The sequence below is a fragment of the Aquarana catesbeiana genome, linkage group LG01 (genome assembly GCF_042186555.1).
Source record: "Aquarana catesbeiana isolate 2022-GZ linkage group LG01, ASM4218655v1, whole genome shotgun sequence".
Classification (NCBI taxonomy): domain Eukaryota; kingdom Metazoa; phylum Chordata; class Amphibia; order Anura; family Ranidae; genus Aquarana; species Aquarana catesbeiana.
In genome coordinates, this window is record NC_133324.1 from 15,451,505 (window position 1) to 15,508,184 (window position 56,680).

Consider the following 56,680-nt stretch of genomic DNA (forward strand, 5'->3'; position numbering starts at 1 on the left):
TTGCCTGTTTTACAAAAACAGCCTTTCGAACTATTGCACCATGTTTCTTTGGTTCTTTTGACCAGGAAATAGTTTTTTCTTGTTGCCATATTCTCTGCTAGAAAGGTATTGGAATTAGCAGCTTTTTTCATGTAAAAAGCCATATTTAATTATTCACAAACATGAGGTAGTATTGTGTCCTCACCCGACTTTCTTGACTAAGGTGGTATCAGGATTCCATCTGAACAAGATGTGGTTCTACCATCCTTTTTTCCAGATCTGCAGTCCACGGAGAAAAGATTGCTACATTCTTTAGATGTTATAAGAGCAGTCAAGATCTATCTGAAAGCGACTTCTCAGATACGAAAAACTGATCTTCTGTTTGGGCTGCCAGAGGGTCCCAGAATGGGCCAGGCAGCGTCAAAATCCACTATTGCTAGGTGGATTTGACAGATCATTGTTCAGGCTTATGGTTTAAGAAGAAAATTCCTCCTTTTCATGTGAGAGCGCACTCGACTAGAGCAGTAAGTGCTTCATGGGCAGTGCATCACCAGGCCTCCATGGCTCAGATCTGCAAGGCTGCAATATGGTCTTCAGTCCATACATTCACTAGATTCTATCAGGTGGATGTAAGAGGGCACGAGAATGCTGCTTTCGGGCGCAGTGTACTGCAGGCAGCAGTATAGGTCCTCACGTCCAATGGCGGTCTGTTTTTTGATCTGTATCTCCCTCCCCTCAATTTGGGCATTGCTCTGGGACATCCCACTAAGTATTTAACAGAACTCTGTGTCCCGTGATGTATGAAAAGAAAATAGGATTTTTAAAACCACTTACCTGTAAAAACCTTTTCTTGAAGTACATCACAGGACACAGAGCTCCCCGCCCCTCTTCGGGATTTATGTATATATACATTGGGATACTTATTGCTTTACTACAAAACTGAGGTACTTCTGAGGGTGATGATGGTGACTAACCCATTAATAATTAACAGAGCTCTGTGTCCCGTGATGTACTTCAAGAAAAGGATTTTACAGGTAAGCTGTTTTAAAAATCCTATTTTTCTTCATAGGACCTAATAATAGATCTTTCTCCTTGTATATATTTATTTGTAAACTGCTGCCACAAGGGAGTATTTGGCTTCCCCATACAATGCTTCAGAGACAACACTCCTACCCCACACCTTGCCAGATCTTGATATGAAAACTGCCAAAGCTAAAAACAGGTTCCAGGTGCTCATTGATCAATCATAGGATTTATTTTGAAGACGATAATTAAATATTATGTAGCGCTGACAACTGTTGTTTTTAGCCATATGTGTGTTATGCAGTACATAAGTTGTTATAGTGCCATCTTGTGGATAATTGAAAAGGTACAATACTTTTACGTTTCATGATTAAGTGAAGTGACATGGAAGTGATTGATTGTTTACTTCAGAACTTTAGCTGTGACCCACCCACAATGCTCCTGGACAAAAGGAGAACTGAACTGCATTGTGGGAGGATATAAAAGGGCAAGGAGCGGCCATCTTAGGTCTCTTGTTCCTGGGACGCGTGGCCTGCCAGCAGGACTCTGTGGGTGTCCCACAGGGTTGTGGCCTACTTTGAGAAGGAGTGGGGCAGCTGCAAGGATCCTGCCGTCATATCACAGTGTGCTGGAGCAGCAGAAGTGATCGTTCCGGAGACCCGTGGGGAGGTAACTGAGGACTCCTGGTCGTTAGTGAATGGAACAGTGTGACGGCATGGTGGTGCCTCCAAATGGACTGAGAACTGCTGAAACTGAGACATCCATCTGCCTGGATCTCGTGTGGTGAGAGGGTTAACACCCGGAAGTTTGTTTAATACTACACACACACTTAGAACTGTTACAGAGTGTTGCTGGGACTGATAGTCCCACAGAACAAGTTAAGTTGGAAAACAGTACATCTGCATAGACTTCAGTATTCAAGAGCGGATGCTAGATGTTTTTCTTCTTCATATGAGAACACATAGTCAGTCTGCCGGATTATAACTGCCATAGTGTATTACCTTACACTGCGCAACACCCAAGAGGAACCCCTTGTGGATTACAATTACAAGTTCTTAGCTAGTGAAAACTGAAGACGTCAAGACTATCTTTTTTATTGCAGGGCTCTGCATTTATTTACCAAGTATAGTGACTTTACAGTTTAGAGCAGGGGGATCTCCCTGGTATAGATATATACAATTAGGTATATTTGTGTATGTTACCAATTGTCATAACTGTTTACTATACTATTGCACTATGTTGGTGTGATAGTGTAGTCATTGTAATAACCCTTTATATAAATATACTACTTACTCAAAGAAAGAAGTTATTTCTGGTTATTATTGAAGTTTGTGTGCAGTGTTGTTATTTCTCCTGCAGGTGGAGCTACAGACACCCAGGTAGAGGCAAATATAAATGTAAATGTATACTGTGGGTTAAAGTCAATACTCATATTATTACAACACTGCACTACAGCTGTGCCAAGGGGATTGAACAATTTAAGAGGGGTAAAGAGATAAGAGGACAGGCCCGCTTTAAACCAGCAGCTCCACCGAGAGTTATTGCTACAATTAGAATTATGATAGCTTAATATGTTTTGAAATTAATCCTCTTAATCATAAGGGCCCCATATTAGGATATTTTTTCCATCTTCTTCAGGGGTAAAAATGCGGGTATCTATAATGTATCAAATACATGCCATTAGCATTTAATATCATTTACTTTGCTTTATTTACATTTGTAACAGCTTGTATATACAGGAAACTAAGGTATTATATTGAATCCTACCTTAGATGGAAAACCAAATATTATTAACCAGAGTATATTTTAAAATCATCACAGCTGGATTTTCCACAAGGGTCACCCAAACGAGCGATGAGCAGGTAGCCCCAATCTGCCTACAAGAGGTCACGTGTATGAATTGGGCGTGCAGGGGTACATGGGCGGAAGCAAAAAGGGGGGCTAGGAAAGAAAGGGAAGGGAAAGAGGGGAGGGAAAGAGAAAGGAAGGAGGGGAGGGGGAAAAGAGGGGGAAAAAAGAAAAAAGGAAAAGGGAAGAAGTGGGGGAAAAAAAGGGGGAAAAGAGGGTGGAAGGAAGGTGGATGATGGGGCATAAGGGTGTATTTATATATCTCTATATGCTATAGACTTAGTTATGACTAACACATACTAAATCTAAATTTGGTAATATATGTTTAATTACCTTATCTTTGGCTGCAAATCAGGGGGATATCAATTATGTCACTATTTCTGCCGCTGGAGGGAATGTCAATCTATCATGTATATGCGTTTGATGGTCAGATTAGATGTCCATCCATGTATTCCTAACAAAATCATAATATAAAACAAGATTAGAACCTACATGGGTAAATACACAGCAAGCTTTTGATTTATTCTTAAATTCCTCTATAACAAGCATTACTAATATTTCTTTTCTCTAGTTTTCATTAATTTCTCCTGATTTCAGGAATCTCATCTCCTCTTCCCTATTCTTTCTATATGGACACCCTATTTTTCCATTTTGTTCACCTTGTTGATATGCTCTACAACATACTTCTATACTGGGGTGATGGGTCTACTCTATATGACATTTCTTTTTATTTATACCAATATGGTAACAAACCACTTACTTTATTGTATACAATACAGAAATCCCATCCACAGTTACAGCAAGATTTCATCCACACTTTCTATGGGGGACTGCGTGTGTGCTCCTGATCCATACTTGGGTCCTTTCCTCTGCTCCCGTGTTGGACATAATTATCTGGCTGACCTCCGGCAGGAGGTATCGCATGGCCTAGTATCAGCTCTTATTACATGGATGCACTTGCTCCTGATGAGTGGATAGAAGTCCACGAAACGTTGTCGAGCTTATTTTGATGCATCCATCTCATATTTATGATTCTAGCTGTTTTTTTTTTGCTCTACCACCATGATATAATGTTATGCCTACTCCATTTGGGGGACTGTGATGTAAAATATTTACTTTCTGTGTCATGTTGGTGACTATCCTCAATATGTATGTTGATACTTTGTATTTTATATGCCAATGTGCTATTATGCGTTTATATGGGTTGATCCATGCCCTATCTTTGGTCTAATAAAAAATACAATTTTTTTACATATGTATATGGTTTTGTCTGGCTCTACCCCATGCACCTCATCTAAAGTTTTACCCTCCACCCCTCTCTTTTTTGCAAAAGCAACCAGGGATGGAGGCGCAATATTCCCCTTGCGTCTCATTTAAAGTCCCAAATATTCCCTTTTTTCTTTGAGACCAAAAAAGAATGGTCTTACTATGAGTAAAGTTATATTATGTGAAAGGATTTTCTACTTACTAGCAGCTTTTTATTTGATCTTATTGTTCATCCTGCAATGTGCTAGTGTGTTTGTCCAGGTGGATGTGTTTGTCTGCTCTGCACATGGTGTTTTTATATGCTTGTGTTGATTACTTCACCTGTGTTCTCACTAGGGATGGGCTATCTGTTCGAGTCAAACATGAGTTTGACTCGAACATTGGCTGTTCGCCCGTTCGCCGAACAGCAAACAATTTGGGGTGTTCGCGGCAAATTTGAAAAGCCGCGGAACACCCTTTAAAAGTCTATAGGAGAAATCTAAAGTGCTAATTTTAAAGGTTAATATGCAAGTTATTGTCATAAAAAGTGTTTGGGGACCCGGGTCCTGTCCCAGGGGACATGTATCAATGCAAAAAAAGTTTTAAAAACTGACGTTTTTTCGGGAGCAGTGATTTTAGTAATGTTTAAAGTGAAAAAATAAAAATGAAATATTCCTTTAAATTTCATACCTGGGAGGTGTCTATAGTATGCCTGTAAAGTAGCGCAGGTTTCCCGTGTTTATAACAGTTCGAGAGCAAAATGACATTTCTAAAGGAAATTTTTTAAAATTTTTCAATTGACTTTCATTGACTTTTATGTGTATTGTCGGGACCGACAATTCATTAATAGCCGCCACTAGCACTAGTACTTTTAAATTACTTTATTTTCCTTTAGAAATGTCATTTTGCTCTTGGACTGTTATAAACACGGGAAAACTGCGCTACTAAGGTGTTACATAAACTCCTCTTTAAGGTGTCCTGAAGATATTTAATTTTGTGCTCCCTCTGCGAGGGCAAGATGACTTCCAAGACTTTCCCCTTGTAACCATCGTCAAGGAGGGTTGCCAACCAATAATGATCTTTCTCCTTGATGCCACAAATTTATTTTTCAGGCTTTGATGAGTAAGGAATCCCATGTATGGCAAGTTTCCAGAGCCATAAGAATCCTTGGGGTCACTGAGGATTACAGTATCTGAAACTGCCTTTTCCCAGTCATGTACTAATCCCAAGGTGTCTGCGGACTGAAAACCATCTCTTAAGGCCTCTAAAACTGTCAGAATCCTCCTGCTCCTCACTCTCCTCTTGTGTGTTCTGTGGCATTGCAAGAATAGTGTCTGCATAAAGCGAGCCTTGAGAGGAAAGGAAGTCCTCCTCTTCCTCAAGTTCCCTGTCCATAATGCCACGTGGAGTATGCTCCAGAAGGAACATAAGAGGAATTGTGTCACTGTTCCATGAACTGTCACCACTCACCATCCTTGTCACCTCCTCAAATGGTGACAGTACATTGCATGCATCCTTTATCAGCAGCCATTGGTGGGAGGGGAGCCAAGCTTTCCTGAGGCTGTCATTTGTTATACTTACACAATTATTCATTGATGGCCCTCTGCTGCATGTGCAGCCATTGCAGCATTGCCAATGTTGAGTTCCACCTGGTGGGCATGTCACAAATCAGGTGGTTTACAGGCAGGTGATATTCCCGCTGAATTTCAGCCAACTGAACGCTAGCAGTGTACAATCACCTGAAATGGCTACAGACTCTTCTGGACGGCCTCAGAAGATCTTCCAACCCTGGGAACCTGTTTAAGAACAACTTTCCTTGTCGAAGGGAGGACAGAAGGTTGGTGCCATTATTGCACACACCCATTCCTGGCTCCAGCTGGTGTGGCGTGAACCACCTCTAGGCCCGCCCCTGCAGAGCTGAAAGAATCTATGCTCCGGTGTGGCTCCTGTCCCCTCGACAGACCATCTAAAGCACTGAATGACATCTTTTAGTCTGACTTGTTAAATAGCCCTTTGAACGTTTAGAGGTGTTGTGGGAATTTTATGAAGATGTATTTAATATGTATTGTCACAGTGTCTCCCAGTGTTAGTTCTCCTGCAGCCCGCTCTAAAGAGGGGACTGAGGCAGACTGACGCTGGTTGAGACCTGTTTTGGTGGTGGAAAGCTTCTTAAGGATGCAGAGAAGTGTTTGCAGAGTGGGGATATGTCCGCCAGCGAAGGGCCCCTGTGCAATGCACAGACGATCGTCTGTGGGGGGATGTGTTCACTCTGCAAAGACATGGTTATGAGGGATGTATGCTCGTATCGCCCCCTGTGTGCCTGATCAACACGTAGGGAGACTATGGCGTGCTCCTGCAGATAATCTCCCATCCTCAGGAACAATAGTATAATCTGAGTAAGCATTGTTCTCTGAACAATGCAGAATAAGGATTCACGCCAAATGTAAAAAGCAGGAGTCTTTGAATTGTTATGGCCGGGGACGGTGTCCATGATTTCAAGACCAGCCATGTGGCTTCCTTTGTCTAGCTAAAGATGATAACTTACAGGTACAGGGGGTGGGGAATCATACACACTGCCCCTGCCCAGACACGCCCATAAGACTCCCCTGGTCATTGTTCATTGGTTGAGATTTGTATAACACCTCCTGCTTGCCTGTGCTTGATTGGCTGATTTGTAAAGCGACCAAGCTCTATTGTTATTTAAATAAAGATTGTTACGATGATTAGCAGGTCAGTTGGTCGAGCTGTGAAGCTGAGGATGTAAGGATGGTGATCATGTCTGTGTTACTTGGGAAGATACGGGAAACAGGGTTGTACTAAGATGCTTTATACCAAAAGGCTGAAAGTGACATGGATTACGCATAGCGTATAGCGGCATTTCCACGACAGTAACAATGGGGAACCAGGATATTATGGAGAGAAAAGAACCTCCTACACATCGGATCAGGAGGGGGGGGAGCGGATTCCAGTCCAGGACATCAAACTGTTTGAAATACTTTGTTGTCCTGAAGCAAGGGGTTCATTTTCTCTGTCCGATGTGTTAGGGAGGTTCTGCTTTGCAAAATAACAAATTAATAATCTTTTGGTATAATGGCGGGATTTTAATTGTATGTTTGTCAGTATTGTTTGGGATACTTACCTCCTCTATAGGACCCATTTAATACAACCTAAAATGTTTGTATAAGTAACTGTATGTTGTGTATGACTGAGCAGGCTGATAAGTAACTGTATGTTGTGTAATAAGTATGTGATGTATATGAGAAATAGAAATGTATGAATTGTGATTATTACCTATGTATGGGACCAACAAGTAGATTATTTAACTGACTCAAGACACAGATGGTTTGGTGGACTTTGATGGTTGATTTAGAAAAGGTTCTGTTGAAGTTGCTTTTGAAAATGTCTGCCGCATATTCAAGTGGCCATGTGGCTGAGAAGGGAAGGGCGGCCATGCATTGTTGGGACGATTTACAGGATTATAGGCAATAGCATGGGGAGAGTTTATTTGTTTTGAAATGAAAAGATCAAGCATGCAAGCAGCATTGTCTTGGTCCTGTGTATCTGTTGACCTTCCAACTTTCAGAGCCAAGTATTGTTTTGTATTTGGGAACAAGAGTGTATGTTTGAGCTGTGTTAGTTTGTGTTTTATGTAACTTTGGCATTTTCGGATGTGCTGTTTGGTTGAAGAGCCTGTGTTTTAGGTCTCCTATGGGCCCCAGTTCATGTAGCCTAAAGTGTTTGTCTACGGTTAAGTGTTCATTTGGTGTCTCAATTGTGTAGTCAGTTTTTGTGGGGATAAATTTTGGTTTTCTAGTGAAGAAATCTCCCTTTGTGTTGGTTTTGGTGGGATCAGTGACTGTTTTTTTCATTTGTTAAGGTCAGCCATTTTGTTGTAGTTCAGATTTAATCTACCATGTGGTCGTGGTCCGGCTTTTGTTGGCCATTTTGCTGTAGTTCGGATTTCATCCACCATTTTGTCATGGCCCGATTTTCGTTTGTTGCAACTGCCATTTCATGTCTGCTGTGTTTTGGTTTTGGGTGGAATGGCTCTGCTTTTGGGACAGGATTCAGCATTTAGTGAGGGTGAGCCATCTTTTTGCAGGAGTTTCAGCTTTTGGCTTTAGTTGCATTGTTGTTGTATGGTATTTTGGTCTAAAAACTTGTGGTCTGACTGCCCAGGGGATATGGGAGTTGAGGGGGATTCCCTCCCATTTGCAATATGGGGGTTTATTCCACCCTTTCCTGAACAAAAGTTTTTTGGACATGTTGAAGTTTCCTATATGATGTTATAGAGTCCAGAGGGAGTAGCCATAGCTATTTTTTTGTGTAATAGACATAATATGAAGTTCAGGGAAGCCAGGCTCCCCCGCCCCCTCCCCCTCCTGTCCATTGATATGTAAATAAACCAGTTAGATAAGTTTTTAGAGATCAGCAGACAACTGGAAGTTCTTTGCAGGATGTGATGTATCAACAGGAAGTTGGTGGGAGAGGCTTGGGGTCTTTTGAAACAAACACGTGGACAAAGGTACTTGTGTTTGGAAGGATGATTGAAATCACTTTGATTTTTCGATTTAATACCAGTTGTTTTGCAAAGTTTTATACTGTAATACAGTTTTGGGTAGAGAGTAAACGGGAGGCAACCATGTTATTGTTGTAACATCTAGGTACAGATAGAAGCCATAATACAGTTTTGAATAGTGGAGGATTTCATGGTGCTTTGTAGTTGTCTGACAAACACATTTAGAGGGCTGTATATCGGTCGGGCCCTTTATAATAGTGGGAATTCCAGTGCACAATTGTATTAGCATAAAATGTGAGGAGTAGTACTCTAGCAGCCCCGGTCAGGCCGTGTATAATAATCAGAAGTCCAGGGGCCAATTATAGTGATAAAGGCGCAAAACAATAATCGCTCCGAAAAATAAAGCACAGGGTTCTCTGGACCAGAGTCCATCAAAAAAGCAATTTGAATCATCATGGGTAATGTTGCCATCCATGCATTGGAGGAAAAAATTAGGTTCCACACCAGGCAGACAGCTGCACTGCAAATGAGGTCTGTATTTGGGGCTCCAGACATGAGACCCCTTAAAGATTGGCATAGATGGTCAGAGGGTACAGTAAGGTGCACCCCTTTGGAAGGTACTTTTGATATCTGGAGGTATGAGACTCCAGAATAAGAGTACCTTGGAAGTAGCTCAGCTGTGACTTCAGAAATCTGTAATGATGAGTGGGTTGATGGGTATGTAGTACACGTTTGTGTGGTTAACCACTTCAATACAGGGCACTTAGACACCTTCCTGCCCAGACCAGCTTTTCAGCTTTCAGTGCTGTCGCAGTTTGAATGACAGTTGCACGGTCATCCATCACTGTACCCAAACTAAATTTTTATCATTTTGTTCCCACAAATAGAGCTTTTTTTTGTGGTATTTGATCACCTCTGCGTTTTCTATTTTTTGCGAAACAGTTAAAAAAAGGCCGAAAATTTTGAAAAAAATAAAAATTTTGCTTTTGTTTAAAAATGTTGTAAATAAGTAAGTTTTCTCTTTCACTGATGGGCACTGATAAGGCGGCACTGACGGGCACTGATAAGGTGGCACTGACGGACACTGATAAGGCGGCAGCGATGAGGTGGCACCAATGAGCGGGCACTGATGGGCACTGATATGCGGCACTGATGGGCACTGGTAGGCGGCACTGATGGGTGGCACTGATATGCAGCACTGATGGGCATTGATAGGCGGCACTGATGGGCACTCATGGGTGGCACTGGTGGGCACTGATGGGCACTGATAGGCGACACTGATGGGCACTGAAAGGCTGCAAAGATGGGTTCTTATGGGTGGCACTGATGGGCACTGATAGGCGGCACTGCTGGGCACTGATAGGCAGCACTGATGGGCACTGATGGGCACTGATACGTGGCACTGATGGGCACTGATACGCGGCACTGATAGGCATCCTTGGTGGCACTGGCAGTGGTAGGCATTGGAGTGGGCACTGATTGGCAGCTGCCTGGGCATTGAGTGGCAGCTGCCTTTACGCTGATTAGTATTTCCCTGGGGGTCTAGGGGGCATACCTGGTGGTCCAGTGTGGCTGGTTTCCCTGGTGGTCCTGGGCGGCTTCCCTGGTGGTCCTGGGTAGGATCCGAGGGAGGGCTGTGCTGATAAACAATCAGCACAGACCCCCCTGTCAGGAGAGCAGCCGATCGGCTCTCCTCTACTCGCGTCTGTCAGACGCGAGTGAGGAAAAGCCGATCACCGGCTCTTCCTATTTACATCGTGATCAGCTGTGATTGGACATGGCTGATCACGTGGTAAAGAGTCTCCGTCAGAGACTCTTTACCTAGATCGGTGTTGCGGGGTGTCAGACTGATACCTCGCAACAACGATCGCCGCGATGCGTGCCTCCGGGGGCGCGCAGCGGCTCAATATCCTGCGGACGTCATATGACGTCCAGTCAGGATATTGAATCCACTTTGCCGCCGTCATTCTGCTATATGGCGGGCGGCAAGTGGTTAAAATTCTCACGCCTGTTTTTCGACTTTGTGTGGCTGGCTCATGCAAGGTTTTCAAGCTGCTCTCATATTTTCCCATTGTATTTTTTTTTTTTCTTTTGTTAAAAGAGTGAAGGCAGCATTCCGTCTAGTTGTTTTCTTTTATTTTAGTTTTGGAAACTATGTAATATCTCCCTCACATTTGTATCTAAACGTTTGTCTCATGTTTTAATCTTCTAGTTGTTTTTATGTAGTAATATGTTAGAACCCACCGCGGCGGCCCTCCTATACATCGCGGCCGTTGTATTTTTGTAGGAACGTGAAACTAAGAGTTACAGAGGGTTTCGTTGTTGTTGGTTTTGGGGAATGTCAGTGACGATTTACCAATGTACAGTACAGGAATATTGTATTGTTCTGGAAAAAGGAATATTGTATTGGTTTCCTTTCTTTGCAAGTTAAAGAAATACACACACCTAAAAGAGGGTAAAAGTATAATAGGGTGTTTCATTGTTTTTTTTCTGCACCATTCTAAACCTTGCATCTCTTCCTCCGGTTTGTAATGAGGAAGAAAATGGGGGGATAAAGGTAAGAATGATCATTTTCAAACCAACAATACTAACCTTTCAAATTCTAACCAAGTTTGTGACCTAGTAGGACGACATATTCTACGACTGTCTTTCTTTGATGGAATTTGAATCAGCAAGCAGCAGTCTGGTGAAGGAGGCTCCCATCCCAGATGCTAAGAACCTTTTTGTCAATGGTTCCAGGTATTACACCCCAGATGGTAAGCCACACACACAGGTTCAGTGAACACAGTCAGTGAAAAGTGAAAAAGGGCTCATTGAGTTCCCACATGTCTGGATTTTTTCCATAAGAGGTTTGTTTTGGAGGTCAGCCAAAAACGGGGTTGCACTTTCCTCAGCAGCTGTCGACATTTCCAGCTGATGGGGTAGGTGCAGGCACTGTAACGTAAACTTCAAAAGATCCACCACAGGGTTCATGAGTCCCTCCTGGACCCTGACACAATAACCGGTTTACATCATTTCCAACCAGGTGACTGGGTCGTTAGCTTGATGAGACAACTGGGTCCATGCCAGCCACTGCAAGAAGCTGCTCAACCACACAGAAGAATGAGGAGTATCTTTGTTTATTTATATTTTTTAGTTTAGCATATTTTAGCAATGGTAATGATGAAAAGCATCCCAACTTATTGTTTAAAGTGTATTAACTAGCTAAGAAAGCAAACAGGACAAATTGCTGGGTCTACTCTGAATCTCCATGAGCTTTAGTACCCCAGTGATGACAGCGGTACATGCTATATAAGATGTTCAGATTGGTATGAGGAATTTTGAAAAAAAAAAAAACTATAAAAAAATTCCAAAAAGAGAACTTAACGATACATTTCTAGAGGGTAAAATTAGTTATAGTTTTAACAAATAGCTTTGGTTCTTGCCAGTTTGGGTATCGGGACAACTAGGTAGCCCACAAGTCTGCTTAAACTTTAGTTTGGTACTTATGCAGGTTTATAGCTTATAAGGTAATTCTCCCTAATGCAAGAGGTTCATGGGTCCTGATGAAACTCGTCCCAGCATGTTATGTTGCGGCCGATCGTGAGGATCGGATGGCGCAAGAGAAGGTAAGAATGGCAGAAACAACTAGAAGGGAATTGTTCACCAACCCCGACCAGGTCTGGGCATGGTTTCCTACTTGTACAGGGTGGGGGCTTGAGCTTATTAAACGAATGAACAATTTCTCATCCAGTGTGGATGGGATGTTCAATGTAACTGTTGAAGTCGTAAGGGAGATCCCACAGGAACAATGGCAGATCAAGACCCTTCTATTAAAAGATGGCCTATGATTACCTGTTGGCATCCAAGGGGGGGTTCTGTGAATTCATAGGAAAAAATTGTTGTACCTGGATTGGGGATACTAGTGATAAAGTTCAGGCCCATATGGGTAAGTTTAGATCCCTGCAAGGCAAAGCCAGAGCTATAGTTAGTGAAGGTTGAAATCCTTTTAAGGGTCTGGGAATCTTTGGGGATTTTTTTATTTTTCAGCGGATCATGGTTGAAGGAAGTGGAGGTATATATACTCATGTTGTTTTTGTTTCTATTCCTTCTATATGCCATGATGAGGTGTTACTGTTGCCTGATTGGATGAGAGAACACATCTTCCTCGTTGAGATGAGACGCCCTGAAGCCCAACCCACGTACAAGACACAGAGGATCCCAGACCAACCGGCTTTCATGTCCTCCTCTAAGTCATCCCTCCTGAAGAACAGTCTACAAGTCAAGCCGTGTTATGAACTCATGTGGACTGTAAGGACTGATTCATTTCCAGGTGTAAGAAGACCAAGATTCATTGAGGGACACATTGGAGCATATGACAAAGAGGAGGGACTTTTGTGGAAATTTTTATTAATGTATGTTGTCAGATGTCCCCAAGTGTCAGTTTTGCTTTAATACGCTCATGCGAGCATATTCGCACATACAGACATTGATGGAAGACCATTGGCTGCAGAAACCTTCCCGTGGACATGACAGATCTGTTTGCTCTTTTAAGGATGTTTGTTCATGCCTCACCAAGAGACTGGCCACCTCATGGCTCCTGAATTAACGCTCCTAGTAAGCAGATCTGCGTACATGGGAACCAAAGCATAACCATACGAAAATTATGGCTCACTGAGCCATGATAGAGTACGGCTCACGTCATTGGTAGTGGTGGGATGGTATGCACCTGATTGTGTTCAGAGCCTTGTAGTTAGTGTTAAAATTGTGAGACACTTTGTGTCTCACAAGGGGCTGGCCGCATGGATCTGCACACGACACTACTGGAATTCTATTTGAATATATACATGTGTGTGTGATTGGTTTTTTTGAAAGAATACAAGTGTCCGATTGGCTGAATCTGAAGCCACCACCTTCCTTTGTTATTCATGTTTACAGTATAAAAAAAAGGAGCTGCTCATCCTAGGGGGGATGGTCTGTTAAGCTCAAGGTAATACCAGTGTCTGTCTTGCTTGGAGATACAATCGCTTTTTCCCGGCATTATACAAGAGAGCTGTGATTGGGCTTATTAGCGCATGGAATTACTTGCTTATAAAGAGAAGCTTTAAATAATCCACTACAGATCTCATCAGCTCACTGGAAGGCTGAGCCAACTGTCAGGTCATGTTTCTGGGCAGATCCTGACCATATAGTTGGGATCTTTTCAGACCTTGGATTGGCTCTGTGGTGCCAGCTGACAGCAGGTCATGGGAATGAAGAATGAACTGCGTTTCTGTCACCCACAACAGAAGTATAGCCAAAAAGGTTTTGGCCATACTTCTCTTTTAATAGTATATACTCTACAAACATACTCTTACAAGGGAGAGTGTGGCCCATTTGTTGTTCTTGCATAATAGAAATTTGGGCCGTTCCCATTTGTGTCCCCCTTCAGCTATCATTTACTAACCAATACAAGGCAACTAAATACAACAAAAAGAACGTGAGAGACTTACATACTGGTCACCACCTCAACAAAAAGCCAACATCTTAAAATGTTTCATTTACCCAATTAGTTGAATGTGTTTTTGTTCACTTTGTGAATGTATGAACGCTATTAAGAAAATTCAGACATCTCTCAATTCAAAGTTACTTTATTGACTATCAGACATGGATTAAACCATATTTAGTTATCAGGAAATGTCTAATCTATCCAGCTTCTAAATGCGGACATATGGGTAAACATGGCAGGCTTAGATTTAGAGCAGGAAGAGGACGCAATACCGGCCATGATCCATTTTCTGTTCCTTTTACACAGAAGGCCTGCACCAGATTCAACCTGAAAAGGAGTTAAAATAGAAGTTCTAAGAAAGTTTTCCATTAGTATTTAAATGAACATATTGTATGCATTATTGGCCTGCAGTTTTTACAGAACTTTGAAACCATGGAAATATGTACTTACACCTGGACATCGCTCCTACCTGAAAATTCTCCTCCTTCCTCACCCAACATCAATTTAGCAGATGTGGAGGGTCTAGCTTCATATTTTGATCAGTTAGTGCATTGATTAAAGTCAAGGAAAACTTTCAGTTACTGGTGGGAGTTTGGTGGGCTCAGTCACCAATGGAAATCATGTACCTCTTGGCAAATCATATACCCCCAACAATGACCATGATGTCACCAACATGTACTAACCACACAGTGATGATTGTGCTTTCAGATATTGAAGGAACGTCTGAACTCCGCACATGGGACAGTGCATAGGTATAGCATCCAATTACTAGACTTAACTCCATCACACAATTGAGGGAGTGACATCACCACTCCCTTTTGTGTCTGGTCTGATACCAGCCGCAATTGGGATTTTAGTGCCATCTGTGATGGAGGTAGGATTGACCGTGGAGCATTGGGGAGTGTCAGGTATTCAGGGACAGACCTTTAGAAAGAAATTGTCACTGTGTCCCAATGGACACCATGCCATTGTCTCTTTAAATAGGCTCTAAGGTGTTAGCAGGTATCTAAAAGCCCTCAAAACCAATGGAATGGTGCTTCATTTGTAACTGATTTTAGCTCCCTCGATGCAATGAATTGAGCCCCATTAACCAACAGGGATCCCAGGGAGATGAGAGACAAATACTGATGCCTTTTGCCAAAAGCACAGGGAAATCTGTGCAAACAATTCATTAATCACCAATTCCCTGACAAGTGAACTATCTGTTAATTAACATTTAGAGGGTCGTTTGGGTCCTTTCCTAGCTCACGTCCACATAAAGAGGTCAGCTATTAAATGGATGGATTAGTAGACAACCAGATGACATAATTTCCCAGATTTGTACTTTTAGTAATCACAAGTGTGTAGGTGGTGTGCAGCGTGGTCCGGCAGAAATAATTCACACATTCAGGTGTAATGCCAAACCTGTATTGAAGTAATATAGCAACAGTTCACAACAAACCCAGTGGAAGGCTGCCAAGCCAGGTACACTTAGTTACCATCAGCATTAAAGAGCTGATTCTAGCTGAACTGACAGCATCCATGAAGAGGGTTTGAATGTGGCCTGGCCATCTCATGCCCAATCTGGAGGTTGTCCAGCAGAGTTACGACCCTGCACTTTCTCTCCTTATCAGGAACCTCCCCCTACTGCTAATGCTGTCTCTAACCCAGGAAACCATAGAGGAACTATGTTCCTCTTGCCTTCCTCCCCAACTGCAAGGCTACAAACTGCACCTGCCTACAAGTGAGCCTTTAATGAGTCTAAAACAGTCCAACAGTTAGTTTCAACAGTGATTATGTGGCCAGTAATCCCCACTATGAAACAGAAGTCAGTATTCCCATTGCACACGTTTACATTTTTAAACAGAACACAGGACCAGATCCAGCATATCAATAGTGGAGCAAATCCTTTAATGGTCACTTGTCACTAATTACGGTAGGACTGGTTTTATTCCTAATCCTTTATTCTCCTATACACAAATTATAATTCTCTTGTATATGAGATTGTGAGGTTACAAACAGGTCTACTCTGATAAAAGACCCAACTAGAGATAGTCCGATCCAGAAGCTACTGTCCTGTTCCCCAAGCTAACTAAAGAGAACCAACACTGGTCAATAATAAATCTTTAGGCCATCATACCATGCAGGAGGCGAGACCAGTGCAGATCTCATTTTTCTGGCTCTTGGTTCCCCAATATTTCTGGCACTCATCGTTGGTCAGGATAGGAACAGTCACCTGCCGACGGTTATCTGAAGTGGCTTCTGTTGACTTTTGAGCAGCCACCTGCTGATTGTTAGCTGAAGTACGTTTTGTTGAGAGAAAAAGGAGAGATTAACATGACAACATTATCACCACCATTCAGTGTGGCATTACAACCCAACAACAGTCTGATGGAGTCACATCTAACATGTATTAGCTTTAGACATTTCTTTCTTTACAGCCAACCATAGGTTACATCATGGTGACCCTTATTCATACCAGGCTGATATTTTGTCCCATTATTGCCAGAAATATACGTTTTTCAAACTCCAAATCAAGGGGCACCAATTTTTTTACCAAGGTAAAAATAAATTCCTCACATCAAATAGAAAATGGAATGGACCAATCTAGGCAATGGAGGTGCAGCATTTCTGTTTTGTTTTTTCTCCACCAATCTCTATATGTTTCACCGTATTTACATTCAAACTTTTCGAGTCAAATTTTACAGAGCTGGAGAAAATAAGGTGGAGTGCAGCCAAAGACAATTATTATTTCAGTCTTAATTGCTAGGCCTCCGTGAGTCAATGAAGTTTGAAAAAAAAAGGAGTATCTTTTATAATATGTAAGCATGAAAATGAGGAGCTGTACCACAGAGTGACCATCACAGGTCTATGAAGGTCCCACTTTAATAAAAGGCATTTTCCACAAGCCTACCATTACAGCAGGCCACCAAGAGAATTTGGATGGATCGTGGTGAGAAAGCCAACATTTGGTTACTGAACAGGTGGTGAGGGGACTGTCCATACTGGGACACCCAATCTGGCATGACAACTTCCCAAGAAGGAATTCCTTTACTTTGGAAATAATTCCTCTCTTCCTTTTGTGTCTAACAGGAAGTGAGTGGAAAGCTTGCCAATAAGACACAGAAAGTGTTTATTAAAGAAATAAATACAAAGGTTTTGGCTAGAGAAACACAGCAGAAGTTTGGAGTTTGGCCTAAATTTGTAAGCCTATTAAAATATGCTTGTCCATCTAACACTCCCCTCCCCCCAGACAGACAATTCGGATGTCCAAAGGTGCCCCATGTTCTCCTTCATCCAGAGTGGGGGGTGCTCTAATAGAGGAGGTGTGTTACTGGCCAGATCACCAGGTGAAAACAGAGGGGAAAAAAGCCTAAAAAAGAAAACAAATGCAGCCATCACATCTAAAAATTGGTAAGGTGCAATATATTACATTTTTGGTTTGGGGTTTAATACTGTACGACTTTAAGAGTGACATCATCAAAAGTGAGGGGAAATACATTTTGTTATGAGGAAATCAAAATTTTGGGGGAAATTTTCAAAAATAATTTCCCCTCCCCCCACCCCCCAATGGTACACAAACTGCAAATGATAAAACAGGCAGGTATTTAACCATTTCATACACTATATACACATTAATAAGGAATAAAAACACACCGCCAGCTGGGTCTTGCCAATAATAGGGTCAGAACGGGCACAGCATGGCAAGAGACCCCAGACATGAGATATGAGGGGTTTAATGGAATAGCAGGTACCTCTCCAGATTGATATAATCCACAAGGGACAGAGATGCCTGCTAGCAGTTGTGTGGGATTTTTCACCCCCCTTCCTCTCTTCTCACACACACAGACACACAGCACTGCTTATTCTATAGCCTCCCTATTGGAAGAGACTGGGAGCCAATCAGCAGGGAGGAGCAGCAAAGAACTGTGGAATAGGAAGTCCCAGCACAAAGCAGCCTAACTGACTGGTGAGGGGGGCCAGACTACCCAGGCTGCACTGCCGAGGCAAGAGGACTGCTGGGAGAGACTATAAGAGGGATGGATGAGGCCTAGATCTGGCTCTCTGGACGCTATTCTGAACCAGCAGGAGGTCTGTGTGTGACAGGGAGTGAGAGACTGCGGCCTATACAGCGGAGAGCCGGATCGCCCGCCTCAGAGGGGCCTCATAGGACAGCACCGCTACTACAGTCAGCGCGCTTCAGAGCATCTGGGACCACCTGCACTCCAGTCCCCCCGGGAGTTGCAGCGTGGCGTGGCAGCAACATTTTCACTGGACAGAGACACCAGAAGGGATTCCTGCCGGAGCCTTACATCTATCTAACTTTAAAAGGTGGAATCTTTCTTTTCAAACCATAAGCCTGAACTATAACCTCACAAATCCACTTTGAAATAGTTGATTTCAATGCTGCCTGCCCTTTCCTGGGCCCTTTCGGCAGCACAAACAAAGCGCCAGTCTTCCGTATCTGAGTTGTCACTTTCAGATAGATCCTAACTGCTCTCACTACATTGAGAGTGTATCAATTTCTCTTCCGCAGAGCTGGGTTTTGGAAAAAAGGAAGGCAGGGAGACATCTTGATTCAGATGAACTGGATACTATCTTAGGCAAAAAGGTTGGGTGAGGATGCAACACCACCTTATCTTTATGAATAATTAAGTATGGCTCTTTACAAGAGAAAGCTACCAATTCTGAAACTCTTCTTGCGGAGGTTACCGCAACCAAAAATACCAATTTCCTTGTCCAAAGGATCAAGGGAATATGGCGCATCGGCTCAAAGGGCTGTCTTTGTAAAGCCGACAAAACTAGATTCAAATCCCATGGGCACAAGGGTGACCTAAATGGCGGATTTATACGCGCTACCCCTTGTATAAAGGCCGGAATCAAAGAATGCGAAGAAAGTGGCCTTTGGAAAAACACTGACAAGGCCGAGATCTGATCCTTGATTGTACTCAAGGCTTGCTTCATTTCCACTCCTAATTGTAGGAAGGCAAGAACTCTTCCTATGACATACTTCCAAGGATGCCATCTTTTGGTTTCACACCAGGAAACATAGGCCCTCCAGACCCTATAGTAAATGGTCCTAGAGGCCGGCTTTCTTGCATTAATCAGGGTAGTTACCACTTAATCTGAAAGCCCCCAATTCTATAAAATGTGGGCTTCAATCGCCAAACCGTTAAATTTAGCGACTGTAAGGCAGGATGGAATACTGGTCCTTGCGAAAGCAAGTCCGGACGGGACGGAAGAGTCCACGGCTTCCCTACTGCCAACCTTATGATCTCTGCATACCAGGATCTTTTGTGCCATGCCGGGGCAACTAGTATCACTGGCTTCCCTTCCTCTTTGATCCTGCATAGAAGCCACAACAGCAGCTGAACTGGGGGGAACGCATAAATCAGTGAAAAATTGATCCCAAGGGGTTACTAACGCATCTGTCATTTAACAATTTAACAATTTGTCCAACTTCTTGTTAAATCTGGATGCCAACAGATCTATGTCTGGGGTCCCCCATTTTTGGCAAATGGCTGAAAAAATGTTGGGATGGAGAGACCATTCTCTCGGGAATAATTGTTGGGGGCTTAAGAAATCCGCCTGTCAATTCTCCATTCTGGGAATGAAAACTGCAGATAGGCAAGGTACATGTTCCTCTGCCCAAGCCAGAATATGGTTTACCTGCCTCTGGGCTGCATGACTTCTGGTGCCCCCTTGGTGGATGATGTAAGCCACTGTTGTGGCATTGTCAGATTGTATCCTGATGGGACAACCCTGTAACAGGAACGACCAGGCCATTAGAGCCATGGTGCCACCCGAATCTCTAAGATGTTGATGGGCAGGGCTCTTTCGGACTCTGATCACTTCCCTTGGACAGTGGTCTTTTCTAGAACTGCTCCCCAGCCCAAGAGGCTGGCATCCGTCGTTACTACCTTCCAGGTTACCGGCATTAAGGATTTTTCCTTCTGCAAATTTTGGTTATCAGCCACCAATTGAGACTCTGGCGCACCCTTGGGGCCAGATACATAGGGTAATCCAAGGCTTGGATTTTCTTGTTGTAAGCAGATAGAATACTGTTTTGTAACAGTCTTGAATGGAATTGAGCATAGGGAACCGCTTCAAATGAAGCCACCATCTTCCCTAGCAACCTAATGAAAAGTCGAATAGAAGGACCCTTCTTTTCTTTGACCACATGGACCAGATCTTTTATAGCCCTGACTTTTTCCTGAGGCAAAAAAATTATTTCTTGGGCTGTGTCTATAACTAGACCCAAGTTCTCCAGCCTTCCTACTGGTCAGAAGGCTGACTTCTCTAGGTTGAGAATCCAACCTAGGTTTTCCAAATACTACATTAAGGTCTAGCCGTGCAACTGACTGATTTATCAGCAGCAGGTCTTCTAGGTATGCTATTATTGCTATACCCTGGGCCCTTAGTCTTGCTAGTACCGGGGCCAGAACTTTTGTAAACACCCAGGGTGCGGTAGCTAACCCGAAGGGTAAGCCTAGGAACTGAAAGTGGCGCTGTTCTACCCCGAATCTTAGAAACTTCTGGTGAGCAGGGAAATTGGCACATGCAGATATGCATCCTTGATGTCTATTGACACTAGAAATTCTCATCCCCGCTTGGTGGACACAACTGACTGGATTGAGAGCAGATGTTTAGAAACTGATTTAAATCTTTGAGATCTAGAATGGGCCTGACATCTCCATTCGGTTTTGGCACCGTGAAGAGATTTGAGTAAAAACCCATGCCCTGCTCTTCTGAGGGAATCTCTATGATTACACCCTGAGACATCAATCGGTCTAGACCTTCTTTTTACTGGGTCTTTGGGAACATTCGATTTTAGAAAACAAAATGGTGGAAACTCTCGAAACTCTAGTTTGTACCCTAGAGATACCGTGGAGATGACCCATCTGTCCTGAATCTCTTCCTGCCAAGCCCCTGAAAACTGCAGAAGCCTTCCCCCCACTCAGGGCGCCCCTTCATAAGGAGGCCTTGGGACTCAGCTTTGCAGGCTTCTGCCCCCAGGGTTTCTTCCTTGAGCAGGAACACTCTTAATAACCTGCTTAATTTGGTCTTTTAGGGATTGGCAAATGCCATTTGCTGCTACTGCAGGCTGTGCTGCTGCACCGGCCACAGCAAATGAGGCCTTAAGCAAAGATTCCAGCTTCTTATCAGCTGGATCCTTAAACACCTGGACATTGTCCACTGGACAATTTAGACTCTTATTCACAGAAGAGATAGCAGCGTCCACCGCTGGCAAACATTTAGTGAACTTTTCCTCCATAGGATAAAGAAGAGAAAATCTTCTGGGAGGAAGAAAATATCTATCTGGTTGATCCCAGTCAGCATATATCAGCTGCTCCAGCAATGGGTGTACAGGGAAAGCATGTGAACCCTGTGGAGGTTTTAAAGAGCCCAAAGAGGAAAAGGGGGCTTCAGCCGCCTCCACTGGGGGTAACTTATATCCAGAATGGACCAACTTCGTAAGGGATTGTACTAGCAACTTCTGAGATTGCAAGGCTAAGAAGGGTTCTTCTGAGACTGGATCCTCAGAGGGAGAGTCATCTGCCTGCCCTTCTTCCTGGTCCCCTAATGGTAATTCACCATCATCTGCCCATTCCTGTTCCAATACTGGAAGCTCAGGGGTAGCAGAAGGGGACCTATCATGTTTTTTCCCAGACTGGGAGAAAGACACGAGCATACCAGCTATTTTCCTTTCCAAACCAGCTAATGCTGAAGTCAAATCGTTGTTGGTGACATATGCAGAGGCTGAAATATTGCAAGTATCAACAATGCCTGATAGCCTAAATGGCTCAGTCTGGCCAGCTGCTTCAGTTCTTTCAGGGGAGGATAATACTGAGGGAGCGTGACTAGGATCCTCAGACCCCGACAGTGCCGCCTTTGCGCTCCTCCCTGCTGCCTTCCCACCAGCTTTCTTTTGGGAAGACATAGTCCTAACCACAAAAGGCAGAGGTACTTACAATATGTATCTACTGCCGAGCTATTAGTCCAGCAATAAAATATGCCACTATCACTGCTCAGCCTGATGCTGAGTAAACATGCCTTTAAATAATGCCTGTATCCAACACCTATACAGTGCTTACATGCCCTTGTATGCTTCTGTGTCCCACTGTCAGCCACCAGACTCTTTCAAGAGTGAACCTTTTTATAGGCAGTGAGCCTTGCACCTGCTCTGTGTATAACATGCACGCTGGTCCCTCGTGCACGCGTCCACGGGCAGCTTATTTAAATAAGCAGATTCCTGTAAGCGCGCACGGATGACTGGGTCCCACAATCAGGACTGCTCGGGGGGAGGGGGCTATCACCAGGGGGATGCCGACCTCCGTGTACAGGAGGTGGGTGATCCCCCAAGCCTTTTGGAAGCCGTGACAGAGTTCAGTAAAGGGCAATGCTTTTCCACAGGAGTGTTGCCGGACACTGAGCACACACAGGGGAAGCATGGTAATGTTAAACATCAGGTATGTTACAATTTACACCCTCTAGTGGTACAGGCAACAGGCAAGACATCGTTTACTCATAAGAGGTCCACACGTAAACCATTATGCATCCCTTAGGATCCTCTTGACTTACCACTCCCACTGCAGGATACTGCTGGAAAACACAGCTAGACCCAATCTTCACCCATTATGGCGGGCCATGTCATGACAGACCTTCAAGGACTGGGTCCCCTTTGTATACCGGGGGCCACTCCCTTAGACCTGTACAGCACCCCGCCAGGACAACTTTTAGTTTAGTTATGTGACCAAGGCACCGAATTCCCAGGGTCCAGCCCTCAAAAGAGGAGCGTTACAGGCAGGAAACCTCACTTTTTCTTCCTCGAGGCTCAGGTATCATTCACTTTGGCCCTTTCCTGGCATCTTGAATGAATCCGATTGCGTAGCCGCTTGATCCTGTAAGGGATTTCTCCAACCAAGCTGTTCATAGCATAGCGCTTTAACCACCGTGAATAACACCTTGAGACACTGGTGAAAAAACTGAGGTACTTCCTGTATGGGAGGGGTTATATAGAGGGGACTTCCTGTCTTTGAGTGTACCAGTGTCCATTCACCTATAGGTGGCGTATAAATAACATAGCAATTACTATGGCTGCTTTGTGTCCCGTGATGTACGATAAAGAAAGTACAAATTACACTGCAGTATAAACAACAGGCTAGCTGAAGAAATCCAGAATTAAAAGAACATTTAATTGTTCAATTCATCATCATTCTCTTTTATGCTTTACTACTCTACATTTAAGCTTAATCATTGAATTACAACCTGGGGGAGCCATTTTGTGAGGCATTCTTTAAATTTGCATTGTGTTACTGTATGTATATGCTGTGCACTGTTTGTTGGTTTGTGTGCTGAGGCCTCAGAGGAAAGATATCCAATACAGGTGTTAAAGGTGTTGGATATTTGTCTCTCTGTGTACCTGTCCACATAGACCTTTTTCAGATCATAAGGGTGCACACCATTGCATATCAGTGTCAAGTGATATTTTACTGTTAAACATCAGTTGTGTTCATTCATACCTTATATTGTGCTTATCTTTCATCTCAGTAAAAATTTCTGAGTGGTTCATTGATATTGTTTGAGTCTCTATTTACTACCACAGCTGGTGACGTGAGGGAACCCAGGGCCTCGGTAAATATACTTCATGGTTTATCATTATTGTGTTTCCTCTCTATTGCTGGGTTCCACACTATTATCAAGTAGGTGTGCCAGAGGGCTTGGGACTGTTCTTGGGGTTGAGAGGCAGAGTACAGAACCAAACATACATTAAGCAGCTCCTCCGGGGGTAGCGCTACAATAGGTTAATAGTTTTTTTGCAGGATATCAAATTCCCTTACTGGAATCACAGGTATATGTCAAGTTGGTGGTGATGCAGTTCTCTCCAATCTTAAAGACATCAGAGCTAGAGGCAAGACAAACTGGGGACTCCTCTTGAGGTAAGGTGATGGGACCAGACAGCTCAATAATACTGATCTTAGGGACCTAAAAAAGTTTTGTTAAGAATTATTTTAAATTTTAAATATTTTAAAAGACATAATGAAAAGAGGAAAGATTTGTCCATATGAGGAATTAAAACACAAAAACAATTTAATGATACTGAACGAATAGAGGTATTTACAGTTAAAGCACTTTGTAGAAACACTACCGCAACCAATCAGGTCGGGAAAATAACTAAATTCAATGGGAAAACTGTGTAATCAGTTAATTATGTAAAGCACGGGCCTGAAAATATTAGATAATAACAGAGATGGGGGGAACTGAAATACCTCAATTCATTGGTATGTGGGAAAAGGAAATAGGAACACGTGTAAATGAGTGACAAGCAGTGGCAGTTGGTGTTTTTTTTGGGGGGGGGATGGTCGATCAATGGCACCCCCCTCCCCTGGCACTTACCCAATCTAGGTGTCAGCCGGGTTGCGGACTCCTATGGGTGGGTTGCGGACTCCTACGGGCAGCGGGTAAGTTGTGGGCAGCGACTTCTGTATCCTCTCCTCCTCAGCTTCAGCGACTTACACCATGCGGCTCCTCCCTCCTCCTCCTAGACGTTCACTAGGATCACCTGTCTTTTCAGCCGAACAGGTGACAGGTCTCAAGACCCCCCTCCTGATTGGCCTGGGAGGAAAATCAGTGTGGCAATAGCGAATATTTATTCACTGTTGTCACACAGCTGGATGGGATTGGGGTGCTGAGCCCACCATTTTTTAAGCCAATTAGAGCCTCTGGCTCTAATCACGCGCTTCAAAAAAACCACACCCCCACCATTAGAATCCATGTGCCTGGAGCCCTGTATGTATATCATAGGGCCGGATGCATGGATGGGGGGGCGGCGCCTGAAATGGACGGGCCGCCACTGGCGTCAAGTGAGCAAAATATTGAGAGCAGTCCTTGGTATGGTGGCAGACATAAACACGATGGAAATGAACTATAAATGTTACAAAAATATCAGTCAGAGATATCACCATTGTGCTGGCAGGGGGTTGTAATATGAGGAGTACAATGATACATACAGTATCTCACAAAAGTGGGTACACCCCTTACATTTTTTGTAAATATTTTCTTCTATCTTTTCATGTGACAACACTAAAGAAATGACACTTTGCTACAATGTAAAGTAATGAGTGTACAGCTTGTATAACAGTGTAAATTTGCTGTCCCCTCAAAATAACTCAACACACAGCCATTAATGTCTAAACCGCTGGCAACAAAAGTGAATACACCCCTAAGTGAAAATGTCAAAATTGGACCCAATTAGCCATTTTTCCTCCCCAATGTCATTTGACTCAAGCCCCTGAAACTGAGCTGCAGTACAGTGGTCAAGACCATACAGTGGTTTAAAAAGACAGGTTCCACTCAGAACAGGTCTTCGCCATGATCAACCAAAGAAGTTGAGTGCATGTGCTCAGCGTCATATCCAGAGGTTGTCTTTGGGAAATAGACGTACGAGTGCTGCCAGCATTGCTGCAGAGGTTGAAGGGGTGGGGGGTCAGCCTGTCAGTGCTCAGACCATACGCCGCACACTGTATCAAATTGGTCTGGATGGCTGTCCTCCCAGAAGGAAGTCTCTTCTAAAGATGATGCACAAGAAAGCCCGCAAACAGTTTGCTGAAGACAAGCAGACTAAGGACATGGATTACTGGAACCATGTCCTGTGGTCAGATGAGACCAAGATAAACGTATTTGGTTCAGATGGTGTGAAGCGTGTGTGGCGGCAACCAGGTGAGGAGTATAAAGACAAGTGTCTTGCCTACAGTCAAGCATGGTGGTGGGAGTGTCATGGTCTGGGGCTACTGCCACTGGGGAGCTACAATCCATTGAGGGAACCATGAATGCCAACATGTACTGTAACATACTGAAGCAAAGCAAGATCACCTCCCTTTGGAGACTGGGTCGCAGAGCAGTATTTCAAGATAAGGTCTCTAACATCCACCAGCTCCTTGATGTCATCATGGAGGATTGGATGAGGATTGGCAATACCTGTGAAGCTCTGGTGAACTCCATGCCAAGAGGGTTAAGGCAGTGCTGGAAAATAATGGTGTCCACACAAAATATTTTAATATACATATATATATATATATAAATATATATATATATATATATATATATATATATATATATATATATATATATATATATATATATATATTACACTTTGGGCCCAGTTTGGACATTTTCACGAGCTGTCTGCGGATTTTCGGATCGGTGCTTTCGACAGCCGATTTCACTTTTTCGTCAGACAAAATCTGGATGTGCAGACTATAAAATTTTTGTCAGATGTGAACTCCAACATCTGATTTTCAGATGGTCAGTACAGAAATTGTCACACAAAAGTCAAAAGTACAAACACGCATGATCGGAAGGAACGACCCAGAAGCGGACGGTCTTGTAAACTACCATTCGTAATCTAGAATTAACATTTGTGACATGGCAATTGATGAAATGTCGAAATGCAGAGCACATTCCCATCTTCTTTAATGAGATAATAATGAAGCTGCTTTGCTGGTGATACTGATGTAGTTATGCCAAACGTATTTTAAAAGGCATTTTTTTTGTAGTGATATAAACAATATTAATATTATGGTGATTGTTTGATTTTTTGGGGAAGTTACCACAACACTATTATCCCTGAGTTTTTAAGATCAAAGATACAACTACGTTGGTGTCCCTTGTTAATTTTCCATTGTGTTGTTTTTAATGTAACTGCCATTTGAAGAAAAACACATAGCCAAGTATAACTCTACACATTTTTTTTTTAATGTGCAGAAAAAAACAACAGAAATTAAATTAGGGATGCTATCTACCATCCAAATAAAAATAACTTAACAAAAAAGTGCGAATCAACGCTCACCAAACTTCTATTAACATGAAATTGGAAAAAGGGGCCCAAAGGATGGCACTTGAGAAATTAATTTCCTCTTTATACTCTCATAGTACATCCCTACTAGGGATGAGCTGGGTGTGATGCAGTCAGTGTGCTGCCTTAGGCTGGCCCCTGGAGAGCATCCTGCCTCGTTGGTGATGTGCCGCCTCCTCCTCCTCCTCCTCCTCCTCCTCTCTCCTATTAGGCACCCACGTTGAGTCAGTGACCTCATCATCCCCTCCCTCCTCATCACTGGAGCAAACATGGCAGTATGCTGCTGCAGCATGGGGAGCATGACTGCCAGATTGCTGTCCTTCTTGGGCACCCCCTCTGTCCGTGCTCACGTTACTGCCTTCATCTAGCTCAGTATCATCATCAGAGCCTTCCAAACGATGGGAATCCTCCTGGAGCATGTACCCAACACTGTGGTCAAACAGTTCGAGGGACTCCTCAGGAGGACATGGTGGGGCTAGGGAAGGAGTCACTGATGACATTGAGCCGAGGGAAGAGGCCGCTGCTATGCCAGACAAAGTACCCTGAGCATGGGTGAGAGAGGATGAGGAGGATGAGGACGGCTTGGTCATCCACTCGACCAAGTCTTCCGCATGTTGCAGCTCAACATGGCCAGCTGCCGAAAAAAAGGCCAAGCGTGTCTCACGGCCACGTGCTGTTGAGGATGCACCGTCTCCACGACCAGCACTGTTGACTCTAGGCACAGAGCCTGCTTGCCCTCTTTTATTGGGTTGTGACTATCTGCCTCTCCTTGTTGGCCTTCCAAACATATTAATGGCCTGTAGCTGCACTAAGCTGGGATATATATATATATATATATATGTACTGATACTGCAGCTAGCAAAATCAACTGCCTGCCTGTAGTATGAGAACACCACCAACCTTCTACAGGTAGCTTTAGCTGAACACTGTGCATAGCTCGCAAAAAACTAACTTGTAGCTTATTTAACTGCCTGCGGTAGTGATAGGATCAGGAAAACACCACCAACCTTCTACAGGTAGCTTTAGGTGAACACTGTGCAGAGCTCGCAAAAAAATAACTTGTAGGTTTAGCTGAACACTGTGAGGAGGACGCACTACACTAACTTGTAGCTTTAGCTGAACACTGTGCAGAGGTCTCACTACACTAACTTGTAGCTTTAGCTGAACACTGTGCAGAGGTCTCACTACACTAACTTGTAGTTTTAGCTGAACACTGTGAGCAGGACGCGCTACACTAACTTGTAGCTTTAGCTGAACACTGTGCAGAGGTCTCACTACACTAACTTGTAGTTTTAGCTGAACACTGTGCAGAGGTCGCTGTCATGAAGATCCTGCCAGTAATCGGCGATCCAGATGCACAGGAACACGGCCACGGGCTCTACCGTGCATGCGCGTGCGTTCACGGGTGCTGTCACGCATGGGCACGCGCGCGCGCACTCCCGCTGGTGTCAGGCGGGCTATTTAAACTGGCTTGTCACACTCAATCCCCGCTGTCTGCTCTACAGCATTCTGTGTGCCTAAACCTGATCTGTATATTCTGTTATCTGACCCGGCTTCCTGTTAGACCATCCTGCTATCCGCCTGCACCGGACCCCCTTGGCTTGCCTGACCATTCTTCCAGTGTTATCCCTGGTACCTCTGCTGTCTGCCCAATACCGACCACCGGCTTGTTTGACCATCCCTCTGCCTGATACCAGTATCCAGTCTGTTACCTGCTGCTTGTTCATGGTTCCAGTCCAGCGCTCCAGTATCCAGTCTGTTACCTGCTGCTTGTTCCTGGTTCCAGTCCAGCACTCCAGTATCCAGTCTGTTACCTGCTGCTTGTTCCTTTTTCCAGTCCAGCGCTCTAGTATCCAGTCTGTTACCTGCTGCTTGTTCCTGGTTCCAGTCCAGTGCTCCAGTATCCAGTCTTTTACCTGCTGCTTGTTCCTGGTTCCAGTCCAGCGTTCCAGTCTGCTACCTACTGCTTGCTCCTGGTTCCAGTCCAGCGTTCCAGTCTGCTACCTACTGCTTGTTCCTGGTTCCAGTCCAGCGTTCCAGTCTGCTACCTGCTGCTTGTTCCTGGTTCCAGTCCAGCATTCCAGTCTGCTATCTACTGTTTGTTCCCGGTTCCTGTCCAGCCCTTCAGATCCTGCCTACTTACCTGCTTTGGTTCCCGGTCCATTCTGCATTCCAGTCTCCAGTCTCCTCTTCAGCTTCTGGTTCCAGAGGGTGCCACCACTCCTGAACTTCTGGTGACTGTTGATCCTGCCAGGCACCCATACCACTCCTCACTCCTGGGCCCTCTGTCTCCATTCCGGAGGAACGGGAGTGGGAGCTATAAGGGAGGTCTCTCTCTGCACTTCAGGCTCAAAACCTACCAGGTACGTGACAGTAGCAGACAGCCATGTCTGAGCCTGAGCAGGGAACCTCTCCCATGGAGGAACTATGTGCACAACTGGCAGGATTGACTGAAGCAGTCAAGAATCTGCAGCAAGGATGAGGAGCTGGAGGAACGAGTATTAACTTTGTCTAATCCCATTGGGGTCCAGGGAGTTCCTCCTGCTTCCGCTTCTTCAATTGGGCCTTTCTGAACGGTGGTGATGCTCCCTCCAGAACCCAACACCTGAACGATTCTCCAGGGATCGTCATAAATTCAGGGCCTTCCGCAACTCCTGTGAATTGTTCTTTGCTCTTCAGCCACGTTCCTTTTCCCTGGAGGCCACCAAGGTGGGCTATGTAATTTCTCTGCTTACTGGTGACCCCCAAACCTGGGCACATCGCCTCTTGGAGCAAAAGAATGTATCCCTGACCAACCTCTCCACTTTCTTTGACGCACTGTGTCAGTTATACGATGACCCCCAGCTCTCTGTGACTGCAGAGGCGGCTCTCCACACCCTTCAACAGGGTCGCAGGGCAGCAGAGGACTATGTGGCTGAATTCAGAAGGTGGAGTGCGGACACAAATTGGAATGATGTGGCTCTCCGCTATCAGTTTCGAATGGGACTTTCTGACTCTTTGAAGGATGAGTTGGCCAGGGTGGGTAGGCCACAAACTTTGAATGCTTTGATCGATCTAGCCATTCAGATCGATCGACGCTTAAGGGAGCGTAGGACTGAGAGAGCTATGGGATCTTCTCGCCCAACCTGGGTGACCCCAAAGGTTCTTCATCATACGTCACCAACACCACCCACCTCCACGTTTAACCCACCTGAGCCTATGCAATTAGGGGTCCTGCGGCCTTCTCTTACCCAGGAGGAACGTCAACGTCGTCGAATGAATAATTTGTGCCTGTACTGCGGGGAACCTGGGCACTACATCAGGAAATGTCCTCTTAAGCTCCGTAAGTGCCTATCCCTGTCCACTGATTATGTTGCACCTCTGGCCAAGAATACTACTCACCTTGCTCTCTCTATCCTGTTACAGCTTCCAGGAGAGACTCTGCAAATAACCGCCATTATTGACTCTGGAGCTTGCAGCTGTTTCATGGACTCTCTTTTTGCTACCAAATACCAGATACCCCTGTTGCCTAAGGCCCATGGACTTTCCATTCATCTAGCTGATGGAACCGCCATCAAATCCGGACCTGTTACCCAAGAGACTGTTCCGATACCCGTTTCTATTTTCAATTCTCATCAAGAACTATTACGCCTGGATATCATCGCTTCACCCCTGTTTCCCATAATCCTCGGCATGCCCTGGTTACAAGCTCACAATCCTGACATTAATTGGGCCACAGGTAAGGTTACCTTTTCCTCCTCATATTGTCAACAGTCTTGCAGAATTCAGAACGTTCAGGAGAACCCTACCTTGCTCTGCCTAGACACAGATCCCAGTCTACATCTCTCCATGCCCGCAGCTTATCATGATTTCTTAGATGTATTCAGCAAGCAGGGGGCAGAAGTCTTACCTCCTCACGGGGCCTGTGACTGTCCTATCGAGTTACCCCCCGATGCTGAGATTCCTTTTGGAAGAATTTTCCCTTTGACTGAGGTAGAACAAGGGGCATTAAAGGAATACATCGATGAGAACCTAAAGAAGGGCTTCATTCGTCTGTCCACGTCTCCAGCAGGTGCAGGCATCATCTTTGTACAGAAGAAGGATAATTCCCTCAGACCATGTGTGGATTACCGAGAACTAAATAAGATCACGGTAAAAAAACGTTATCCTCTTCCTCTGGTACCAGAATTGTTCCAAAGACTTGGAACGGCCACCATATTTACTAAACTTGACCTCCGCGGAGCCTACAATCTAGTTCGTATTAGGGGCGGAGACAAATGGAAGACCGCCTTTCGTACCCGCTATGGACATTTTGAGTACCTGGTGATGCCTTTCGGTCTGTGCAATGCCCCTGCTACATTTCAATATTTCATCAATGATGTTTTACGAGACTTTCTAGATCTGTTTGTTATCGTCTATTTAGACGACATATTAATTTTTTCTTGTTCTCTTGAATCTCACCGCAGGCACGTCAGAAGTGTGTTGGGCCGGCTTCGACAACATGGCCTATATGCAAAGGCTGAGAAATGTGATGGTTAAGGAAAGTATTCAATTTTTGGGGTTAATCATTTCCAGTAAAGGCATTAAGATGGACCCTCAAAAGGTCGCTGCAGTCCTAGATTGGCCAGTTCCTACAGACAAAAAGGTAATCCAATGATTCGTTGGATTCGCCAATTTTTTACCGTAAATTTATTAAGGGTTCTCAGCCATCATTACACCCATCACACGGTTAACTAAACAGGGAACACGCTTCCACTGGTCTGCTGAAGCCCAAAAGGCTTTTGAGACCTTTAAGGGCCTTTTTACTTCCGCCTCTGTACTAAAGCATCCAGATTCCTCTCTGCCGTTCATACTTGAGGTGGACGCATCTGAAATTACGGTGGGGGCAGTGTTGTCCCAAAGACAGGGAACCAAGGCCCTGTTATATCCTGTGGCCTTCTTCTCTCGTAAGCTGTCCACGGCAGAGAGAAATTATGATGTAGGTGACAGAGAGTTGTTGGCAATCAAATCAGCGTTAGAGGAGTGGCGCTATCTGCTGGAAGGAGCCGCTCACCCAGTCTTAATTTTTACAGATCATAAGAACCTGGAGTATTTGAGATCTGCAAAGAGGTTGAAGCCACGTCAGGCCAGGTGGGCTCTCTTTTTCTCCAGGTTCTCTTTTCATATCACTTACCGCCCTGGCTCCAAAAATACCAAACCCGATGCCCTATCCAGGATGTTTCACAAGCCCCAAGAAGTTTCCCCTCTGGACACCATTTTGTCCCTGGGGAATTTTCTTTTGCTTCAGGGAAACCTGCTTTCCCAGATTAAGCAGGCTTCCGCTGAATTGGGATCTTCCGTTGGGCCAGAACTCCAAGTTAAGGATGGGTTACTTTGGCACGAGAGTAGGATTTTTGTACCTGAAACGCTACGAGTTCCAGTACTAGAACTCTGTCATGACCATGTACTGGCAGGGCATTTTGGCGTAGCTAAGACCACTGATCTGGTACAGCATACCTTCTGGTGGCCTCAGTTACGTGAGGATTGTAAGAAATTTGTAGAATCCTGCACCACCTGTATTAGGAACAAGGGGTACAGAACCAAGGCATGGGGTTTGCTAAAACCATTGCCTGTCCCAGATAGGCCATGGAAAATGCTCTCTATAGACTTTATTGTTGAATTACCTCCGGCCGGGGGCTTCACCTCGATTTTTGTCATAGTGGACCGGCTGTCAAAGATGGCCCACTTTGTCCCAATGAAGGGCACTCCCTCAGCTACAGAAACGGCACAGGCATTCATTAAGGAAGTCATCAGGCTCCATGGGGTACCGGTCAATATTGTTTCAGATCGGGGGGTACAGTTTACCTCCCGATTCTGGAGGTCTCTATGCAAGACACTGAACATTGAGCTTTCATTTTCATCTGCTTATCATCCCCAGACTAATGGGCAAACAGAGAGAACAAACCAAACTCTTGAACAATATTTACGCTGTTTAGCTGCTATTTTAGCTGTCTTCTTTTGCCCAAGGTGATTGGATTTCTGTGCTCCCATTGGCTGAATTCGCCTACAACAATTCTATTCATTCCGCTATCAAACAGACTCCATTTTTTGCAAATTACGGTTTCCATCCTTCATTTTTGCCCAATTCTCTTCCAGAGTTTACAGTCCCCGCAGTTCAAGAGAAATTGAATTTCTTCACTTACAATAAACAAATTTTGCAGGAGACCATGACCAGGACCCAGGAGTATAATAAATCAACCTTCGATAAAAAGAGGCGAGGTGAGCTGTTACTTACACCCGGGGACCAGGTATGGTTATCTACAATAAACCTCAAGCTGGCATGCCCCTCAAGGAAGTTGAGTCCCAAGTTTCTTGGACCATTCCCTGTCAAACGGAGAATTAATGAGGTGGCATACGAACTTGAACTCCCTGACTCATTAAAGGTTCACCCAGTATTTCATGTGTCTCTGCTCAGACCCTCTATTACTAATCCATTTCCAGGCCGAAGTACGGATCCTCCTGATCCAATTTTGGTAGATGGGGAGGAGGAATTTGAGGTGGAAGCTATCATGGACCATAGGAAGAGAGGTAACCAAAATCAATTTCTGATAAAGTGGAGGGGGTTTGGTCCAGAAGAAAATTCTTGGGAACCTGAACATGCTGAAGATCTGTTGCAATCTTTTAAAAGGTCCCATCCAGAGAAATTTCTCCAAAGGGGCATTTGGAGGCTGCCCCTTGGGGGGGCAATGTCATGAAGATCCTGCCAGTAATCAGCGATCCAGAGGCACGGGGACACGGTCGCGGGCTCTACCGCGCATGCGCGCACGTTCACGGGTGCTGTCACGCACGGGCACGCGCGCGCACTCCCGCTGGTGTCAGGCGGGCTATTTAAACCGGCTTGTCACACTCAATCCCCGCTGTCTGCTCTACAGCTTCTGTGTTATCCCTGGTACCTCTGCTGTCCGCCCAATATCGACCACCGGCTTGACCATCCCTCTGCCTGATACCAGTATCCAGTCTGTTACCTGCTGCTTGTTCATGGTTCCAGTCCAGCGCTCCAGTATCCAGTCTGTTACCTGCTGCTTGTTCCTGGTTCCTGGTTCCAGCCTAGCGCTCCAGTATCCAGTCTGTTACCTGCTGCTTGTTCTTGGTTCCAGTCCAGCGCTCCAGTATCCAGTCTGTTACCTGCTGCTTGTTACTGGTTCCAGTCCAGCGCTCCAGTATCCAGTCTGTTACCTGCTGCTTGTTCCTGGTTCCAGTCCAGCGTTCCAGTCTGCTACCTACTGCTTGTTCCTGGTTCCAGTCCAGCGTTCCAGTCTGATACCTACTGCTTGTTCCTGGTTCCAGTTCAGCATTCCAGTCTGCTACCTACTGCTTGTTCCTGGTTCCAGTCCAGTGTTCCAGTCTGCTATCTACTGTGTGTTCCCGGTTCCTATCCAGCCCTTCAGTTCCTGCCTACTTACCTGCTGTGGTTCCCGGTCCATTCTGCATTCCAGTCTCCAGTCTCCTCTTCAGCTTCTGGTTCCAGAGGGTGCCACCACTCCTGAACTTCTGGTGACTGTTGATCCTGCCAGGCACCCATACAACTCCTCACTCCTGGGCCCTCTGTCTCCATTCCAGAGGAATGGGAGTGGGAGCTGTAAGGGAGGTCTCTCTCTGCACTTCAGGCTCAAAACCCACCAGGTACATGACAGTCGCACTACACTAACTTGTAGTTTTAGCTGAACACTGTGAGCAGGACGCACTACATTAACTTGTAGCTTTAGCTGAACACTGTGCAGAGGTCTCACTACACTAACTTGTAGTTTTAGCTGAACACTGTGAGCAGGACGCACTACACTAACTTGTAGCTTTAGCTGAACACTGTGCAGAGGTCTCACTACACTAACTTGTAGTTTTAGCTGAACACTGTGCAGAGGTCGCACTACACTAACTTGTAGTTTTAGCTGAACACTGTGAGCAGGACGCACTACACTAACTTGTAGCTTTAGCTGAACACTGTGCAGAGGTCTCACTACACTAACTTGTAGTTTTAGCTGAACACTGTGCAGAGGTCGCACTACACTAACTTGTAGTTTTAGCTGAACACTGTGAGCAGGACGCACTACACTAACTTGTAGCTTTAGCTGAACACTGTGCAGAGGTCTTACTACACTAACTTGTAGCTTTAGCTGAACACTGTGAGGAGGACGCACTACCCTAACTTGTAGCTTTAGCTGAACACTGTGCACTACACTAACTTGTAGTTTTAGCTGAACACTGTGCAGAGGTCACACTAAACTAACTTGTAGCTTTAACTGAACACTGTGAGGAGGACGCACTACACTAACTGTAAATAGTCTAGCTGCCTGACTGTGGTACTAATAGGATCAAAAGAACACCAGCAATTTTCTTCAGGTAGCTGTAAATACTGTAACAAGACAAGCCTGCCTGTCAGTAGGAAGATAACAGGAATGGATCTAGCTAAACTGAATACAGTGTATATATATATATATATATATATATATATATATATATATATATATGCAACACCTGGGGTGCTTATATATACACAATACACTACAAGTGCAGCTAACTCACTGACTGTCCTGCCTAATCTAGCTCAAACTCAAATGAAATGACACTGTCTCTCTCTCTCTCTATCTAAGCACGCTAGAACACACTACACAGGGCCGCCGTGCAGGCGGCCTTATATAGTGTGGGGCGTGTTCTAAACCCCCTGAGCCATAATTGGCCAAAGCCACCCTGGCTTTGGCCAATTACAGCTCTCTCTACCGACGGCGCTGTGATTGGCCAAGCATGCGGGTCATAGTGCATGCTTGGCCAATCATCAGCCAGCAATGCACTGCGATGCCGCAGTGAATTATGAGCCATGATGCGCCACACGAATTTGGCGTGAGCGGTCCATATCGTTCGCAATTTAGCGAACGACAAAAAAAAGGTAATGTTCGAGTCAAACATGGGTTCGTCTCAAATGCGAAGCTCATCCCTAATCCCTACATTCGTGTTTGTCGAACGACAATTTGCGGATAGTTAGTATGCTAAAATCCTGCACACGCCCTTTTGACAAAAATCAGACGCTCGGTCATACAACAACCAAACTGTGTGTACGAGGCTTCCGAGGTGTACTCACTTTTGTTGCCATCCCTTGTGACAGTAAATGATGGTGACAGGTACTCTTTATGGAGGGATCGGGGGTCTACAAGACCCCAAATGCCTCCTTTGCACTTCAAAGTATTCAGATCGCCAAAAACGGTGATTCAGATTACTGTCACTTTTATTTAAACCGGTGCCGAGTAAACCGAAAGTGACCCCGTGACATTGCTTCCATGTTTACAGAGAGAAGACACATGAAGCCAAGAGGAGAGAAGAGGAGAGAAAAAGCAAGCGGGAGACGTGCTATCAATCTGCCAAATGAGAAGGGAAACATCGAGCGGGAGATGTGCTATCAATCTGCCAAATGAGGAGAGAAACAGCCTGTGGGAGCCGTGCTATCAACCTGCCAAATAAGGAGGGAGACAGCGAGCGGGAGCCGTGCTATCAATCTGCCAAATAAGGAGGGAGACAGCGAGCGGGAGCCGTGCTATCAATCTGCCAAATAAGGAGGGAGACAGTGAGCGGGAGCTGTGCTATCAATCTGCCAAATGAGGAGAGAAACAGCCTGCTAGAGTTGTGCTATCAATCTGCCAAATGAGGAGGGAGACAGCAAGCGGGAGCACTGCTATCAATCTGCCAAATGAGGAGAGAAGCAGCGAGCGGGAGCCATGCTACCAATCTGCCAAATGAGAAGGGAGACAGCGAGCGGGAGCCATGCTATCAATCTGCCAAATGAGGAGAGAAACTGCCCCTGGACGACACAATTCTATTACAAAACGCGTAGGGTGCAGCGATGCGCTTGCTTCACCTCGTATAGTTGTTACTGATTCCAGCAGGACGGGCTTGTCTGAGTACTTACCGGCTGGCGCACCAAACATTCAGGCCCTTTTTCTACCTTACAAATCTGAGTGCAACATTGTGTTTTTATTATTTTAAATAAATTTTAAGGTTTTACGGAGCCTCTCATATCTTTACATGCCATATTTATCCACCTACGAGCTGGGAATGTCATGATGAGATTTGAAGTATAATTAGCTCCGTTTGGCGTTCTTGGATACCATATCATCACCACTAACGAATTCAGGTTTTGGCTGCATCTGACATGCCCTGGAGGGCATTTCCTATTACAGGTTTCCCCTGATCCTCTGTAGTGGGGAATCATGGGTTTCTGGTAAGCGGCAACCCTCTAATTTTTGATGGTGGATTAGGCACAAGCTCTCCCTATAACACCGAAGATTACACACTCTATGGATGGACTTTTTTATCACTTTATAATTCATTTATTTTAGTTCATGGGTGATATGGTCATCCTGGGTTTTTGGACACTTTACGATATGTTTTTATTCATTTAATCACTTATTGAACTCATCGTTGTTTTATGTTTGTTTTTGGTGTTAGGATATTGGTCAATATTTTTGTCCACGTCATATGGCTATACACATACAGACATACTATCATTAATATTGGGTTAGCGTGTTTGTGTGCAACCATTCCAGCTAAAGTTTAGTGCGATTCTATATATTTTTCCAAATGAGAAGGGAGACAGTGAGCGGAAGCTGTGCTATCAATCTGCCAAATGAGAAGGGAGACAGCAAGCGGGAGCGCTGCTATCAATCTGCCAAATGAGGAGGGAGACAGGAGCGGGAGCTGTGTTATCAATCTGCCAAATGAGAAGGGAGACAGCAAGTGGGAGCCCTGCTATCAATCTGCCAAATGAGGAGGGAGACAGCGAGCGAGAGCTGTGTTATCAATCTGCCAAATGAGGAGGGAGACAGCGAGCGGGAGCCGTTGCTCTTGTGCATGTCGCTGGATCAGACTCAGGTAAGAATAAGGAGGGGAGGGGGGGCTAGGGGGATCCTTTATCAGAGAAGGTAAAAAACCTTGAGGCTTTAGAAGCTCTTTGCGTTTTACAATATGATGCAAAGCCGTGTGCACTCTTTTGCTTATAGAGTTTGTGGGTGAACAATTCCATGTGCAAGTCAAGCAAATACAGGAGCATATTGTTCCTAAAGGGTGATAGTTGTTTTTTAATGCAGCTAGACAATACAATTCTACTGAGTCATGGTGAGCAGGGTTATCCTGCATTACCCAACAAATGTCAATTTTATAAAACTGAAACACTGATGAACAAAAAGTTATAATAGATCTAACTCCAAAACTGCCTATACCACCTGTCAGTATATTTTTGCCATCTGAGTATCATTGTGGAGATTTCCCTTCCCTTCTTGTACCATATACAAAATAGGAAACGAGGAAATCTCTCCAAAGTGAGAGAATCTCTGGTTGTCACCAGGGTGGCTAGAACTAGTGTCCCCATTGTGGGATTTCTCCTCTTTTTCTGATATGGTGGCAACCCAAATTTGGGGATCTCCTTTCCCTTTTGCTCATGGTGATGGTGGTAAACAGTACAAATAGAGAGTGTGAATCTCCCTAACGGGGTCACAGACAGAAAGACAAACCTGACAGGTGACCCATCTACTATACATCATTTAGGATTGTGACTATATGTTGCACTATTTAGCATTTGTCTTTTTCCATATGGCAAGACTTAATGTGTGTTTCTCTTTTGCATTGATGAAAATAGATTACTTTTTTAATACATCTTTATTTTCTATGGATCTACTCTGTATGTAACAATTGAAATATTTTTTATTGAATATCTAAGCTTTAAATTGTTTTTCTTTTAATAAAGATTTAGCAAAAGAAATATTTTTATGGATTAATAAATCAGAACTAATGTTCTACAACAGTGGTCTCCGGGTGCGGCTCTTTGCTTGCTTATATCTGGCCCTTGGGGCATTATTTCCCCCACTGCCAACAACAGTGGGGCATAGTCCCTGCCACTGATATTGGCAATAGGCCACTATTCCTCCCACTGATACCAATGATGGGAAACTATTCCTCCCACTGACACCAATGATGGGGTACTATTACTTCCACTGACACCAATGATGGGACACTATTCCTCCCACTGACACCAATGATGGGGCACTATTACTCCCACTCACACCAATAATGGGGCACTATTCTTGCGACTGATATCAATGATGGGGCACTATTCATTCCACTAATACCAATGATGGGGCACTATTCCTCCCACTGACACCAATGATGGGGCACTATTGATCTTTTATTGAAAACAATCAAATTAACCAATTTTATACAAAAAGTATAAAACAAAACCATAATACAATACTTCAACTGACATGAAAGGAATACACATCCATGTTTAGAATATATACAATATAAACATAGTCCACTACCAAAACATTTTTAGAAAACTATTTACATAAAGCAGCAGAGAGGGTCTAAAAGGCACAGCCCATCACCTATGTACGCAGCCATTTATCAAAAATGTATCATAAATTAAAAAAAGAGACTCCTGGCAATAAGAAAGGACTGAAACCCCTCCATGCCTTCAACCAAGCCCCCTGACCCGATTGTCTCTCTCAAGCTCTCGAATCTTCCCCATCTCATGCAAAATGTCACATACCACCACCTCAACAGGAAGGATTTTATGCTGGGTGCTTACTTGACACTATACGTTCCAGGTGAAATAACGGACTACTAGGCAAACTTAAAAAAGTGTATCCAAACAAAAAAACTCCACCAGTATTGAATGCTCTGTACACCCACTCAGCTTAACCCAGCCTGGAGAGGAAAGGAACACGAGGGCCCGTCCCACCTGTTTGTACACCTCTATGTTAAAAGGGCAATGAAGCAGGAAATGGTCCATAGTCTCCTCCTCACCTGAACACTCCTCCCGAGGACAGCTACGATCCATCCCACTGCGGAATTTCAAATTGCCCCAAACATAGAGCCTCCCATGGAAGCACAACCAGGCCAGATCCCTAAATTTAAGGGGGACTCTATCCAAATTAATCAGTCTTAACCCTGCCCTGAAAACTGGGCCTGGGCAATCCCTTAAGGCCAGTGGGTCATGAAAGGCTTCGCTCAAGACTTGACTCATAAGGACTTTCCTCAGAACCGATCTGAGATCTTCAGCCGACAATTGCCACTGCCGCAGTAACTTCAGGCACGGAGCGAAATAGGCTGGTAGCTGACCACGATGACCCCTGAAATTCTTCACTTGACCACCTTCTTCCCAAAGTTGTAGAAAAGGCCTAAACCAAGATCCAAACATGCCTATCCATCCAAGAGGTTCAACTGCAAGTGTTTTACCAATGTTAAACTTGAGAAAAAGCAGCAAAAAGAAAAGAACTGGGTTGACCATACCTAAGCCACCCTCCCTCCTTGATAGTTAGGTGACATTCCCCCACAGCATCTGCAAGAACACACTACTGACCCTAGCATAGAAAGACACTGGCAAGATGCAGACAAAGCTGACATACAAGAAGATCGGAATCAGGTAAGTCTTAATCCGATCAACCCTTTCCCACAGAAATAACTTCCATCTCTTCCAGCTGACCACCTTAGTATTGGCAATTCCCAGTTTTTTAGGTCATAATCGTCGAGTCCAAATTCAATGCCTAGTATCTAAATTTTTTTTCTGGGGCACTGGAAAGGTGTCTGGGAGATAAAACCCCTCACCTTTCTTTCCTATCCAGAAAACTTCATTTTTTTTCCTGATTGATCTTGGAGCCAGATGCTTTAGAGTAACGTTATGTCAGAGAGACCACATCCTCTGCTTCATCTGTCCCAGTGACAATCACCAACACATTGTCCGCATAGGCAACAACCCTCAATGGAGGCTCACCTGGGAGCCCCACTGGTACCCCACACAACATGCCACTCTCTAGCCTCCTGATGAAGAGGTCGATTGCAGTCACATAGAGCAGGGGACTCAGGGGACAACCCTGGTGCACCCCAGAGCCAACATCAAAGGACTGCCCAACCCAACCATTACCAAGAGGAAAGCTTTCTGCCCCCTTATACAAGACTTTCAACCAATCGACAAAACCACCCGGCTGACTGTACTTACTAAGGAGCAACCACAGTTACTCATGGTTAACACGATCAAAAGCCTTTGCCTGATCCAGTGTCAGCAAATAATTTCCTCAGCCTGCAGCCCTACGCTGCTCCAAGGCCTCCCGGACAGCTAAAACTGCTCTACAGGTGCTCCTACCCTGGACCGAACAGTGCTGATGGCAAGAAAGCAAAGACTCTGCTACTGACGACAGGCGCCAGAAAAATATCTTTGCCAGCACCTTTCTATTGACATTGAGAAGGCTGACGGGGCGCCAATTCTCAATCATCAAAGGATCTTTACCTTTTGAAAAAAGAATCACAGCCGAGTGCCTCATGGAAGGGGAAAGCACCCCCTCAGCAAGGCAACTGTTAAAAACCTCTGCCAAATGTGGGTCCAGAATAGACTTAAAGGCTTTGTAAAACTCAGCCATCAAGCCATTCGGTTCAGGTGACTTTTTGATGGCAAGCTGTTCAATTGCCCTCATCACCTCTTCCACTGTGATCTCATCTGTCAAATTCATCAATGGGACATATCCATCATTTAGACCTGGGGTAGAGTCCAAAAAGCCTCCCATAGTCCCTCTTCAAAACCAAAGAGGCATGTCGGTCATATTGACACTTCCTGAGAAGGAGTTTCACTTCGGAGATTGTCCCAGGATCTCCTCCTCTCAAGACAAGAATATCCAGCTTCCTCCGTAAATGTTGGTAGGTCATGTATTTATTAAACGGTTTTCTATTTCCTAGACCCCTGAAGAATCCAGCGATCCTCTTTTTGGTCAGCTCCCACCATTCAGCCTTGCTGCTACAAAAGTCCAGAATGGTCACTTGTGCCTGAAATAATTCCTCAAAGGATTGTCTAACATGTTCTTCCTTGAGAAGAGTTAAATTCAATCTCCAGATGCTCTTGCCCCTCTGAGGGGCGTCTGAAGCATTAAGGATTACAGATAGCATACAGTGATCAGAGAACTCTACTTCCTGCACCACTGACAGCATGGAGACAGGAGAAGCTGTGGGCCCAGCACTGTCAGCTGACAGCTGACATCCTGTTTGCTCTCTCAGAGGACCAGTACAGCAAGATGGCCCAGGCAGTAGCAGCCACCTTGTCTCCTACAATCACAGCTGCTGTAGACAGAGCAATAACAGCAGACATCATACAGCTCAGAAAGGAGCTGGGAGACCACACCAAGAGGATCTCTGAAATAGAACACTGATAAGCTAATCTGGAAGATGAAATGCAAATCGCCCAGACCAGTGATCAACAATTTATCTTAGAGAAACTCAATGCAGCACCCTCTACCATAGGTAGGTGCTATCATAGGATTTTTGCTAGGGAAACTGTCAGTACATGTAAATTTAGGCAGGCCTGTGCTTAGGCTAGGCCTGCTTGTTTTAATCTGGGGGCAGGGAGTGGTTAGTGTAGCAGTGGGTGTGACCACCTGTGCTTTAGTTCTGAGCCGCCTCCCTTGCTTCCAGGGAGATTGTCCTGGAAGAGGAGCAGGGACTGGGACTGAAGTGGCAGGCAGCTCATGTGAGGAGCCCTGACCATTCCCCACTTGGTATTGGCAGGGGGCAGGCCCCCCATATACAGTCAGGTCCATAAATGGACAATGACCCGAAGCATACTGCAAAAGCAACCAAAGAGTTTTTTAAGGGAAAGAAGTGGAATGTTATGCAATGGCCAAGTCAATCACCTGACCTGAATCCGATTGAGCATGCATTTCACTTGCTGAAGACAAAACTGAAGAGAAAATGCCCCAAGAACAAGCAGGAACTGAAGACAGTTGCAGCAGAGGCCTGGCAGAGCATCACCAGGGATGAAACCCAGCGTCTGGTGATGTCTATGAGTTCCAGACTTCAGGCTGTAATTGACTGCAAAGGATTTGCAACCAAGTATTTAAAAGTGAAAGTTTGATGGATGATTGTTAATCTGTCCCATTACTTTTGCTCCCTTAAACAGTGGGAGGCACATATACAAACTGTTGTAATTCCTACACCGTTCACCTGATTTGGATGTAAATACCCTCAAATTAAAGCTGAAAGTCTGCAGTTAAAGCACATCTTGTTTTTTTTTTTATTTCAAATACATTGTAGTGGTGTATAGAGCCAAAAAGATTAGAATTGTGTCGATGTCCCAATATTTATGGACCTGACTGTAAGCTGAGGTCACATGTCACTGGGGCAGGTTTGTGGAGAAGTGAAAAATGGAGTACTAGGCAGCTGCAGCAGGGCACCCTCATCTGGGGGGGGGGGTCCTTACATGTTCATGGATGAAGTCCTCATCTTTACACGGTCATTGATGAGGAGTCCTGGAACAGAGGAGAGACTGTGGGGAATAGTGTCAGGTTGCTGCAGCCTGCAGGCTCAGGATTTGCAGGCCGAACTAGCTGGGAGCAGTAGTCCACCACCTATCTCATGCTACTAAATTACTAGGCTGCCAGGGAGAGGTATCGCAGGATCTCTGGCCTAATAACAGCATCCAAGTACAGCCAGCAACTGGGGTTATTCAGAGTGATCCCTTTTGTCATATTGAAGATGATGGGACAGGAACCTAATAGTTTTACAGCGGACGTTTGTGCAGGAGGAGAGAAGACCTGGGAGTAACAGTCTGCAGGAGTTGATGCAGAGGAGGAGTAATAGTCTGCATGGTGTTATGCAGGAGAGAGACTGTAAATGTTAGAAGTAAATCAGATCTTCAAGGCCGAATAAATTCATTAATGTTCACTAATAGGGATGAGCCCGATGTTTGAGTCGAATGTAAGTTCGACTCGAACATCGGGTGTTCGTCTGTTTGCAGAATAGCGAACAATTTGCGGTGTTCGCGGCAAATTCAAAAGCCGCGGAACACCCTTTAAATGTCTATGGGGGAAATCAAAAGTGCTAATTTTAAAGGCTTATATGCAAGTTATTGTCATAACAAGTGTTTGGGGACCTGGGTCCTGCCCCAGGGGACATGTATCAATGCAAAAAAAGTTTTAAAAACGGCAGTTTTTTCGGGAGCAGGGATTTTAATAATGCTTAAAGTGAAACAATAAAAGTGAAATATTCCTTTAAATTTCGTACCTGGGGGGTGTCTATAGTATGCCTGTAAAGTGGCACATGTTTCCCTTGTTTAGAACAATACCACAGCAAAAATTTCAGTCTGGACCTGTCGTGTGTTCCAAATACAGCAGCTGTTTTCACTATTTGCTATGTGTTTCACTCATTTTTAGGTGATTTTTGTATATGCATATATTGTTGTCAATTTTTGTACTAATAAAATTTATAGCTTTTTTATATACCCTATACTCTTATTTGGTGTACCTTGTTCTAAATTCTCTCTTTGTCCGCAATATCCCTGGGGCACTCCTTCCAAACATATCTTTAATTAGGATGTGACATAGAGTTTTGGGTCTTCCAAATATTCCTGGTTAGTTTCCTCTTCTTTTCTTTTTGCCATTGACACTGCTGCGACGCAAGCCAGATTACAGTGACAGATGTTACGTTCGCCATCACCTCTTTAGCAAATGGGAAAGCTCCGTGCCTTTGTCGGGTATACGTCAGAGTTTGACAAAGTTGACGACTACCACCATCAGTTCGACCCTTGTCTCCAGTCGTCTACCAGTCAATTCTGAATGAGGGACAATATCTCCCCTCGGGCTTCCAAGCCCATATCAAATTTATTCTTCAGAAAGGCAAAGACCCTAAAAAGCAAGGTTCCTACTTCCAGATATCCCTGCTAAACCTAGATTCTAAAATATTATTCAAGAACCAAAAGGCTAGCCTTAATTATGCCCACCCTGATTCATCCCTCTCAAGTTGGCTTCACCCTAGGGCATACAGCCACCTCAAATATTCAAAAGGTCCTTACTGCTCTAGAGCAGGCCAAGGCTGATCCCTCCAGGACCTAGCCATTATCACCTTGGATGCTGAGAAAGCTTTCGATAATGTGAGCTTTCACTGGCTCTGATTAGTCCTACAGAGTTTTGGCTTTTCTGGCTCCTTTCTCCATCTTATCTCTAGTATGGATTCCTCCACTTTAGCAAATGTGATCACTGCAGGACACATCTAAAACAATATTCCTCTCCACAAAAGGTACAAGACAGGGGTGCCCCTTATCCCCACTGTTATTCAATTTAGCCCTCGAGCCCCTGTCATGCTATCTTTTATTTCACTCACACCTCCATGGTGTTATGGTAGACCATCAAGAGCTGCGCATGGCTCTATTCACCGATGATATCCTGATATTCACCTCTAACCCAAAGCTGGACATGCCCTATATTCAGGAGCTATTCACCTGGTTCAAGGCATGCTCAGGGTTAAGAATCAATTTCTCCAAGTGTGAAATCTTACCGCTGTTTAATGCACGTCCTCCCCCCTGGACAGCCAACAAAATTTTTACCATAGCCAGATCTCACATAACCTCAGGATTAAAATAGGAAATTTGCCCTCTTCCCTTTATCATTTAAATTACCCTCTGATCATTTCTAAAATTCTTGGGGAACTGTAAACTTGGGCCGACCTCCCTCTCACCTTCCTTGGAAGGAGCCACCTATTCAAAATGGTTAGTTTCCCCAAGCTCCTCTATCCGCTCCAGACCATTCGTCTCCTACTAAGACATAAATACCTCCGGAAACTCCACAAGTTCCTAACCACCTTCTTATGGCATGGTCGGCACCCACGTGTTTCCCTCCAAAAATTCTCCCATGATGCGAGGGGGTCAACCTCCTGAACATCAGAGTCAACAACCTCTCTTGTCTACATCTACAGTCTATATCCTACCTAAACAAACCCTTGCTCTCTGGTCCATCCTCCTCCTGGAAAAAGGACCTCCATTCCACAGAAGCATTAGAATGTATATTAAGCAGCTACAACACCACTTGCGCTTTCATCACCAATGAGTTCTGAAGGGAGTAGCAATTCAAAATCCTGCACCATGTTTATATCCCCTTATCGGTATCCTCCTCCTCGCCAGATAGACAGCAGTGCCCGTGGTGTGGAGTGCCAAGACCGTCTCTGTACCATAGGCTCTGGCTCTATCCCCATGTCTCCTGCTTTTGGGACCAACTGGAGAGTTTTGCTGCCATGGTCACAAGGTACCAACCATGCAAAGACCCTTTCCCACTGTTGTTTGGCTGTTGAAACAGATATTCATTTGGTTTACCAATGGCTCAGTGTGTGACTCTCCAACGTAACAAAGCCTAGCTTGCTTCCTGCTTTATGAAAGTCAGGAGGGCCATCCTAAAGCAGTGGACTTCCACTACCCTATGAACCATTGCTGATGTGAAAGTGGACCTGCTGATCATGCTACGCAAAGATAAACTAGACATTGTCCTGTCACATGCCAACTCGTCATGCTTCCTGAACAAATGTCATCTATACATCTCCAGGATTCAGCCTACCTTGGATCTATCAACCTCTGGTCTCCCACCTCTGGACTCTAGTTATACCTAGCCTCCCATTCTATTTCCTCCAGACTGATGCCATGAACTTACCCTTTTGTCCACCCACCCAATCAGATTTTGTGCATTTTGGGTTCTGCCTGTCTCACAGTTAGGTGTTCTCATATTTATTGTTTGCATTATTATGTCATGATGCTACCTACTTACTTGGTTTACCCTAATTTTGGTTAATGGTTGACATTGCCTGAGCCCAGTGCTGGCCCTTATCATGCAAACTCCTGGATATTTGACACCTTTCCTCTCCCCTCCTTTCTTTCACCCCCTTCCCCCCCTTATTTCCTCACCTCCCTTCCTTCCCTTCACCGTTCCACCTCGCACTGGCATAACTCAGTATGCCATTTCTCTCTGTTATGTTATGCATCTTTATATTAGCCTACCTTTGTCATTGTTGTTAAGTCTTTTGAAGCTGTCATTTGGAAAACCCAATAAAGTTTCTTTATTAAAAAAACAGAAGCACCGGTATAGGTAGACTGGAAAAGTCCATGGTTCACGACTGGGGGCCATGAAGTAGAATGAGCACAGGTAAAGACAGATTGGAACAGTCCATGGTTAATGGCTGGGGACCATGAAGTAGATCGAGCATAGGTAAAAGCAGACTGGAACAGGCCACGGTTCATAACTGGGCACCATGAAGCAGTTTTGTACAGAAAAGAAGCTCTACTTACTGGATCCTGGTACACAGAGAGCCCATGGGTGAAAACTCCCAAAAAATAGGATCATATTCAATCCATAGGGCTCCAGAGGTAAGCAGCCCCTTCCACTCAGCTCAATATTCAGGCTGGTCATTTGAATTTTCCCTCCCAAAGTTCCAGAAAAAAAAACTTCTTGGGGGGGTTGGGGTTGTTAACCTCCGTGCCGAGTCTGGCTCGGGATGGATTTTCAGTACCAAAAGCGGTAACCCAGAGCCAGACTCGGGATTGCATTGCAGGATCCATGTAGAGGTTACTTACCTTGTCCCCAGGATCCTACGATGTCTCCCCGCCGGGATCTGTGAGCCGCTGTGTCTCGCCCTATTCACAGTGCCGAGCTCCGTTCCCTGCCAGCGTTGCGACGCACGGGGACGGGGTTCGGCGCCAAATTCAAAAAGTAAAAAACACAGTATATCTACAGAATACTGTAATCTTACAGATTACAGTACTGTATCAAATAATTACACATCCCCTTTGTCCCTATTGATTTGTCCAGTGTCCTGCATGCAGTTTTATATTATAAATACTGTTCTTTCTGCCAGGAAACTGGAGATTGTCCATAGCAACCAAAAAATGTCCGTTTACGTTAAAAGTGCTTTTAGACCAGCTAGAAAACAGTGATAATAAATTAGAATCACTTGCAGAATTGTAAGAAGGAAAAAAAAATATTATTGTAAGACCTTTGAACCTCCATCCCGTGTCTGAACATTACAAGTCACAATCTGTGCAGCACTTCCACCTGCCATTTATGTCAGTACCTCATTACAATCTATACCAAGCTTAGAAAACACATTGATGATGCTGATTAGATTCACTTATTTTCAATAAAAAAGTTCCTCTCAGTAAATAGAACTTACTTTAATCCAGAACCCATGTTCAACCTTGCGAAAAACTCTGATGAAACAGAAAGCACAACTATCACCTTCTGTGAGGATTAGGAATCATATAATTTTCATATATTCTGGCCTGGATTTTCCTGGACCTACTACCACAAGCCATGATGTCTACACTTGTACTAATGGAAGATAGCAGTGGTATGTCAATTGCATACATGGCTCTATATTTAGGATGTATCCGGTCTATAAACCAGAGGCTCTAGATGGACAGTTGGATAAATAGTTTTAGATTTAGGATATATCTTGTCAAGAAACCAAAAGCTCTGGATGGACAGTTGGATAGATGGCTCTATATTTAGGATGTATCCGGTCTATAAACCAGAGGCTCTGGATGGACAGTTGGATAGTTGGCTCTATATTTAGGATGTATCCGGTCTATAAACCAGAGGCTCTGGATGGACAGTTGGATAGTTGGCTGTATATTTAGGATGTATCCAGTCTATAAACCGGAGGCTCTGGATGGACAGTTGGGTAGATGGCTCTGTATTTAGGATGTATCCGGTCTTTAAACCAGAGGCTCTGGAGGGACAGTTGGAAAGATGGCTCTCTATTTAGGATGTATCCGGTCTATAAACCAGAGGCTCTGGATGGACAGTTGGATAGATGGCTCTATATTTAGGATGTATCCGGTCTATAAACCAGAGGCTCTGGAGGGACAGTTGGATAGATGGCTCTATATTTAGGATGTATAGGCTCTATAAACCAGAGGCTCTGGAGGGACAGTTGGATAGATGGCTCTATATTTAGGATGTATCTGGTCTATAAACCAGAGGCTCTGGATGGACAGTTGGATAAATGGCTCTATATTTATGATGTATTTGTTCTGGATGGACTGATTACCAATGAAGTGCTGGAGAAAATGCTGACTTTAGTAGATTAGAACACTCACGTTTTATGAGGATAGAAGGGAACCCAGGGTTGGGAGTACATATTTTCACCACAGTAGTGTATTCTGCTGCCGGTCTGTAAAAAATAAAAAGTCATCGGATTATTACCTGAACTCAGAGTCAGGCAGTTTTCTTCAATAAAAAGGCATAATTATTGGCAGGGGTCACAGGCTTCTATGAGGATTACAAAAGTTGGGAAGGCTGGTACAGTGTGAAAAACCCTTCAAGATGTCTATAAACCAAAAACTGTGAAGCTCAGAAACTACGGGGTGGTTTTTATCAGCAATTCACAGTTTTTATGAATGCAATGGTCCAAATAGTCCTACTCCTTTGTCCTACTCTAAGACCCTCACCCTCAACTGGGGAGAAATATCCCAGAGATATTTTGGATACAGCTCTCCCCTTCAGCTCCCTCTCCATCCACCATGTCTCGCAAGCCATCAACATCGGCACACAGATCCATAGGATGGACTCAGACTCGGTATTGAGTACTTGCAGTATACAACAAATGCCTAAAATGTCTGATTCCCCAGTCAAACGCTTCTCACAAAAAAAACACACTGACGGAGGCCATTATTGACTTGAAGGAGAAGCCAAGGGACGTAGCAGACCATCTGATGGTGGTTGAGTAGGCAATGAGGTGCCATGATGCAGACATAAAGTAAGTGCTATGGGACCATTAGGGCCGGTGTTCTGACATATACTGTCCTCCTATCATATAGTGTCCGCCCCGTACTGCGCAGGCGCAGCGCCTGCGCAGTACGGAGGAGAAGGAGATGCCGAAAATGTCCGATGTTGATCAGCTGACCATCAGCTGTACACGGCGCTCGGCACTTGTTAGTGATGGCTTTGCAAGAGGGCCCCTCGCGGGCTCGCTTCGCTCGCCACGCTTCGGGCACGGCCTCGCTGCGCTCGGCAACTATTTATTCTAACTCTATGTCCACTTGGATAGTAGGGAATGATCCTGGACATAGGGTAAGAATAAATGCACAGGCGCCGTGTACAGCTGACGATCAGCTGTTGAACTTCGGAGACTTTCGGCGTCTCGTTTGTCCTCCGTACTGCGCCTGCACAGTACAGGGCGGACACTTTTGAATAGGGGACTGTATTCGACAAGACACCGGTTCACACTAGTGTGATGCCAGACATCGCATGCGATTCACACCGCATTGCTGTGCAGATCACATGTGTTGTCTGTGCAACGTGAATTCAGCCATTCAAACTGTATAGCCAAATTTGCATTGCATTCAGATTGAACTTGGACCCTTTCTTTTTGTCCGCACCAGAATTGGATGGCATGTGTGTTCCCACCAATGTGATCTGATTCTGCAAATGGCGCTGCGTTTTGCAGACTGATTGCAGGGTGTCATTAACTTAACATACACTCCACAATCATTTTGCATAAACAGGTAAGCGATTTAGATGCGGTGCGGATTTGCAGCGAATTTGCACCGCTACTAGTGTGAACTGGCTCTTAAAGCGTAACTCCACTTTTGATGAGAAAGAAAACCTTCCCCTCGGGGTGATCTCTGTACATTGCAAGGATTATAACAAACTTTGGTAAAGATTCCGACCTTTTGTTATTCTGAAGAATCCCTGTGTGTTCCTCTGTGCCTCTGTTTTGAGTATGTCTAATGGGAGTGCTTTCATAATAGACATGTGCACTGCTGGAAAAATGTCTTCATTTTCCTTTCCATTTCATTTGTTTTTTTGCTTTTTTCGTAAATAAGAAAATTCTGAATTCGGAAATTTGCAAATTCGAAAAATTTTAATTTTCAGATTTTCAAATTACCTGTCAGGTCTGGGCTCAGCCCTTCCTTCTCTGAGCCGCTCAGCTATCAGCTAATTGCCAGCTCCTTTCTCTCCACAGTGACTCACCTGTTGATGATCCTGCTCGTCAGTCCTGCCTACTTAAGTCGTCCAGCTCAGTTGTTCTCTGCTTTCGCCTTGGTCAACATCACAGAGATCTCCTGCATTCCTGTTGAAGACTTGCTTGGCTAATGTTCCTTCTGGCTCCAGATCCTGCTTTCTGTTCTACTACGTTTATCTCTGGCTCTCTGACATTTGGCTTGGCTGACTATCCGATCCGGTTCCTTAACTCTGGCTATGTTTTGACTATGCCTACTCTGTTTATCTTTTTGTTATTTTTATTAAACAAGTGTGATTTAACTGTACTTCTGTCTCGGTCTGATTCATGGCACCTGACATTTGGAATTTTAACATTTCCGATTTTCAAATTTTCAAATTTCCGATTTTCAAATTTTAGGATTTTTTTATTTTTTAAATTTTCAAATTTCCGACTTTCGAATTTTCTGATTTCCGAATTTTTGGATTTCCGAATTCAGAATTTTCGGATTTTTGAATTTCCGAATGTCCAAATTTTTGAATTTCCGAATGTCCAAATTTTCTCATTTTTCTAATTTAAGGTTTTCAAATTTTCAAATTTCCGATTTTGGAATTTTCGGATTTTTGAATTTCCGATTTTTGAATTTCAGATTTTCAAATTTCCGATTTTCGAATTTCTGAATTTCAAATTTTTAAATTTTCGAATTTCCAATTTTCGAATTTCTGATTTTCGAAAATCCAAAAATTCAAAAATCTTAAAAAAAGAAAGAAAATTAGTAAAATTTGAAATAATAACTAACTAACTAATGATAACTATTAAATTAAAGGTATTGGAATTTCCTTTCAAATTTAGCTGTTAGTGAATGTAACAAATACAAAATTATCTTAAGTTACGAATTATCCGAAATAATGAATTCTGAATCTAAACAAATGGAATGGAATAAATTAATAATTTATAATAATAATAAAAAGTTTTGATTATTATTATTTACTATTATTAGATCGTTACATTCCATTCGTTATTTCAGATAATTCATAACTTCAGATAAATTTGTATTCATTACTTTCACTAACAGCTAAATTTGAAAGGAAATTCCAATACCTATGATTTAATAGTTAGTAATAGTTAAGTTATTGTTAGTTATTATTTCAGATTTTCGAGTTTTTGAATTTTCAGATTTTCTTTTTTATTTACAGATTTTCAAATTATCATATATTCGAATTTTTGAATTTACTACATGTTCACATTTCTGAAATTTTGAATTTCCTCATTTTGAATTTCTGAAATTGAGAATCTTCAAAATTTCAAATTTCCTAACTTCCAATTTCCGAAATTTCAAAATTTTTAATTTCCTAACTTCCAACTTCCGAAATTTCGAAATTTCAAATTTCTTAACTTCCAATTTCCGAAATTTCAAAATTTCGAATTTCCGAAGTCCTGAAATTTTGGAAATTCGATATTTGGGAATCTGTAACTCAGAAAAATTGGAAATTGAAAAATTCCAAAATTTCAAAATTTTGGAAATTTACAAATTTGTCAACATTTGTTAAAAAACAAATTCGTAACTAAACGTCAGCTTTGCAGCTTCAGAGCGTTAATGAGGAAATCTGCTGGGTCTGCATCCCTTTAGATGTATTCCTATTGGAAATACCTCACCAAAAATGAAACTTTTGTTGCAGGGGATGCCTGAAATCTGATTTGCTTCTTATGCAGACTTCTGGGAAAATTGGTGAGCCAATCACACAAGCAGGAAATTATGTTTCTGGGGAGTGGTCAGTACACACTCTGTATACAGAACTACTCCAGGTGGCCATATTGTATTCTCAGAAAATTACAGCGGCTGCAGATTGAAAAGGAAAGGTATTTTTTTTTAAATAACATTCAATGACAACATGATTAGTGTCGCAATTATATGCACTATATTATTTTTTCTTTGTTTGCTATTTCCCCCCCCATGAAAGTGGAGTTACCCTTTAACCACTTACGGACCGCCGCTGTCGTTATACATCGGCACTTTGAAGAGCAATACCATTGTTATGGTATCAGCTAGCTGCCATAACCCCGGTATCTTCTTCTTTATCGGGTGGTCCACTTCAAGATAAAAGTGGTCTCTGCGGCGGATACCCCCCAAGATCACTTTTATCGGCGGCGGGAGAGGGCCCCCATGCCACCACTCTCCAATGCTCTACAGAGCCACCGGGAGCGGCGGAGGCGATCGGATCCTCTCCCTTGCTGTGTGTGGAGACGAGTGAGGGGAAGATGGCCCCCACCCATCTCCATATCGCTGCAGGGCGGAAGTGACGTCAAAACATCTCTTCTGCCCAAAGCTCTTAAAGGGACATTCTTAAATTTTTTTTTTTTTTTAGAATGACAATTTTTTTTTATTTATTGCATTTTAGTGTATATATGAGATGTGATAAGATCTCATATTTAGAAGACCTGTCATACTTTTTTTCTATTACAAGGGATGTTTACATTCCTTGTAATAAGGAATAAAAGTGACTCAATATTAAAAAAAAAAAAAAAAAACAGTGTCAAAATAAATAAAATAAAGTAAAATAAATAGAAAAAAAAAATTATTTGAAGCACCCCTTCCGGAAAAGCTCACGCGCAGAAGCGAACGCATACATGAGCAACACCCGCATATGAAAAAGTAATCAAACCACACATGTGAGGTATCGCCGCAATCGTTAGAGCGAGAGCAATAATTCTAGCTCTAGACTTCCTCTGTAACTCAAAACATGCAGCCTGTAGAATTTTTTAAACATCACCTATGGAGATTTTTATGTATAAATATTTGTCGCCATTCTACGAGAGACTAAAACTTTGAAGCGTGACATGTTGGGTATCAATTTACTCGGAGTAACATTATCTTTCACAATATAAAAAAAATTGGGCTAACTTTACTGCTTTCTTATTTTTTAATTTAAAAAAGTCTTTTCGAAAAAAAGTGTGCTTTTTTTAGACCACTGCGCAAATGCAGTGTGACTAAAAGTAGTGCAACGACTGCCATTTTATTCTCTAGGTTGTTATAAATATATATATATATATATATATATATATATATATATATATATATATATATATATATATATATATATATAATGATTGAGGGTTCTAAGTAATTTTCTAGCAAAAAAAAATGATTTTAACTTGTAAACACCAAATCTCAGAAAGGGGCTCGGTCCTTAAGTGGTTAAATCTTTATGAAGGCTATGGGTGATAACATTTGAATTAAAAATAGAAAAAAGAAAAGTGGAATCAGGGATAAGGAAAGAGTGAGAAGATGAAGGCGGTGGGGTAGTCAGGGCCTGTTCAATATGTCTGCATTGTATTACCTCTGGGCTGAATTGCACTGGGAATGGGGCACAGAGAAACAATTGTATTCTATATTTGCCCTTGCAGTGACTGGCTTTTCCAGTGTGAAAAGAAGCCGGTTACTGCAGTAGAGGGAATGAGCCCCTGCAGTGTTAATAAAGAGCAGAGTAAAGAACTGCAGAGAATGTGCTAGGTGAATGATGGTCACAGGATAGTTCCAGGATAGGAAGAGCTGTAGCCTGTCCAGGGTTGAGATCGGGAGGCTGCAGTGAGGTGTGCGATGGAGATTTATGTGAGCAGAGAGAAGAGATCATAAGAATAAGAGAAGGTGAATGAGGAGATGGGCAGGAAGATCGGTGTAAGGAGAGTATAACATAGAGCAGGATTGTACTGAGAGAAATGAACAGACAGAAGGAGAGGGGATGACGGAGGGAGAAATGAGCAGACAGAAGGAGAGGGGATGATGGGGGAGAAATGAGCAGACAGAAGGAGAGGGGATGATGGGGGAGAAATGAGCAGACAGAAGGAGAGGGGATGAAGGGGTATAAATGAGCAGACAGAGGGAGAGGGGATGAAGGGGGATAAATGAGCAGACAGAGGGAGAGGGGATGAAGGGGGAGAAATGAGCAGACAGAAGGAGAGGTGATGAAGGGGGAGAAATGAGCAGACAGAGGGAGAGGGGATGAAGGGGGAGAAATGAGCAGACAGAAGGAGAGGGGATGAAGGGGGATAAATGAGCAGACAGAGGGAGAGGGGATGAAGGGGGAGAAATGAGCAGACAGAAGGAGAGGGGATGATGGGGGAGAAATGAGCAGATAGAGGGAGAGGGGATGAAGGGGGAGAAATGAGCAGACAGAAGGAGAGGGGATGATGGGGGAGAAATGAGCAGACAGAAGGAGAGGGGATGAAGGGGGATAAATGAGCAGACAGAGGGAGAGGGGATGATGGGGGAGAAATGAGCAGACAGAAGGAGAGGGGATGAAGGGGGATAAATGAGCAGACAGAGGGAGAGGGGATGATGGGGGAGAAATGAGCAGACAGAAGGAGAGGGGATGATGGGGGAGAAATGAGCAGACAGAAGGAGAGGGGATGAAGGGGGATAAATGAGCAGACAGAGGGAGAGGGGATGAAGGGGGATAAATGAGCAGACAGAGGGAGAGGGGATGAAGGGGGAGAAATGAGCAGACAGAAGGAGAGGTGATGAAGGGGGAGAAATGAGCAGACAGAGGGAGAGGGGATGAAGGGGGAGAAATGAGCAGACAGAAGGAGAGGGGATGAAGGGGGATAAATGAGCAGACAGAGGGAGAGGGGATGAAGGGGGAGAAATGAGCAGACAGAAGGAGAGGGGATGATGGGGGAGAAATGAGCAGACAGAAGGAGAGGGGATGAAGGGGGATAAATGAGCAGACAGAGGGAGAGGGGATGAAGGGGGATAAATGAGCAGACAGAGGGAGAGGGGATGAAGGGGGAGAAATGAGCAGACAGAAGGAGAGGTGATGAAGGGGGAGAAATGAGCAGACAGAGGGAGAGGGGATGATGGGGGAGAAATGAGCAGACAGAAGGAGAGGGGATGAAGGGGGATAAATGAGCAGACAGAGGGAGAGGGGATGAAGGGGGAGAAATGAGCAGACAGAAGGAGAGGGGATGATGGGGGAGAAATGAGCAGACAGAAGGAGAGGGGGTGAAGGGGGATAAATGAGCAGATAGAGGGAGAGGGGATGAAGGGGGAGAAATGAGCAGACAGAAGGAGAGGGGATGATGGGGGAGAAATGAGCAGACAGAAGGAGAGGGGATGATGGGGGAGAAATGAGCAGATAGAGGGAGAGGAGATGAAGGGGGAGAAATGAGCAGACAGAAGGAGAGGTGATGAAGGGGGAGAAATGAGCAGACAGAGGGAGAGGGGATGATGGGGGAGAAATGAGCAGACAGAAGGAGAGGGGATGAAGGGGGATAAATGAGCAGACAGAGGGAGAGGGGATGAAGGGGGAGAAATGAGCAGACAGAAGGAGAGGGGATGATGGGGGAGAAATGAGCAGACAGAAGGAGAGGGGGTGAAGGGGGATAAATGAGCAGACAGAGGGAGAGGGGATGAAGGGGGAGAAATGAGCAGACAGAGGGAGAGGGGATGAAGGGGGAGAAATGAGCAGACAGAAGGAGAGGGGATGATGGGGGAGAAATGAGCAGACAGAAGGAGAGGGGGTGAAGGGGGATAAATGAGCAGATAGAGGGAGAGGGGATGAAGGGGGATAAATGAGCAGACAGAAGGAGAGGGGATGATGGGGGAGAAATGAGCAGACAGAAGGAGAGGGGATGATGGGGGAGAAATGAGCAGATAGAGGGAGAGGGGATGAAGGGGGATAAATGAGCAGACAGAGGGAGAGGGGATGAAGGGGGATAAATGAGCAGACAGAGGGAGAGGGGATGAAGGGGGAGAAATGAGCAGATAGAGGGAGAGGAGATGAAGGGGGAGAAATGAGCAAACAGAGGGAGAGGGGATGAAGGGGTTGAAATGATTGGAGGAGCACAGTGAAAGTAACTTATCTGAACCCAACACCAGGAAGGAGAGTAAGACAATGAAACCCATAGTTGAGCGGCTAGAACAGCGCAGGAGAATGACAGTCGCTTCCGTCTGCGAGGCAGGAGAATCATCCGGTGCTCCCAGTGCCCCCTTTTCACACAAATTAACACTGCTCTCAGGGAAAGTGCC

At 44.2% G+C, this 56,680-nt stretch overlaps 1 protein-coding gene across 1 annotated transcript; it reads right to left on the reverse strand.

Moving 5' to 3' along the window:
• Nucleotides 1-14,207: 14,207 nt before the first annotated feature.
• Nucleotides 14,208-48,885, reverse strand: LOC141124160 (chymotrypsinogen A-like). Its single transcript, XM_073612240.1, has 5 exons — nt 48,812-48,885; nt 47,884-47,920; nt 23,903-24,047; nt 16,201-16,358; nt 14,208-14,408 (listed from the first exon to the last, which is right to left on the reverse strand). The coding sequence occupies exons 1-5, from the start codon at nt 48,850-48,852 to the stop codon at nt 14,274-14,276; spliced, it is 516 nt and encodes a 171-aa protein (XP_073468341.1). The 5' UTR covers nt 48,853-48,885; the 3' UTR covers nt 14,208-14,273.
• Between the last annotated feature and the right edge of the window lie 7,795 nt (nt 48,886-56,680).

Coding starts and splice junctions, on each gene's coding strand:
- LOC141124160 (XM_073612240.1), bottom strand. CDS start 48,852: ATGTACTCCCAACCCTGGGTTCCCTTCTATCCTCATAAAAC. Junction 47,921..48,811: donor CCCTTCTATCCTCATAAAAC/GTGAGTGTTCTA, acceptor CTGTTTCATCAG/AGTTTTTCGCAAGGTTGAAC. Junction 14,409..16,200: donor CTGGTCTCGCCTCCTGCATG/GTATGATGGCCT, acceptor ACTCCTTTTCAG/GTTGAATCTGGTGCAGGCCT.